Consider the following 72,089-nt stretch of genomic DNA (forward strand, 5'->3'; position numbering starts at 1 on the left):
TACCAAACCCCTGCCTGTCGATCAAACCAACTTTCCTGCTCATCATCATGTCTACATAGAGGCCGTTGAGAGAGCCCTAGCTGATTGGTTAGTGGCTTGGTTCCTTCATTTATCTTGGGAAAGTCTCAAGGAAGTTACGCTACCAGTCATAACTGATTATATAACAGTTTGGAAGGTGTAGCAACACATGGAACAATATGAGTCATTATGATCTGTTGGGAGGTAATGCATTCTTTTATTGTTGTTTGCTGCTATTGTTGCTTTTGCATCCTTGCACAACCACCCCCATAATTTGCCTTTTTTTTGTAGTGCCTAAAATAAATACCTAAAATCTGATTTCAGGACTTCCTACTGTTACAGCCTAGTATTGTTTGAGCCTATAATTACCACAACACTGAGTTTTGAAGAAGTTCTGGGAAAGTTGGCCTACCTCTCATTTCCTGATTTTGTTTTAACCAGTTTTGCTAATTCAAGACATCCTGATGTGACTAAGTAATTAAGTAATGGGCATGGTTCAGTAATGCTTTATCACACCTGTCTTCTAGCTTCCTCCATTCTGAGCATCAATGAACAGGGTTTATATTTGTTTGCTGGAACGGTAAGCAGCACATGGAAAAGGACTGATACTTTTAAGTAAGTAACAGCGTTCCATAAAGACTAACACACAAAGAAGCACAAAATGGTGTAAGAAGCATAAAACCTGGACCCCTGAACAGTGGAAAATGTATAATGGTCTGATGAGTCATCTTTCACCCTATTTCCGACATCCAGTAATGGTATGAGCAGTCATCTGTTTAACATGGTAGGGATCTGTAATGGTATGGGCAGTCATCTGTTTAACATGGTAGGGACCTGTAATGGTATGGGCAGTCATCTGTTTAACATGGTGGGGGATCTGTAATGGTATGGGCAGTCATCTGTTAAACATGGTGGGGGATCTGTAATGGTATGGGCAGTCATCTGTTAAACATGGTGGGGGATCTGTAATGGTATGGGCAGTCATCTTTTAAACATGGTGGGGGATCTGTAATGGTATGCGCAGTCATCTGTTAAACATGGTGGGGGATCTGTAATGGTATGGGCCGTCATCTGTTAAACATGGTGGGGGACCTGTAATGGTATGGGCAGTCATCTGTTTAACATGGTAGGTATCTGTAATGGTATGGGCCGTCACCTGTTAAACATGGTGGGGGATCTGTAATGGTATGCGCAGTCATCTGTTAAACATGGTGGGGGATCTGTAATGGTATGGGCCGTCATCTGTTTAACATGGTGGGGGATCTGTAATGGTATGGGCCGTCATCTGTTTAACATGGTGGGGGATCTGTAATGGTATGGGCAGTCATCTGTTAAACATGGTGGGGGACCGGTAATGGTATGCGCAGTCATCTGTTAAACATGGTGGGGGATCTGTAATGGTATGGGCCGTCATCTGTTAAACATGGTGGGGGACCTGTAATGGTATGGGCAGTCATCTGTTAAACATGGTGGGGGATCTGTAATGGTATGGGCCGTCATCTGTTAAACATGGTGGGGGACCTGTAATGGTATGGGCAGTCATCTGTTTAACATGGTGGGGGATCTGTAATGGTATGGGCCGTCATCTGTTTAACATGGTGGGGGATCTGTAATGGTATGGGCAGTCATCTGTTAAACATGGTGGATGGTCTGTAATGGTATGCGCAGTCATCTGCAGGCTATGACAAGAGAAGACAGTTTTTATTTTGAGTCCGAATATCCATCTGTAGATGTTCTAGAGATCGTAATGCTGTAAACAAACTTTCAACAAACTCTTTCTAAGGTTAGGATTGGGTTTAGAATAAGGTTTAGGGTTAGGGTAGTAGATAGTTAGGTAAAATGTTTCTGGTAGTAGATCATCTGTAGAGCTTTTGGGACTCCCAAAATAAAGTGTTACAAGAAGCCTTTTGTGCGCCGTCGGGATGCGCTGCTGCCATCAGTCTCCTGCCGGTGGTTAGTACACTGGCGCCGTGGAGCACCGGAGAGGGAGAGGGCTCGTTGTCCCACCTGGAGCAGATGTCACACCTTTGTTATCTGTTTTTTGTGTTTTTGTGCATGAATAGGTTGTTGTCAGTGTGGCCAAAGCAACTGTCTCTCAAAACTATTCACGCCTTACAACATGAGTTGTTGCCCCTGATCCACACAAAAAAGTGCATTAAATCAAAGTGAAAAGTGAAAATGACTTACAAAGATTAAACAGAAAGATTGGAACTGGAGTTTTCTAAGGGTTTCGGAAAGTTAACTGACCTCTTACCTCTTACCTCATTCCATCTCATTTCAACTCAGTGTGGGTGTAGAACGGGATGGAAGTCACGTAAGGCAACTGAGATTAAGAAGAACAAGATAAGAGGTTTAAGAAGCGCTTTGATGATTGTCTAAAAGAAACCAAGGCTTGTGTCATGTTGAAACTATTTAACCTATGTGTTCTGGGGGAAATAATGTCTCGCATTAAAAATCTATTTAATTTTCCTGTTTATAGTATAATATAAAGATTATGTTAATTTCCCTCATCATCAAATGTACCTCATATCCAATCTATCTCATATCAAATGTACTATCCAATGTACCTCATATCCAATATACCTCATGTCCAATGTACCTCATGTCAAATGTACCTCAAAACCAATGTACCTCATATCCAATGTACCTCATATCAAATGTGCCTCATATCCAAAGTACATCATATCTAATGTACCTCGTATCAAATGTACCTCATATCCAATGTACCTAAAATCCAATGTACCTCATATCCAATGTACCTCATGTCCAATGTACCTCATATCTAATGTACCTCATATCCAATGTACCTCATATCCAATGTACCTCATATCAAATGTACCTCAAATCCAATGTACCTCATATCCAATGTACCTCGTATCAAATGCACCTCATATACAATGTAACTCATATCAAATGTACCTCATATCCAATGTAACTCATATCAAATGTACCTATTATCAATGTTCCTCATATCCAATGTCAAATGCACCTCATATCCAATGTACCTCATCCAATGTACCTCATATCCAATGTACCTCATATCCAATGCAATTAATATCCAATGTACCTCATATCCATCATCAAATGCACCTCATATCCAATGTACCTCATATCAAATGTACCTCATATCCAATGTACCTCATATCCAATGCAATTAATATCCAATGTACCTCATATCCATTATCAAATGCACCTCATATCCAATGTACCTCATATCAAATGTACTTCATATCCAATGTACCTCATATCCAATGCAATTAATATCCAATGTACCTCATATCCATCATCAAATGCACCTCATATCCAATGTACCTCATATCAAATGTACCTCATATCCAATGTACCTCATATACAATGCACCTAATTTTAAATGTACCTCATCAAATGTAGAGTGGAGAGAACAAGTATTTGATAAACTGCCGATATTGCAGGTTTTCCCACTTACAAAGCATGTAGAAGTCTGACATTTTTATCATAGGTACTCTTTAACTGAGAGGGAAGGGGCCCTAAGTGATCACCTAGTACCGGCCCTGATTACAATGTATGTCTTTAGACAAGGAATGACAGCAAATCATTCCTTTTATCTTCTCATGGTACCAATCCATTCTTATTCCTTTTATCTTCTCAGGGAACCATTATCTTCTCAGGCAACCATTTTCTTTGTGATTACATTTTCTTAAGGTATTTAATGTGTGTTGTTAAGGTCAAAGATGGTGTAAATCTAGATTATTTGACCAAATATATTTTGCTCTTTTCATGTTTGATAATGATTTTGATAGTTTTTTTATTGAATGTCAGGAGATCCAGCTTCCCTCTCTAGGCCCAGTTTGCTTGTTACATTGATAACATTTGAAGTCATTTATGACCTTTGGTCCTTTGGGTTGTTCCTTGGGTCCCACTTTCTGGTAGCAGTGAGGAAATAGTTCATGTCTAGTTCATGAGGTTACGGAGCCGGTCTTCCTTACACAACCTCAATCTCATCTCACTCAATCTCAAAGAAACTTCCGGTTGTTCTCACCTTTATAGTTATCTATAACTAAACAAGCATACACTTCGACACACACACAGCAGTATGTCCCTAAAACCCACATACACACAATTGTTTTCTATGCTTGTGTGGACCAGAAGAAATATGGCCTATTTTCCCTATCCCCTAACACATAACCTGAAATGACCCTAACCTTATCCCCAATTACCCAACATTCATGCCTAAACTTAACATAACCCTAAACCCAACCTGTATTGCCTAAATCTAAAACAAACACCAGATCTAACACCAACCCCAGCTATATGTTTTACCCAAAACCTGAGCTGATGTCACACCTTTGTTATCTGTTTTTTGTGTTTTTGTGCATGAATAGGTTGTTGTCAGTGTGGCCAAAGCAACTGTCTCTCAAAACTATTCACGCCTTACAACATGAGTTGTTGCCCCTGATCCACACAAAAAAGTGCATTAAATCAAAGTGAAAAGTGAAAATGACTTACAAAGATTAAACAGAAAGATTGGAACTGGAGTTTTCTAAGGGTTTCGGAAAGTTAACTGACCTCTTACCTCTTACCTCATTCCATCTCATTTCAACTCAGTGTGGGTGTAGAACGGGATGGAAGTCACGTAAGGCAACTGAGATTAAGAAGAACAAGATAAGAGGTTTAAGAAGCGCTTTGATGATTGTCTAAAAGAAACCAAGGCTTGTGTCATGTTGAAACTATTTAACCTATGTGTTCTGGGGGAAATAATGTCTCGCATTAAAAATCTATTTAATTTTCCTGTTTATAGTATAATATAAAGATTATGTTAATTTCCCTCATCATCAAATGTACCTCATATCCAATCTATCTCATATCAAATGTACTATCCAATGTACCTCATATCCAATATACCTCATGTCCAATGTACCTCATGTCAAATGTACCTCAAAACCAATGTACCTCATATCCAATGTACCTCATATCAAATGTGCCTCATATCCAAAGTACATCATATCTAATGTACCTCGTATCAAATGTACCTCATATCCAATGTACCTAAAATCCAATGTACCTCATATCCAATGTACCTCATGTCCAATGTACCTCATATCTAATGTACCTCATATCCAATGTACCTCATATCCAATGTACCTCATATCAAATGTACCTCAAATCCAATGTACCTCATATCCAATGTACCTCGTATCAAATGCACCTCATATACAATGTAACTCATATCAAATGTACCTCATATCCAATGTAACTCATATCAAATGTACCTATTATCAATGTTCCTCATATCCAATGTCAAATGCACCTCATATCCAATGTACCTCATCCAATGTACCTCATATCCAATGTACCTCATATCCAATGCAATTAATATCCAATGTACCTCATATCCATCATCAAATGCACCTCATATCCAATGTACCTCATATCAAATGTACCTCATATCCAATGTACCTCATATCCAATGCAATTAATATCCAATGTACCTCATATCCATTATCAAATGCACCTCATATCCAATGTACCTCATATCAAATGTACCTCATATCCAATGTACCTCATATCCAATGCAATTAATATCCAATGTACCTCATATCCATCATCAAATGCACCTCATATCCAATGTACCTCATATCAAATGTACCTCATATCCAATGTACCTCATATACAATGCACCTAATTTTAAATGTACCTCATCAAATGTAGAGTGGAGAGAACAAGTATTTGATAAACTGCCGATATTGCAGGTTTTCCCACTTACAAAGCATGTAGAAGTCTGACATTTTTATCATAGGTACTCTTTAACTGAGAGGGAAGGGGCCCTAAGTGATCACCTAGTACCGGCCCTGATTACAATGTATGTCTTTAGACAAGGAATGACAGCAAATCATTCCTTTTATCTTCTCATGGTACCAATCCATTCTTATTCCTTTTATCTTCTCAGGGAACCATTATCTTCTCAGGCAACCATTTTCTTTGTGATTACATTTTCTTAAGGTATTTAATGTGTGTTGTTAAGGTCAAAGATGGTGTAAATCTAGATTATTTGACCAAATATATTTTGCTCTTTTCATGTTTGATAATGATTTTGATAGTTTTTTTATTGAATGTCAGGAGATCCAGCTTCCCTCTCTAGGCCCAGTTTGCTTGTTACATTGATAACATTTGAAGTCATTTATGACCTTTGGTCCTTTGGGTTGTTCCTTGGGTCCCACTTTCTGGTAGCAGTGAGGAAATAGTTCATGTCTAGTTCATGAGGTTACGGAGCCGGTCTTCCTTACACAACCTCAATCTCATCTCACTCAATCTCAAAGAAACTTCCGGTTGTTCTCACCTTTATAGTTATCTATAACTAAACAAGCATACACTTCGACACACACACAGCAGTATGTCCCTAAAACCCACATACACACAATTGTTTTCTATGCTTGTGTGGACCAGAAGAAATATGGCCTATTTTCCCTATCCCCTAACACATAACCTGAAATGACCCTAACCTTATCCCCAATTACCCAACATTCATGCCTAAACTTAACATAACCCTAAACCCAACCTGTATTGCCTAAATCTAAAACAAACACCAGATCTAACACCAACCCCAGCTATATGTTTTACCCAAAACCTGAGCTGATGTCACACCTTTGTTATCTGTTTTTTGTGTTTTTGTGCATGAATAGGTTGTTGTCAGTGTGGCCAAAGCAACTGTCTCTCAAAACTATTCACGCCTTACAACATGAGTTGTTGCCCCTGATCCACACAAAAAAGTGCATTAAATCAAAGTGAAAAGTGAAAATGACTTACAAAGATTAAACAGAAAGATTGGAACTGGAGTTTTCTAAGGGTTTCGGAAAGTTAACTGACCTCTTACCTCTTACCTCATTCCATCTCATTTCAACTCAGTGTGGGTGTAGAACGGGATGGAAGTCACGTAAGGCAACTGAGATTAAGAAGAACAAGATAAGAGGTTTAAGAAGCGCTTTGATGATTGTCTAAAAGAAACCAAGGCTTGTGTCATGTTGAAACTATTTAACCTATGTGTTCTGGGGGAAATAATGTCTCGCATTAAAAATCTATTTAATTTTCCTGTTTATAGTATAATATAAAGATTATGTTAATTTCCCTCATCATCAAATGTACCTCATATCCAATCTATCTCATATCAAATGTACTATCCAATGTACCTCATATCCAATATACCTCATGTCCAATGTACCTCATGTCAAATGTACCTCAAAACCAATGTACCTCATATCCAATGTACCTCATATCAAATGTGCCTCATATCCAAAGTACATCATATCTAATGTACCTCGTATCAAATGTACCTCATATCCAATGTACCTAAAATCCAATGTACCTCATATCCAATGTACCTCATGTCCAATGTACCTCATATCTAATGTACCTCATATCCAATGTACCTCATATCCAATGTACCTCATATCAAATGTACCTCAAATCCAATGTACCTCATATCCAATGTACCTCGTATCAAATGCACCTCATATACAATGTAACTCATATCAAATGTACCTCATATCCAATGTAACTCATATCAAATGTACCTATTATCAATGTTCCTCATATCCAATGTCAAATGCACCTCATATCCAATGTACCTCATCCAATGTACCTCATATCCAATGTACCTCATATCCAATGCAATTAATATCCAATGTACCTCATATCCATCATCAAATGCACCTCATATCCAATGTACCTCATATCAAATGTACCTCATATCCAATGTACCTCATATCCAATGCAATTAATATCCAATGTACCTCATATCCATTATCAAATGCACCTCATATCCAATGTACCTCATATCAAATGTACCTCATATCCAATGTACCTCATATCCAATGCAATTAATATCCAATGTACCTCATATCCATCATCAAATGCACCTCATATCCAATGTACCTCATATCAAATGTACCTCATATCCAATGTACCTCATATACAATGCACCTAATTTTAAATGTACCTCATCAAATGTAGAGTGGAGAGAACAAGTATTTGATAAACTGCCGATATTGCAGGTTTTCCCACTTACAAAGCATGTAGAAGTCTGACATTTTTATCATAGGTACTCTTTAACTGAGAGGGAAGGGGCCCTAAGTGATCACCTAGTACCGGCCCTGATTACAATGTATGTCTTTAGACAAGGAATGACAGCAAATCATTCCTTTTATCTTCTCATGGTACCAATCCATTCTTATTCCTTTTATCTTCTCAGGGAACCATTATCTTCTCAGGCAACCATTTTCTTTGTGATTACATTTTCTTAAGGTATTTAATGTGTGTTGTTAAGGTCAAAGATGGTGTAAATCTAGATTATTTGACCAAATATATTTTGCTCTTTTCATGTTTGATAATGATTTTGATAGTTTTTTTATTGAATGTCAGGAGATCCAGCTTCCCTCTCTAGGCCCAGTTTGCTTGTTACATTGATAACATTTGAAGTCATTTATGACCTTTGGTCCTTTGGGTTGTTCCTTGGGTCCCACTTTCTGGTAGCAGTGAGGAAATAGTTCATGTCTAGTTCATGAGGTTACGGAGCCGGTCTTCCTTACACAACCTCAATCTCATCTCACTCAATCTCAAAGAAACTTCCGGTTGTTCTCACCTTTATAGTTATCTATAACTAAACAAGCATACACTTCGACACACACACAGCAGTATGTCCCTAAAACCCACATACACACAATTGTTTTCTATGCTTGTGTGGACCAGAAGAAATATGGCCTATTTTCCCTATCCCCTAACACATAACCTGAAATGACCCTAACCTTATCCCCAATTACCCAACATTCATGCCTAAACTTAACATAACCCTAAACCCAACCTGTATTGCCTAAATCTAAAACAAACACCAGATCTAACACCAACCCCAGCTATATGTTTTACCCAAAACCTGAGCTGATGTCACACCTTTGTTATCTGTTTTTTGTGTTTTTGTGCATGAATAGGTTGTTGTCAGTGTGGCCAAAGCAACTGTCTCTCAAAACTATTCACGCCTTACAACATGAGTTGTTGCCCCTGATCCACACAAAAAAGTGCATTAAATCAAAGTGAAAAGTGAAAATGACTTACAAAGATTAAACAGAAAGATTGGAACTGGAGTTTTCTAAGGGTTTCGGAAAGTTAACTGACCTCTTACCTCTTACCTCATTCCATCTCATTTCAACTCAGTGTGGGTGTAGAACGGGATGGAAGTCACGTAAGGCAACTGAGATTAAGAAGAACAAGATAAGAGGTTTAAGAAGCGCTTTGATGATTGTCTAAAAGAAACCAAGGCTTGTGTCATGTTGAAACTATTTAACCTATGTGTTCTGGGGGAAATAATGTCTCGCATTAAAAATCTATTTAATTTTCCTGTTTATAGTATAATATAAAGATTATGTTAATTTCCCTCATCATCAAATGTACCTCATATCCAATCTATCTCATATCAAATGTACTATCCAATGTACCTCATATCCAATATACCTCATGTCCAATGTACCTCATGTCAAATGTACCTCAAAACCAATGTACCTCATATCCAATGTACCTCATATCAAATGTGCCTCATATCCAAAGTACATCATATCTAATGTACCTCGTATCAAATGTACCTCATATCCAATGTACCTAAAATCCAATGTACCTCATATCCAATGTACCTCATGTCCAATGTACCTCATATCTAATGTACCTCATATCCAATGTACCTCATATCCAATGTACCTCATATCAAATGTACCTCAAATCCAATGTACCTCATATCCAATGTACCTCGTATCAAATGCACCTCATATACAATGTAACTCATATCAAATGTACCTCATATCCAATGTAACTCATATCAAATGTACCTATTATCAATGTTCCTCATATCCAATGTCAAATGCACCTCATATCCAATGTACCTCATCCAATGTACCTCATATCCAATGTACCTCATATCCAATGCAATTAATATCCAATGTACCTCATATCCATCATCAAATGCACCTCATATCCAATGTACCTCATATCAAATGTACCTCATATCCAATGTACCTCATATCCAATGCAATTAATATCCAATGTACCTCATATCCATTATCAAATGCACCTCATATCCAATGTACCTCATATCAAATGTACCTCATATCCAATGTACCTCATATCCAATGCAATTAATATCCAATGTACCTCATATCCATCATCAAATGCACCTCATATCCAATGTACCTCATATCAAATGTACCTCATATCCAATGTACCTCATATACAATGCACCTAATTTTAAATGTACCTCATCAAATGTAGAGTGGAGAGAACAAGTATTTGATAAACTGCCGATATTGCAGGTTTTCCCACTTACAAAGCATGTAGAAGTCTGACATTTTTATCATAGGTACTCTTTAACTGAGAGGGAAGGGGCCCTAAGTGATCACCTAGTACCGGCCCTGATTACAATGTATGTCTTTAGACAAGGAATGACAGCAAATCATTCCTTTTATCTTCTCATGGTACCAATCCATTCTTATTCCTTTTATCTTCTCAGGGAACCATTATCTTCTCAGGCAACCATTTTCTTTGTGATTACATTTTCTTAAGGTATTTAATGTGTGTTGTTAAGGTCAAAGATGGTGTAAATCTAGATTATTTGACCAAATATATTTTGCTCTTTTCATGTTTGATAATGATTTTGATAGTTTTTTTATTGAATGTCAGGAGATCCAGCTTCCCTCTCTAGGCCCAGTTTGCTTGTTACATTGATAACATTTGAAGTCATTTATGACCTTTGGTCCTTTGGGTTGTTCCTTGGGTCCCACTTTCTGGTAGCAGTGAGGAAATAGTTCATGTCTAGTTCATGAGGTTACGGAGCCGGTCTTCCTTACACAACCTCAATCTCATCTCACTCAATCTCAAAGAAACTTCCGGTTGTTCTCACCTTTATAGTTATCTATAACTAAACAAGCATACACTTCGACACACACACAGCAGTATGTCCCTAAAACCCACATACACACAATTGTTTTCTATGCTTGTGTGGACCAGAAGAAATATGGCCTATTTTCCCTATCCCCTAACACATAACCTGAAATGACCCTAACCTTATCCCCAATTACCCAACATTCATGCCTAAACTTAACATAACCCTAAACCCAACCTGTATTGCCTAAATCTAAAACAAACACCAGATCTAACACCAACCCCAGCTATATGTTTTACCCAAAACCTGAGCTGATGTCACACCTTTGTTATCTGTTTTTTGTGTTTTTGTGCATGAATAGGTTGTTGTCAGTGTGGCCAAAGCAACTGTCTCTCAAAACTATTCACGCCTTACAACATGAGTTGTTGCCCCTGATCCACACAAAAAAGTGCATTAAATCAAAGTGAAAAGTGAAAATGACTTACAAAGATTAAACAGAAAGATTGGAACTGGAGTTTTCTAAGGGTTTCGGAAAGTTAACTGACCTCTTACCTCTTACCTCATTCCATCTCATTTCAACTCAGTGTGGGTGTAGAACGGGATGGAAGTCACGTAAGGCAACTGAGATTAAGAAGAACAAGATAAGAGGTTTAAGAAGCGCTTTGATGATTGTCTAAAAGAAACCAAGGCTTGTGTCATGTTGAAACTATTTAACCTATGTGTTCTGGGGGAAATAATGTCTCGCATTAAAAATCTATTTAATTTTCCTGTTTATAGTATAATATAAAGATTATGTTAATTTCCCTCATCATCAAATGTACCTCATATCCAATCTATCTCATATCAAATGTACTATCCAATGTACCTCATATCCAATATACCTCATGTCCAATGTACCTCATGTCAAATGTACCTCAAAACCAATGTACCTCATATCCAATGTACCTCATATCAAATGTGCCTCATATCCAAAGTACATCATATCTAATGTACCTCGTATCAAATGTACCTCATATCCAATGTACCTAAAATCCAATGTACCTCATATCCAATGTACCTCATGTCCAATGTACCTCATATCTAATGTACCTCATATCCAATGTACCTCATATCCAATGTACCTCATATCAAATGTACCTCAAATCCAATGTACCTCATATCCAATGTACCTCGTATCAAATGCACCTCATATACAATGTAACTCATATCAAATGTACCTCATATCCAATGTAACTCATATCAAATGTACCTATTATCAATGTTCCTCATATCCAATGTCAAATGCACCTCATATCCAATGTACCTCATCCAATGTACCTCATATCCAATGTACCTCATATCCAATGCAATTAATATCCAATGTACCTCATATCCATCATCAAATGCACCTCATATCCAATGTACCTCATATCAAATGTACCTCATATCCAATGTACCTCATATCCAATGCAATTAATATCCAATGTACCTCATATCCATTATCAAATGCACCTCATATCCAATGTACCTCATATCAAATGTACCTCATATCCAATGTACCTCATATCCAATGCAATTAATATCCAATGTACCTCATATCCATCATCAAATGCACCTCATATCCAATGTACCTCATATCAAATGTACCTCATATCCAATGTACCTCATATACAATGCACCTAATTTTAAATGTACCTCATCAAATGTAGAGTGGAGAGAACAAGTATTTGATAAACTGCCGATATTGCAGGTTTTCCCACTTACAAAGCATGTAGAAGTCTGACATTTTTATCATAGGTACTCTTTAACTGAGAGGGAAGGGGCCCTAAGTGATCACCTAGTACCGGCCCTGATTACAATGTATGTCTTTAGACAAGGAATGACAGCAAATCATTCCTTTTATCTTCTCATGGTACCAATCCATTCTTATTCCTTTTATCTTCTCAGGGAACCATTATCTTCTCAGGCAACCATTTTCTTTGTGATTACATTTTCTTAAGGTATTTAATGTGTGTTGTTAAGGTCAAAGATGGTGTAAATCTAGATTATTTGACCAAATATATTTTGCTCTTTTCATGTTTGATAATGATTTTGATAGTTTTTTTATTGAATGTCAGGAGATCCAGCTTCCCTCTCTAGGCCCAGTTTGCTTGTTACATTGATAACATTTGAAGTCATTTATGACCTTTGGTCCTTTGGGTTGTTCCTTGGGTCCCACTTTCTGGTAGCAGTGAGGAAATAGTTCATGTCTAGTTCATGAGGTTACGGAGCCGGTCTTCCTTACACAACCTCAATCTCATCTCACTCAATCTCAAAGAAACTTCCGGTTGTTCTCACCTTTATAGTTATCTATAACTAAACAAGCATACACTTCGACACACACACAGCAGTATGTCCCTAAAACCCACATACACACAATTGTTTTCTATGCTTGTGTGGACCAGAAGAAATATGGCCTATTTTCCCTATCCCCTAACACATAACCTGAAATGACCCTAACCTTATCCCCAATTACCCAACATTCATGCCTAAACTTAACATAACCCTAAACCCAACCTGTATTGCCTAAATCTAAAACAAACACCAGATCTAACACCAACCCCAGCTATATGTTTTACCCAAAACCTGAGCTGGAAACATCTTTTCTTGTCATGTGAGGCACATTTACAAAACCTTGTGAGGACCAAATGATGAGGTTTTACTATCTTTATGGGTACTATTGGTCCTCATGTACAATAAAATAAGAATGCATAAAAGTACTGGGACAGTAAAGTCAGAATTTTTATTTTTACTTTACACTGTACATACGATTGAGATGAAAATATGAAAGTACAGAATGTCACCTTTTATTTCCGACAGTTTCAACAACATTGGGTTTATTAAGTAAGATTAACAGCACTGTCAGTGTTAAAACCCACTGTTTTATGTTAAGTGGTGCTGAGATACAGTGAGGCAAAGTAGTGTTTTGATACAGTGAGGTTAACTAGTAATTTCAAACTTGAAGTAATATAGTGCTCAGATACAGTGAGATAAAGTAGTGCTTGGATACAATGAGGTAAAAAACTGCTCTGATGAGTTACATTTTTATTTAAATTTATTTTTAACCAGGTTAGCCACACTGAGATTAAAAGAGAGACCTGGTCAAAAAGTTACATTACAAAAATCACATGAAAGATTAAAGCACTGTCATAGTTAAAACATACTGTTTTATGTTAAGTGGTGCTCAGATACAGTGAGGCAAAGTAGTGTTTTGATACAGTGAGGTTAACTAGTAATTTCAAACTTGAAGTAATATAGTGCTCTGATAGAATGAGGTAAAGTAATGCTTTGACACAGTGAAGTAAAGTAGCACTCTGAATCAGTGAGGTAATGTAATGTTTTGATACAGTGAGGTAAGATAGTGCTCTGATACAGAGGGGTAAAGTAGTGCTTTGATAAATAGCGAGGTAAATAAAAAAAGTCAGATGGAGTGAATCATTTACCAAAGCTTTATTTTAATGCAAATGTATAATTAAATAATACATGTTTAATAAAGTACATTTTAAAGAAACATTCTCAAGTACGTGTAGTAAAGCATTATTTAAGTGTATACAGAAAAAGGTGGAGTACAGTTTGGATTATTTAATGTACGCATAAAGGTTATAAAGATTCATAATGATATTTCCCATCAGACTCATAGTCAAATTATATTCTTGATTAAAATCTGATTTAGTTTAAATTCATAAAACTATTCAAATGTGTCTTCTCTCACTTATATTAACTATTTTTATTTCATTTAGCTTTGATTCCTTAGATCAATACTTCATTCTGTTCGCAAAACCCCTTCTTATTACCATAGTAACTAGGTAAAATAGCTCTACATCCTGTCACCAGAAGACACAAGCAGTAGCAGAATGCCCAGGATTTGTTCGGACTCGAGATGTACAAAACAATAACAGCTGGTCAGAAAGTGTTTGTTTACTGCAATTGTGCCAGTAGAGAAGAGCAGTCTCCTAGTGTTTCCAGGCCATCCACGGCCTCAATCAGCCCCTCCACCTTCTCCCAGGGAAGGACCGCCCCCGCGTTACTACAGAACTTCTTCAGCAGACTCTCATTGGTCAGTGGATTTCTCCAATGTCCATAGAATGTATCACAGCGTCCCTTCAGTACGTCCCCGCCCACCAAGGTCACCTGCACCTCTCCATACATGCGGTCAAAGTTAGCAGGGTTGTCATTGGGATGCTCCACATGGACACGCCCGAGCAGGGTCAGCAGGTCGGGGTGCCGCATTGCCTCCTGGGAAAATGAGTCCACGGTGACCTCGCCGTGGAGCAGGGCAGAGCAGGCGTTGAACTGGAAGGAATGTCTGGCCTCATGCTCTGATTCTGGGAATGGACGGTTGATGTATTTGGAACGCGGAACCCTAAGCAAGATGTCCTGGACCTGCCCTACGACCCCTGACCCCTGACTCCCCACCCCTGGTTCCCCCAGCAGCAGCTTGTGTATGGCAGCAGCAGCGTCGGCCACCCAGTGCATCCCCAGATGGGCGGGGAACCTCTTGAACGCCATGTCCTGGTCCTCCAAAAGGAACCGCGACCCTTCCTCATCAGGGGAGGTCAAAGGTTGCACGGCATAGTCCTCGTAGAAGGCGCTGAAACCCGCCACACCAGTGGTGTCGTCCAGTATGGTGCGTGAGGCCTCCAACCCTTTGGAGGCCAGTAGAGCGGCCTCTAGTCCCAGCCGCGCTGCATTGCCAATATGGAGAGGTTTGGATTGAGTGGCGGCATTAGCCATGGGGGCTCCTGATAGGCTGGCTGCGATGGCCAGGGCGTGGCTACATTGAGCGTGATCCAAACAGAGGAGTCGAGCACAGGCTGCTGCACTTCCCAGAGTCCCCACTACAGAGGGGGGGTGGAACCTGGATGGGGGGGGAGTCAGATGTTTTGGAAACAAAAGTTAAGATTCAGCATCTGTGGTCAAACAGAAAACAGTTTTCTGGTTCCTAAATAGGGAAGAGAGACAGAGCGTCTACTTCAGCAGTCATAAGGGAAAGACTAACAGTTATTAGTCATTTCAGTACAGACAGAGCACAGGTCTGACTCACTCCACCTGTTAAACCAGTGAAAGAGCCCACTGAGCCTCCCAGAGCACAATTCATAAACAGCCCACTTAACATCTCTCTCCCCCGTCACCACACTAAATGTGACATTGGGTTCACCCCAGTTCAATCCCAGACATCCTGCCTGCATAAGGACTCTCCTAGTCTGCCTACCTACAGAATGTGCAAGCCATTCAGCCTTAATGATTACAGTAAAGATTAGGGTAGGGGTTAGAGTTCAAGGGTTTGGATCTCACCTCTTGGGGATGTTTTGAGCCTGATTGGAAAACCTCATAAGTCGTCCCTGAACCTCTATTCCCACGTTAAACGCCAGCAGGAAGTCCAGCCCACTCGGCTTGCTGGGCAACATATCACTAAGCGCCAGCAAGGCAGGAAGGACCGCCCCCGACGGGTGAGTAGCAGGGTGCCAGGTGTCATCGAAGTCCATGGAGTGGGTCTGAACAAAACAAGGAACAGGTGCAACAACCGGTAAAGACCAAATCAACCGTTATTTAAAGGCCTAGGGTTATTATTTCACTAAACTAAGGAAGAGAGTAAGTGTCCAGAGAGAGAGAGAGTGAGAGAGACAGAGGAAATCTCAAAGTATCCTACAAGACTGTCATAGAGTGAATATTGTGTTAACAACCAGGACATCCTTTGGTTTGTCTGGACCACAGGAAGGGGAGCTGAGCGTCCTGGCAATAGATCATGGAGATCCCCCCCCAAAAATCAAAATATATCCGTCAACTCCACCCTGCTGTCCTCTCCAGCTGGTTAATGTGTTTTGGAAATGTTGTGTGTTTGAGTTCTGACCTAATTCTTAGCCTGTCTGAGTTTTGTTTTAGGTCTGCCAAGGGTGGAGTGAAGTGATCTCAGTATGACTTGATGAAAATCTTCCCTTCATAACTAGAATTATAGTTGTATTACTGTTGTAATGTACTAGCCATGGTGGAAGTGCTGAGATAATGTACTGGCCATGGTGGAAGTGGTGTGATAATGTAATGGCCACGGTGGAAGTACTGTGATAATGTAATGGCCATGGTGGAAGTGGTGTGATAATGTAATGGCCATGGTGGAAGTGCTGTGATAATGTAATGGCCATGGTGGAAGTGGTGTGATAATGTACTAGCCATGGTGGAAGTGGTGTGATAATGTAATGGCCATGGTGGAAGTGCTGTGATAATGTAATGGTCATGGTGGAAGTGCTGTGATAATGTAATGGCCATGGTGGAAGTGGTGTGATAATGTACTAGCCATGGTGGAAGTGGTGTGATAATGTAATGGCCATGGTGGAAGTGCTGTGATAATGTAATGGCCATGGTGGAAGTGCTGTGATAATGTAATGGCCATGGTGGAAGTGCTGTGATAATGTAATGGCCATGGTGGAGAGGTTTGGATTGAGTGTAATGGCCATGGTGGAAGTGCTGTGATAATGTAATGGCCATGGTGGAAGTTTTGTGATAATGTAATGGCCATGGTGAAAGTGGTGTGATAATGTAATGGCCATGGTAGAAGTGCTGTGATAATGTACTAGCCATGGTGGAAGTGGTGTGATAATGTACTAGCCATGGTGGAACTGGTGTGATAATGTAATGACCATGGTGGAAGTAGTGCGATAATGTACTAGCCATGGTGGAAGTGCTGTGATAATGTAATGGCCATGGTGGAAGTGCTGTGATAATGTACAAACCATGGTGGAAGTGCTGTGATAATGTTATGGTCATAATTCTACTCACGGCAACTCCATTGACGAAGGCAGCCAGTGTTGGGGAGAGTTTGGTTCCTCTGCGTCCATACACACTGCTGATGTCAGCAGGAGCATACATGTGCTACAGGACATAGCAAAGAAAGTAGAGAAACAGAGAGTAGACAGACAGTAGGGAGACAGACAGTAGAGAGATAGACAGTAGAGAGACAGACAGCAGACAGACATTAGAGAGGCAGACACAGAATAACATACTGATTACAACTAACAGTCTTCATTTTGAAGGACATAGGTTATTCTGACATGTCAACTGTCTCAATCTCACTGGACAGTGCTGCCTGTCTTACCTGGCCATGCTGTTTCTCTGTCTGTCTTACCTGGCAGTGCTGTTTCTCTGTCTGTCTTACCTGGCAGTGCTGTTTCTCTGTCTCTCTGTCTGTCTTACCTGGCAGTGTTGTCTGTCTGTCTTACCTGGCAGTGTTATCTGTCTGTCTGTCTGTCTTACTTGGCAGTGTTGTCTGTCTGTCTGTCTTACCTGGCAGTGTTGTAGTACCAACTGGAAGACATGTGTGGTGCTGCCCAGCAGGCCCACCCCCAGGCTGTCCAGGACCATCCGTTTGGAGCGGTGGAGCAGAGTGGGAGTCAGGTGATGGGACTGGACACCCTGGATGAAACGGCCAAAACTGTCCGTCACATTATCCTCTGGCTCTGGACGCTCTACCACTACAGGAGAGGAGAGAGGAAAGGAGGCAGGAAGAGGGGAAGAGGAGGTGAAGGGAGACAGAACGAGAGTATGAGAAGGGAGGGAGGGAGAGGAGAGGAGAGGAGAGGAGAGGAGAGGAGAGGAGAGGAGAGGAGAGGAGAGGAGAGGAGAGGAGAGGAGAGGAGGGAGGGAAAAGAAGAGAAGGACGGAGGACATTTTTGACCAGTCAGCCAGGATGTTATAAACTGTTTACTCTGGTATGAATCAAGGAACAAAACCAACACAGACTGTCCACTTATGCAGCCTACTTCTATGTACAGTACAGACCAATATTTACTACTACCATTGTGTCTATAATTAGAGACAGGGACCGACAGGGAGAGAAATGGAGAAATGGAGAGAGGGAGAGACAGCTGTTACCTTTCCGAGCAGCCTGGTGAAGTCCTCTCAGTGTAATGGACACAGGCCTGAAGGACTTCTGAGAAACACAGACACACAGTCATACAGACAGACAGACATGTCACTAATACTGTTGTAAAGGACAGAGAAAATAAGAATGAAAGTAAAAAAAGGTAACTTTTCTATCATATGACATTAAGACACTATGCTGTACTGTAAAGGAAAAGGCTCTTATGACAAATATAGCCAGACGGTTAGTTTATAATGAATCTGACTACCTGCTCATCAGTTTGTATTGAATCTGACAAATCTAAGGCTTTACAGTGTTGAGTTTAACAGCTGAAGTGTTTTTCCAGACCTGTTGCTCTGCTAATCTTTCAAAGATTTACTACCTGATATCTGCCTCCTGTACAGGTGGCAATGTGTTTTTGATTTGAATATTTAATTTCTCTTTTATTCAAGTGTCTGAAAAACATTTTTACAAATAACACAATACTGTTTGCTATATTTACACAGTGGTGTGAGGTACTTACCTGTGCTTTGGAGAGCATGTCTGTCGGATCAGTCAGTTAGTCTGTGGTTGAACTACTCCTCTGTTGTTTCACTCTTTGTCCTGTTTTTCTTTGTAATGATGTCTTCCTTGTCTGTCCTTCTACCTTGGATTGATGGGGAGACTGCAGGTTGACGCTCAGGTGAGTTCAGGCTCTTATATACAGCACAGACCGGGGGAGGGAGTGGAGCAGGCAGAACATTATCTTCATCATCATTATCTTCCTCACCAGCATCATCAACAGGAAGTGACAGCGTGACAAGGGTGAGGCCATGGAATTTTTAGCTCAAACTCCTCCCACCCCTAAGATGGGATATTTATGATGATAAACGTCAAACACACCTGCAGACCTTCAGGCTAGAGCAGCATCTCTCTCTCAGCATCATCCTCGTTTCCATTGCCAGGTAAGTCCACTTTATACTTGCCCTGGGTGGCTTGTTTCCATGACAGAAAATTGTGTGGTTGGCATGGATATGGACAAGACAAGTCTATTGAGACCTGGTCTGTAAAGTTAGCAGTGAAGTGATGGATGCTTGGGTGGAAAGCAGACTGAGAAAGAGGGAGAGAGAGGGAGGGAGCGTTATGTACATTAGATTGTTCTTCCTTCGGCAGGAAACCCTGTCCTGGTCAACAACCTGACAACAGGTCAGGTATCACAGATCAACCTGTTTGATGATCACCTGGCTGATAGTATGAATGCTCCTACCTTCCAGTCCCTGATCCCTGTAGGCTGGGTTCTGTTGTCCTGGACCCTGTGGTTCCTGTCTCAGCCAGTCACCCCTCTCTGTCTCCTGTCCCTGTCACTAGCAGCAGGGAAAGCCTCAGTGTTTGGCCGGCTATTATCAAACAGAAAGCTACTCTTTTTCTCTGCACTAACACAGACAACTGCCCTCTGCAGTCTGGTGCCTGTAAATGTGAGAGACTGAAAACAGTAAGACCGATGGGGGCGTGTGGTTCTGTGAATAGGAGCAGATCAAGTACTTCCCTCTATCTTTCCCTCCCAGATCACCTTCCCTCCAGTCACACCTACAAATCAGTGGACAAATTACTGGGTTTCAAATTGCTGAATGTGGGAGGGACAGCATAAATCAAAGCACACTGTAAAGGTCCTTTTAAACATTCAAACACAAAACCTAATTTCTTTGACTCTGTATGCTCCAAAACTACCTGTGTTTTTTTGCAGTCTATCCTAAAAATATGTGTCTGTCTTTGTGGGTATGTGTCTTGGTTTTACCAGTCTTGTAAAGATCCGACATTCCCACAAGGATAGTAAAACAAGGAGAATCAACCCAGAAGGGAAGAGGTTCCGGTCATAATTCACGTTTGGGATTGGTCTCCGGTTAGGGGTTAAGTTTAGGGGCTGTGTGTCTGTATGTATGTGCAATGTGTGAACAGGTTTTACTACAGTATATCAATCGAGGAAATAATGTGGTCAAAGAATGTCATTCAACTGTGTTAAAACAATGTCTTGAAACTTTGCTTAAACCAGGAAACTGCAGTTACTATGGATATGAATGGGCAGTTTTGTTGTATTAAGTATTTAAAGAAAATATTATGGTTGGGTTTAGGGGTAGAGATAAGGTAAGGCATTAGACGGTTTCTGGTTTGGCATTAATGTTTTTGGGTCATCAACATATTTCTCTTCCATGGCTGTGCTGGTGACATCATCAGCTTTGCAAATATTATTTAAAGGTTTAAGGCCAAAACACACTAAAAACACACATCCTCTGTTTCTGTTCCTCGGGATAAAGAATCAGCCAACACAGGAAAAGAAGGAGCCAATGTTAGATTTTAACTCTGAGTCTTAGGGTTGCAGGAGACCGATGTCTAAGTTTTAGCTCTGGGTCTGAAGAGACAAAACACCAAACCATACTAGACTAGAGCTACAAAATATCCCAAAAAGCACCCTATTAATATTTTCCATCCTCATGTTGTTTTTCTTTTCGCTGTCGTCTCTCTGTCAGTCTTCCTCCACATTGTTAAGCAGCTAAACTACAGACGCCATGATCACCTCAGATGGTTTTCCTGCCAGTTTCTATAGCGAGCCAGGAGTTTTGGGGATGCTAGCCAATGGGATCAGCGCGTTTCTGGTTCTACTGCAGAACTTCAACAGCGCTCGAACTGGAGTTCCTGCCAAGGGCGTGGAGAACATCCTGGCGGGTACGATGATCTGTTGATCCATCCACCCCGATCCTGGTCTGGACCAGTACCATGATGACTGACTCTCTCTGTTCCTGTTTTCAGGTGTTCATCTGATCCTCGTAGGTGGAGTGTGTCAGCTGGTTGCAGGACTCCTGTCGTTCCGTAAATACGACCACTTGAGCGGCACAGCCTTCATCGGCTATGCAGCACTCTGGGGGAGCTACGGCGCCACGCGCATCTTCCTCGGTTCCTCGCAACCAATCACAACCCTGTCTGGTGACCTCCTGGGCAACATGACCAACCTTTCTCTGTCAGCGGAACTCTTGACCAGCCCCATCCCCCAGTCTGCCATTGCAGGATTGGTCCCCTACATCCTCCTCTCGTTCCTATTGGCCTTCTGCTCAGCCACAGTCAACATAATCATGCCCTTCGTGTTTGGCGCCATCACACTGACCCTGGTGTTTGAGGCTGTTGCCGTGGGCGTGTCCTCGTCCTGGCCGCTGGTGGTCTCTGGGGTTCTAGAACTTCTCATCCTTCTCTTTGCCATGTATGGCAGTGCGGCTCTGCTGGTGAAAGGCCTTTCACAGCGATACATTCTCAAGGGGTTTGGCACGCCCCTGTTTAACGTGCTGCTCCTCGGGGCCAGTCAAAGCCCTGGGGCCAAAGGTCAGAGCCTTGGCCAGGAGAAGAAGAAGAACACCAAATATGCTGAACCCCAGGCGCTCTGCTTCTTCTGCGACACGGTGTCTCCCTTCCTCCTGCTGTTCTACAGCTTTGGCTATGTCACCTCCTTCTCCCTGGGAGCAGTGTGGGTCTCCATCATCTCTGCTGCTCAGCTCTTGTCAGGCTACTATGCACACCTGCGCCAAGATGGCTACCTGGCCACCAAGTCTGCGCTGCACGCCGCCTACTGGCTGACCAAGGCATGGGAGGAGTTTGTGTTGTCCGTTGTCATAGTGCCGAAGTTGGCGGGAGAAGTGTCAGCTGGGAGGCAGGCGATGGTTGGGGATTGGTTCTTTGTGGCGGCGGCGCTGCTTCTCCTAGTGGTCAGTGTGAGCAGTGACACCTTGGAGGTTACCCAGAATGCACTGTTCCTGGTTCTCACCATCTCCACGGTGCCCCAGATCCCCCTCCAGGGGTACTACATGTTCTTCGGGGTGTCCTGCTCTCTGTTCGCCGCCGCCTCACTCTATGGAACGTTCTGCCGCCTCATCAACACCATCGCTGAGAAGATCCTGATTCCCGTAGGTCCTCAACCAGTCTCCACAGACCGCCTCCGCTCCGTCCTGTCCTTCTGCCGCACACCGAAGACACTTCAGGAGGTGCCACAACAATCAGCACACGCCAGTCAGATTCCAGATACCCTGTTCTACTTGACCAATGGGGTGGCTGCGCTATCGGCGCTCCACACATCCTCTTCCAGTCAGAGTTCAGCGTTCCTGCAGCTTAGCGTTCCATGGGTCCTCGTGTCCGGAGCGCTGGTTCAGGGATTTGTCAGCAGACTGCAGGTCCGAAGAGGACATAGGTTTGGTTCTGTCATCCCGTCGTTCTACGTGGTTGTCTGGGCCACCTGGACATGGTACCGCTTTGCAGGTATGTTGTTGACTTCTGCCAACCCCAATAAATGCTAACTGGAGGTGTCTTTAAGGTGCTAAATTGGCCACATGGGTTATGAGGAAGGTCCATTTAATTAAGTATGGTCGACAGAGAATAATGTGAAGAGGTCTGCTGGACAGTGTTTGTGTCTGTGGTTGTCTGTGCTGCTCTGCGACCTCATTAACAGTGACCTCTGTGTTCCTCGGCCAGGGCCTCTGCTCCAGATCTCTTCAGTAGGGTCTTATGGGTTCACTGCTGGAGCCATCGCTTTCCTGGTCATCAACTGTTTCCTGGTTCTCATCGGTGAGTCTCTAAATTTTAGAAGGTAATGGAGAATGGGAACATTTGGAACGCATGAAATATATTAACGCTGTAGTGCTCACTTTGTCCACGTCTTCTTACCACCACCTCTCCATCTCTCCACCCCTCCATCATTCTACCTCTCCATCATTCCATCTCTCCATCATTCCATCTCTCCACCCCTCCATCATTCCATCTCTCCACCCCTCCATCATTCCATCTCTCCACCCCTCCATCATTCCATCTCTCCACCCCTCCATCATTCCATCTCTCCACCCCGCCATCATTCCATCTCTCCACCCCTCCATCATTCCATCTCTCCACCCCTCCATCATTCCATCTCTCCACCCCTCCATCATTCCATCTCTCCACCCCTCCATCATTCTATCTCTCCACCCCGCCATCATTCCATCTCTCCACCCCTCCATCAATCCATATCTCCACCCCGCCATCATTCTATCTCTCCACCCCGCCATCATTCCATCTCTCCACCCCTCCATCATTCCATCTCTCCACCCCTCCATCATTCTATCTCTCTACCCCTCCATCATTCTATCTCTCCACCCCTCCATCATTCTATCTCTCCACCCCTCCATCATTCTATCTCTCCACCCCTCCATCATTCTATCTCTCTACCCCTCCATCATTCTATCTCTCCACCCCTCCATCTCTCCATCTCTCCACCCCTCCATCATTCTATCTCTCCACCCCTCCATCATTCCATCTCTCCACCCCTCCATCATTCCATCTCTCCACCCCTCCATCATTCCATCTCTCCACCCCTCCATCATTCCATCTCTCCACCCCTCCATCATTCCATCTCTCCACCCCTCCATCATTCCATCTCTCCACCCCTCCATCATTCCATCTCCCCACCCCTCCATCATTCCATCTCTCCATCTCTCTACTCCTCCATCCTTCTACCTCTCCATCTCCATCTGTCAATCTCTCTCCTTCAGCGGCGTATGGTGACCTGGTGCTGTTGGGTCTGACCATGGTCATGGAGGTGGTTCTGGTGTGTTTCCTCCTCTCCACGCTTCATCAGCTCCCCTACCAGCTGGAGAGTAAGAATCCTGCTTCACTTCTCTGACCGGACCTGGTTCTTAAGCCCTGTTCTATCACATCACTACTCTGACAGGACCTGGTTCTTAAGCCCTGTTCTATCACATCACTACTCTGACAGGACCTGGTTCTTAAGCCCTGTTCTATCACATCACTACTCTGACAGGACCTGGTTCTTAAGCCCTGTTCTATCACATCACTACTCTGACTGGACCTGGTTCTTAAGCCCTGTTCTATCACATCACTACTCTGACAGGGCATGGTTCTAAAGCCCTGTTCTATCACATCACTACTCTGACAGGACCTGGTTCTTAAGCCCTGTTCTATCCCATCAGTACTCTGACCGGGCCTGGTTTTAAGGTTATTTTCTACCCCTTAATACTCAAACAAGACCTGTTTTCTCCAATCAGTACTCTGACTAGACTTGGTTCTGAAGCTCTGTTCTTTAGATAAGTCAATCCATGAACGAAAGTAAAAAAATAATAATAAAGAATTCCATTTGAAGTAAAATTTCCTCTATTCTGGCCCTTAGGGGTTTCTCTACCTTCTAACCAACTTCTTTCTGTAGAGAGGCGTGGCTAGTGTTGGCTGCCCAGACAAATATTGTGTAATATGTCCATTGTTTTGTTATCTAAAGTTCAGTTTGTATAAGGTGTCAATTGTTTTGATATCTTGAAATAAGTCGGTGTAATGTGTCCATTGTTTTGTTATGTACATTTCAGTTTGAATAATGTGTCCATTGTTTTGATATGTTTAATACTATTGTTTTGTGTAATTGTACATTGCTCTGTTGTCACTCTGCAGTTGCCATGCTATCTGTGTTCTCCATCATCTGCCTCTATGGGGCCCTGGCTTCCCTGGTCAACTGTACCTTCTCTGGGAGACTGCTGCCTCTGGGGCCTCCTCTGATCAAGGTAAGAACAAGATAATTCCTTACAGTCTATTTTATTCCATTACATTCTAAACATATAAGAAGGTTAGGAGGTCAGCAGTGAACCAACAGTTGGTGGAATATTTGTATGGATGTCAACATGAACCCCAATACACATTGAACTGAATTACAGCTAAAAACTATTCAATTTCTAAATGTTATCCAGAGAAATTCTTTATATCCAGAATGGATTTGAGTAACAACATAGTGGGTCTGTTACAGTACATACATCCTCACTCCCTCTTGACCGTTCCTCACTCCCTCCTCACTCCCTCTTCACCCCTCATCATTCCTCTTGACCCCTCCTCACTCCCTCCCGTCTCTGTACTATCCACCAGGATGTGAAGAAGCAGAAAAGGTCCTCAGCCTCACCATGTCCCCTAACAGACTCCAGATTGACCAGCGGTCTTCTGGAAATTGCCAGACTGTTGGATGAGGGCGGGGTCTGTGGCATCCCCACTGACACTGTGTATGCCCTCGCTGCTTCCTGCAAGAAGCCGGAGGCCATCGAGAACATCTATAATATCAAGGTAGACCTCATTTACCCCTCCAGCCATAGTGAACATCTACAATATCATGGTAGACCTCATATACCCCTCTGGCCATAGTGAACATCTACAATATCATGGTAGACCTCATTTACCCCTCCAGCCATAGTGAACATCTACAATATCAAGGTAAACCTCATATACCCCTCTGGCCATAGTGAACATCTACAATATCATGTAGACCTCATATACCCCTCCAGCCATAGTGAACATCTACAATATCGAGGTAGACCTCATATACACCTCCGGCCATAGTGAACATCTACAATATCAAGGTAGACCTCATATACCCCTCCAGCCATAGTGAACATCTACAATATCGAGGTAGACCTCATATACCCCTGCAGCCATAGTGAACATCTACAATATTAAGGCAGACCTCATTTAGACCATTCCCTTATCTGATAGTGTGTTTTGAATCACATGTTACTTTGTGAATTATAATGTTGTTTTGAATGATTTTTGGATGAAAATGAATGATCTTCACCATTTGGTGCCATCTCCTTAAATCCTGCCCTTTGACCTCTTCTGCCCTCCATCAGGACCGCCCAGCAGAGAAGCCAATCTGTATCTGCATCTCCAGCGTGGATCAGCTGGTGGCGGCCAAGCCCCCGTTCAGTCCTCTACTCTGGGAGTTCATGAGGAACGTCTACCCTGGAGGAATCAGCTGCATCGTCAGCAAGGGGGACTGGCTACTGAGACTGGGTAAGGAGGGGGGAGGAGGGGGGAGGAGGGGAGGGCAGCAGAGGGTCTTGGACAGGCTCTGATTTGGTGAGATAAATTGGTGTTGTTGGATTTTAACATTATCTTCATCTACATATAATGTGGTTTGGTGGATTATTACATTATCTTCATCTAAGATAAGAATGATCATCTAAGATTAAGAATGTTCATTCCTTCCATACACGATCTGCACTGAGTTACTCAGAAAATGGTTTGGATCAGATGCAGATTTCTTAGATGTTTTAATGTTTGTATCCATGGTTGTCAGGTGTGGGCCCGGCTTACGAGCGCGTGGGGACCATGGACAGCATCATGATCAGAGTCCCTGACCACACCGTTACTGGACACCTGTGTGACATCACTGGACCACTTGCCATCACCTCAGCCAATCCTAGCGGAGAACCTGACAGTACACATCATGACATGATCATCAGGTAACAGTCTGCCATGACACACCAGTACTTTAACACACTCCAGAACATTCACCAGTACTCACCCACACTCACCTGTAATTTGCCGTTATCACATTTAATCACCTGTAATTACCTTTACACACCTGTAATTATCTACAATCACCCACAATCATGTTTACTCACCTGTAATCCCCCTCACTCACTCACTTGTCATCCCTAACCCTACCCCCTCGTTGACACTATCTGTTGTTTGTTTGGTTCCAGCCGGCTGGGCCATAAGATCCAGGGTGTTCTCTGTGACGGGGAGTCCAATGAACTTGTAGGGTCTACGGTGGTCAACTGCCTCAAGATAGATGAAGGTAAGACAGAACAAACCACACTACAGCCACTCATAACTGACCTCCTGGGCTCTGTATTGTCACACATGGTTGCAGCATTCCACTAAATCTGCCCAAATTCCTGATATTCCAGAAATCCTGGTTTGTATACTCCTGTATTTGACATAGTTTATGCTGGAGTTCCAGAAGCCTCTATCCAGGACTTTCTAATGTCACTGGGACTTTGCAACAATGCCACCAAGGGTCCTTTGTATCAATGTCTGTTCAATCACCATTATGTTCTTCCTCCCCAGGGACAATTGGCATCGTCAGGGAAGGCTGCGTCCCGGCGCTGAAGGTTCAACAGATATTTGAGAGGGTGAAGAGCAATATGCTTTGAGGAGCACCAATTCCTCCATCCTCCCTATTTTTTCTTCTCCATCAGTCCTTTTTCTTTCTTTTTCCACTCACTTTTCCTGCCCTTCCTCATCCCCTATTTTCTACTGACCAATGAGGACACTCAGATCAACTACTGGCCACCATCCAATGAACAGACTTATAGACACTGTAACCACCCACCTCAGGCTCACATCGAATGAACAATGTTTACTTGAAGATAACGTGGAAAGTGCTTAAAATGACCTGTATTACTGTTGTAACGTTTGAATGACTGCCTGACAGATATAGTCATGTGAAGAAAGCAATGAAAGACAAATACAATGTTTCCTTGTCATTCAAACCTGGAAAAGGAATGTTATGTATTTATTTATTTTGTATATTCACTGTAGTTCATATAGGTTTGATACATATTTTATTTTTTAAATCGATTCTGGCAAGTAACTAATAATTCTGTTAAATCTAAAACCAGATCAGTTTATGAAGGATAATAATGAAGGATTATTTATTAGTGGTGATTATGGAGTTAATGTAAGTTGTATACATTTACCTGGGAAGTACTGTACGGATTTATATGGTAGCTATTTATATTATTGCATTAAATCTAAGTTCAGATGAGTTTATGAAGGATGAAAATGAAGGATTATTTATTAGTGGTGGTTGTGGAGTAATTCAATTTTCATACATTTACCTGGGAAGTACTGTAAAGATTTGTGTGGTAACTATATATAAATATATATAAAACAGAATTCCTGCTTGTTTGTGTGATTTCTTTTGAAACCTCTTTGTGACATACACATATTATTGACATTATTATTCTAAATTTGTGTGACTCAAGTCTGATTGACAAAGTGTTCTGAATGTGACATGGACCATGGTTACAGCATGATTGTCAAATAGTGTTCTGAATGTGGCGTGGTTACAGCATGATTGTCAAATAGTGTTCTGAATGTGGCGTGGTTACAGCATGATTGTCAAATAGTGTTCTGAATGAGGCTTGGTTACGACATGATTGACAAATACTTTTCTGAATTTGTGTGACAAATGTGATTGACAACTAGTGTTCTAAATATGTGTAACTCAAATGTGATTGGCAAAAGATTTTCTGAATGTTTCGTAACTCCAGCATTTCTGTTTCTACAAAGAATGAAACATAAGGAGAACACTGTGGAAGATGTAAAAGTGTCCACAATTTATCAAGCAAAACTCTTTAGTCGTATGTATAGGAGCTGATTACTTTAGGCCTTTAATCATATATAGACAGGAACAAGTAGAAAACCAAATGCAGATTAAGTAATCTCACAAAGTAAAAAAACTAAGTAATGTCATGACAGTTGTTCTGAAGTCACATTATTGCTTTTACCTTTTCTTACCCCTCCTTGTCAGTTCCCAAAATATTTTGTCTTATGCTCAAGATACATACAAAGAAAATAGTCATCGCACAAATACAAAATGAACAGGTTATGACAAGAGGAGCATTTATCTTTTTTGGCTTTAGTTATGTAAATGCTTTGTAGGCATGTATGTTACCAATGATATCAATGATATCTCGCACCAAAGAATTTGTTCAAGAAATGACTGTTGGAGGGGCTTATTAAGACCAACCTTTAGTTCATGTTAATTCATAGTATAGGGATGAAATCCTTCAAGATGCAGGACAATTTACCACAGGATTACTTTTAAACAATCGCTCAAAATTCTATCAAAGGTTGCCCTAGCTGATTGGTTAGTGGCTTTGTTCATTCATTTATCTTGGGAAAGTCACAAGGAAGTTCCCCTGCCTGTCATAACTGATTATATAACAGTAAGGAAGCTGTACCAACAAAATAAGAGTCATCATCTTGTTGTTGTGAGGTAATGCATTATTTTTATTTTATCAGGGGAGATCATGCTGAGACCAAAGTCTCTTTTGCAAATGAGCCGTGCACCAACACAATTATTGAACAATGGCAAGCATACCCTGAAGTAAATAAAAAAATAAAACATGAACTCTCAGTTCATTAGACCCAAACAAATTCTTCATGCAAATATTCTTCTATCATCCTTTTTTATTACCTAGAGGCACCAATCCATTTAGTTCAAAATGATCTTGGAATATATTCCAAATGTGAGGTGCTGAAGATCTAAAAGCTATCTAACTCTGTGAAGATTTAAGGGATCTCTATATTTAACCATCCCTGGGATTGCGGAGATTGAAGGGATCTCTAGATTTAACCATCCCTGGGATCGTGGAGATTGAAGGGATCTCTAGATTTAACCATCCCTGAGACCATGGAGATTGAAGGGATCTCTAGATTTAACCATCCCTGAGACCATGGAGATTGAAGGGATCTCTAGATTTAACCATCCCTGGGATTGTGTTTGATAGTTTGTGCTTCTGTATGTCAGCAGAGTAGCAATGTACAGTGGTAATTCATGCCAACCTACTTTCTGACATAAACAGTCAATCTACATGTTTTTTTAAATGAAAGATTTTCATCTATCCATATGCCCAGGAATGTTTATGCAGGAAAAAATGTAATACTTTTGATAGATCAATACAAAGTGCCACACAGTGTTGGCTGTTATCTCTAGTCTATATATCACATGACCAAGGTAGCAGCAGAGATCATGCCATCGGTCTGAACACTGACTGATATTTGAAAAAAGGTTGTTCCAAAAAAGTTTGAGCTGCTTATTTACCACAGACTCTAACATTTTAGCTAGGCAAGAGAGTTCAGAAATACGCCAATAATTATTTAGGGCGGGTCTTCACCTATCTGAAGAAGTACATAGAGATAATTATCATGTAAAAAACATGTATCAGGGATTCTGCAATAAAGGGGCAGTAAAGCAGGAGAAAGAATGGGTCAAGAGAATCTTCTCTGGTGGACTTCCTAATATCAATCCCAGTTAGGGCATCCAACAACACAATCTTCAGAAAGTGTTTGAAGTGAAAATAAGGATTCGGAGGTTGCTGACGGAGAGTTCGCTATTTGTGCAATCTCACACTCTGTGATGTTTAAAAGGACATGTCTATCGACCAAAGGGATAAAAATGGATGAGAAATAGTCCAGAGCCAGGTGTGTGAGTGCTAGGGCAAAAACATGCACCCCTGGGGGTTAGGGTTAAAACCCCTTGGGGTCCCAGGGTCCAGGACTAAGAAACCCCAGACAGGGCTAAATGGGCAGGAAGTCACTCCTCCCACTTTGTCAAGCATCACCCACAGGGACACCAACAAACCGCAACCACCCAAAGAGGGCCGAATATCACCCACAGAGTTCACTCCCATTATACATGGACAACAAAGGAGAACAACGGTAAGCCAGTGACTCTGTCTCCCAGTGGAGATGAGAGACCATCTGGCAAGACAGCAACGGTGGATTGTATCCAAGCCTATTAATTTACCTTCACACCCATGGGCCAGACAACACTTAATCATAGACCTCGCTGAAAAGATGAGTCTTTAGTAGGCACTGATTATGCGTGTCTAACCTTAATTGGCAGATTATTCCACAGTAGCGGAGCTCTATTGGAGAAAGCCCTGCCTCCGGCTGTTTGTTTAGAAATTCTTGGTTCCATTAGAAGGCCTGCATCTTTTGATCTTAGGTTACATGTAGGTATGTATGGCTGGACCAATTAAGCAAGGTAAGTAGGAGAAAGTCCATGTATTGCTTTATTCGTTTAGGATAAAACCTTAAAATCAGCCCTAGCTTTAAAAGGCAGCCAGTGTAGAGAAGCTAATACTAGAATAATGCATCAAATTATTTTCATTATAGATTCTTGCAGCTGTGTTCAGCACTAATTTAAGTTATTTATTGTTTTATCAGGGTAACTGGAGAGAAGATCATTGAAGTAACCTAACCTTGAAGATTCAAAAGCATGGATTAGTTTTTCTGCATAATGTTTTGATAAAAAGTTTCAGATTTTTGCAATGTTCCGAACATGGAAAAAAGACTAATCCATGCTTTTGCCCCCATTTTTGCCCCTCTTAATGTTATTTTGCCCATCATAATCTTTTCTTTTAATGGACCAGACTGAGATATGGCTTTTTCTTAGCAAATCTGCTAAAAGGCCAGCATCCCACCTTTTCAGTGTTGATGTTAAAACTGGTGTTTTTGCATGTACTATTTAATGGAGCTGCCAGTTGAAGACCTGTAAGACAGAAATACAGTTGAATGTATTTGTCATCTTGCTCAGTTGTGCACTGGGGACTCCCACTCCTCTTTCTATTCTGCTTAGAGAGTTTCCGCTGTTCTGTGTAGGGAGTAGCACACAGCGTTTGTACAATTTTTCGCATTGGAATAGCCTTCATTTCTCAGAACATGAATACACTGACAAGTGTCAAAAGAAAGTTATTTGTTTCATTGTAATCAATACCACAATTGCTGATGCTCCAGATACTCAACTAATTAAAAGAAGGCTAGTTTTAATGATTCTTTAATCAACACAACAATTGCAAAAGAGTTTTCTAATGATCAATTACCCTTTTATAATGATAAACATGGATTAACAAACACAATGGCCCTCATTTATCAAAATCCACGTCAGAGAAGTTTCTCTTTTTTGCCGTCTTCCGTGTGTCCATGGCGTAAAATGAGGGCATGGGGGAATATATAGGGGCGTGTTATTCTAATGACGATCGTTTTCTGCCGCGGCATTTATCAAGGGCAGGTATTGCGTACACCTGGATTTTAAAGGTACGCACAGCTTCATAAATCAGGCGGTGAGAGGAGTGTAAGCAAAATCTTACGCCAACATATATGCCCGTTTCTACACAAGAATGATAAATGAGGGCCAATGTGCCTTTAGAAAACAGCACTGATGGATGCTGATAAATGGGCCTCTGTACACCTATTTAAATATTCCATTAAAAATCTGCCGTTTCCAACTGCAGTAGTCATTCACAACATTAACAATGTATTTAACAATGCATTTAACAATGCATTAACACTGTATATCTAATGAATATTATCTTTTTTTAATGGACTCGATAAATGCTTTTCTTTTGAAACAAGGACATTTCTAAGTGACCCCAAACCTTTGAATGGTAGTGTACTTTTGATTTGTCACAGGACATGCCATCCACACATGAACTTAAAGCTCTGAAAAAAATTAAGAGACAACTGCACCTTTTTCTTTCCTTTCCAAAAAAGTTGAAAAGGAAAGGTATGAGTGAGGAACATTCAATTTGCAGTGCAGCCCAATATTTTAAGTTTATAAGGTAAACAATTAAAGCCCTAACCCTAACAGGCAGCCAGTGCAAAGAGGCTAGTACTGGAGTAATGTGTTAAAAAAAAAAAAAATTATTCTAGCAGGCGTGTGCAGGAGTAATTTAAGTTTATTTATTGATTTGTCAGGGTAACTGGAAAGAAGAGCATTGTAGTAATCTAATCTAAAAATAACAAAAGCATGGATTAGTTTTTCTGCATCAGTTTTTGAAAGAAAGTTTTAGATTTTTGCCATGTTTCAAAGATAAAAAATAAGCACCTCTTGAGACATGTTTTATATGTTCATCAAAAGAGAGGTCAGGGTCAAGGGTAACGCTGAAGTTTCTTAGTTTTTTGAGATACGACCATGCAGCTTTCCAGGTTCACAGTGAGATCTGCTAACAACGCTCTTTGTTTCTTGGGTCCTAAAACGTGCATTTCTGTTTAAAAGCAAGAAGTTCTCTGTCATCCACTTCCTAATATCAGAAACGCATGTTTCCAAAGTAGCTAATTTTGGGGCTTCCCAGGCTTCATTGAAATATATAACTGTGTGTCATCAGCATAACAGTTTACATTGACATTGTGATTCCGGATTACATCACCCAGAGGCAGCATATATAGTGAGAACAATAATGGGCCCAGAACCGAGCCTTGAGGAACACCAAAACATACCTTTGATTTGTCAGAGGATATGCCATCCATACATACGAACTGATATCTTTCAGATAAATAAGATTTAAACCAGGCTAGAACATGTCCACGTAGCCCAATATGGGTTTCCAGTCTCTAAGAGAAGGGAGTGATCAGTAGTGTCAAAAGCAGCACTAAGATCAAGAAGCAACAGGACGGATGCGGAACCTTTGTCTGAGGCCATTAGAAGGTCATTTGTTACCTTCACGAGTGCAGTCACAGTACTATGATGGGGTCTGAAACCAGACTGGAGCATTTCATAACTGTTATATGTCTTTAGGAAAGCATTCAGTTGTTGGGAAACACATTTTTAGAAGATTTTTGAGAAGAGCAGGAGGTTCGATGTGTTGAGCGATACAGGATCAAAAAATGTAAGTGTCCCTATTGACACCTGTTCAGGGAGGTTCAGGACATTCTCAGGAAAACTGAGATTTGGGGGACTATAACTATTTAAGGAGGATTCAGTTATTTGTTTTCTAATGGTGATGATCTTTTCATCAAAGTAGTTCAAGTATTCATTACAGCTAAAGTGAAGACCCACTTCACTTGTTGAGTGTTGCTTTTTTGTTAACTTTGCAACTGTATCGAAGAGAAATTTTCCAACCTGGTTCACCCTTAATCAGGTTGGCGAAATAAGCTGATCGAGCAGACGTGAGTGATTTTTGATATTGTAGTGTACTGTCTATCCAGGCTAGTCTGAATATTTCCAACTTGGTGGAGTGCCACTTTCGCTCCATTTTTCTGGAGGCTTAATTGAGTGCTCTCGTATTGTCTGTGTACCAGGGAGAAAGTTTCTTGTTGCGTATTTCTTTTGTTTTTAGTATATACTAAATACTTGTACATTTTCTGCCCTCCTCTATTTGCCTTAATTGCACATTTACTATGGAATTTTATACTGCCTTTGCCTTCATTGCACATCTATATATTCCACTTGTAACATACACTCACCTAAAGGATTATTAGGAACACCATACTAATACTGTGTTTGACCCCCTTTCATGTTCAGAACTGCCTTAATTCTACGTGGCATTTATTCAACAAGGTGCTGAAAGCATTCTTTAGAAATGTTGGCCCATATTGATAGGATAGCATCTTGCAGTTGATGGAGATTTGTGGGATGCACATCCAGGGCACGAAGCTCCCGTTCCACCACATCCCAAAGATGCTCTATTGGGTTGAGATCTGGTGACTGTGGGGGCCATCAGAGGATGGGTACATGGTGGTCATAAAGGGATGGACATGGTCAGAAACAATGCTCAGGTAGGCCGTGGCATTTAAACAATGCCCAATTGGCACTAAGGGGCCTAAAAAATCCCCCACACCATTACACCACCACCTCCAGCCTGCACAGTGGTAACAAGGCATGATGGATACATGTTTTCGTTCAGTTTACGCCAAATTCTGACTCTACCATCTGAATGTCTCAACAGAAATCGAGACTCATCAGACCAGGCAACATTCTTCCAGTCTTCAACTGTCCAATTTTGGCGAGCTCGTTCAAATTGTAGGCTCTTTTTCCTATTTGTAGTGGAGATAAGTGGTACCCGGTGGGATCTTCTGCTGTTGTAGCCCATCTGCCTCAGGGTTGTGCGTGTTGTGGCTTCACAAATGCTTTGCTGCATACCTCGGTTGTAACAAGTTGTTATTTCAGTCAAAGTTGCTCTTCTATCAGCTTGAATCAGTCGGCCCGTTTTCCTCTGACCTCAAAACCTTCAGGCGTCCGTTAGACAGCTGAAGATGAAGAGGAAGTTCAACTTTCAGCACGACAACTACCCAACGCACACAACCAAATCCACAAAAAAGCATGGCTTCATCCGAAGAAGATTAAAGTTTTGGAATGGCCCAGCAAGAACCCAGACCTGAATCCAATTGAACATCTGTGGGTTGATCTGAAGAGGGCTTGTGCACAGGAGATGTCTTCGCAATCTGACAGATCTGGAGCGCTTTTGTAAAGAATAGTGGGCAAATATTGCCACATCAAGATTTGCCATGCTAATAGACTCCTACTCAAAAAGACTGAGTGCTGTAATAAAATCAAAAGGTGCTTCAACAAAGCATTAGTTTAAGGGTGTGCACACTTATGCAACCAAGTTATTGTGAGTTGTTTGTTTTTTATTTTTCCCCCTCAAAGATTTCAGTTTGTTTTTCAATTGAATTGTTCAAGTTACTGGTCACATTAAAGATGGAAAAAGTTCTGACATGATTTATCTTTGTCTCATTCTTTTACATCACTAGAACCTGGCATTTTAACAGGGTTGTGTAGACTTTTTATATCCATGGTATATGCATGTTATACATTTTCTTCCCTCTTCAGTTTGCACTTCTGGTTAGACGCTAACTGCATTTCATTCCTTGTACTGTTCAATGACAATAAAGTTGAATGTAATCTAATTGCATCTAATCTAATCTAGTTCATTAGTTTACCTTGGAAACGTCTCAAGGAATTTAGCCTGCTGGTCTTAACTCATTATGAAACAGCATAGGGTAATAGTGACACATATTGAACAATAGTTACACAGTGAACAATAGTATTTATTGTCAGCATGTCAATATTGTGAAGCAATGACTTCTGAGTTGATTGTGCTGAGGGTTCTGTGAATTTAGCTTACCTACTTCCTCATTCCATCTAATTTCAACTGTTGCTAATAATATACACTTGTAGGAAGATTAATTAGGAAATGGTAAAAGTCACATCAGGCAAATCCTGGTTAGATGTAAAGTTCAAAATAAACAAAGGCTATTTGTTTCATGTTAGATTAAATCGTCAGGCTGTGGTATATTCAGTAGCTCAGGTTTATCAATCAATAATAACTTTTACATTAGTTGTTACAAAGTGTTTATATAGATACCCAGCCCTAAACCCCAGAGAACAAGCAACAAACACAAATTGATGTACAATGGCTCAGAAACACTCTAGTAGGGTGTTAACCTAAAAAGAAACCTAGATATGAACCTGACTCTGAGGGGGGACAGACCTCTTCTCAATGTGCTGGGCGAAGATAATAATCGTTACGTTTTAGGGCACATCATTAATTTGGTATGTCCAGCTGAACAGCGGGTCTGTAATTACAGTTGGGCTGTGTTCCGAGTATAAGGCCAGGGACAACCAGGTGGGCTGTGTTCAGAGTATAAGGCCATGAACAACCATGTGGGCTGTGTCCAGAGCTTTGTTGGGAGTAACGCCTTACAGTAGTCAGACTACGTTTTAACCATAGACTGTAAAAAAAATGGACGACGCCCTTTCGCGTAGCGAGCAGGAAGTAAAGCCGTAAAGCCACGAAATCAACGGCCCCACCCCTGTGCCCCGCCCTCACTCTCCCTCGCAGAATGCGCATACCGTAATCAATTGCAAGTCCAAGTACAGTACAACCTTTGCTTGTTAAACCTAGACGATATGTTATAGCCTAACTTACATCATGTTTAACCTTAATTTAGAATAGGCCTAATACAAAAATAATTGGTAACTTCTAGCTAACGATCACCTGCTAGCTATTAACATGGCTATTAACGAGGCTTGTTGTCTTTTAGCTAACGTTAGCTAGCCCATTACATTTATTTACTAATTAAATAGCTTATAAATGTAACTTACCGAAAAATATTCAAAGATTGATTGGAAATGCCAGATCGGTTAACACAATGTACTGCAGAACAACCCATTATGTCCGTGTGAAATTATATCAATTATAGAAATTTAGAGATTAAATGTAAAGCTCCAATCTCCTCAGTCCTGATGGCGCTTCAGTGGCTCCTCGGCTCAGATAGCTGTCAATCACAGCTGTGAATCACGACGTCACACCACCGTTTTTAGAGCATTAAATAACTAACTAAAAACAAACTTATTTTAAAAACAAACTCTTGAATTTACATTAGCGTGATACAAACTACAGTAAATGACAGAAACCAGCTTCGGAAAAAATATATTTGAAGGGTAATTTAATTGTTTAGTTGGTCTCGCGTCCCATTGAATAACATGGGGAGGGCGGGGTTTATGACCTATACTGGGACCACTCACCAGGGGGCGATTGAGACGTTTTGGCTTCACTTTTCAGGGCTTGTGCGGCACGCTTGGTTTTAACGGTAACGAGTAACATAGTCCGTTAGTTATTTAAGTAATCCCTTATTAGTTTCCCTCAGTGTATGTCTTTATTACCCTCGCATATAACCAATCACGGGGTTTCTGTTATGTTTTTCTGGAATCTCTTGCCTGTTGGACAACCAAAGTTTAATCCCAAATCATCCTCTGATGGACAACCAAAGTTGATTGCAAATGAACGTCTAAATACATGTTCTGTTTCTAAACGCGATTATTCTGAATGATTTCAAAGCAGAGTTTGTAATTATTCACCTCTGAATAATGTCATGAAACATGATTGGATTATGCAAATTATTGCAAAGAGATTGCAATTGCAATGAGCCTAACATTTTTCTTTTTTGAGAAGGTATGTTTACCAGTGTACTAGGATACAGCTGTTCTTTTGTTCTTCAGTGTTCACTGCAATGGATCTATCTAGGATTGAAGTCTTTACTCATAATAATAATAATAATAATAAGCCTGGCCTGAAAATGTGGAGGCACTTGCAGCACAAAATAAGTTACTTTAGGGGAATTGTAACTACTAACTTTCCCCAGTACTGTTGATGACCTACTGTCTTAACTAATTAACTAATTGAGTGAGCGCAGGAACCCCAGTCTTTCAGCCTTCTCTCTCGTCCAGAATTGATTAGATGACCTACGTTCCTGTGTGTCTAAGAGCTGTGAGGAAATAGAGAACAGCGTGATTCACTTCAGGTTAATGTAGAAATAAAGGCCCATTGCCAACAATTATGGGACCCGTCTTTACAGAGGAAGTTGAACTTCCTTATTGATGTCTCTTCTCCAGCACTGGCAGTTAGTTCTTCCACCCATGAAGCCAATCTGACCCTGTCTACATGCCACAATATTAACTTATTTATAGTGCAAGGCAGCCTTTTCTTTTCCAGTGTTTCTTAATCCTGGTCTTGGGTACCCAAAGGGGTGCATGTTTTTGTTTTTGCCCTCGCACTCACACACTTGATTAGTAGTAGAAGAGTCAATAGTCCAGTCTGTAAGAGTGGCAAGGAATTCCTGATGAAAACTGCTTAATCAGATTAATGAACAATTGCATGTCAGGACCAGTTTTGTAAATGATTTGAAAGGAAGCGGTATTTACAAGTAAAATGTTAGTTCGTTACTGATAACAATCTTCATTGGTGCAGACCATTTTCTCACCCAGATCAGCCTTCTTGTCGTCATAGTTCAGGTATGAGGGAAGTAGTGAGAAACCTGTTTTGGGTTGGAACTAGAAGACTTGGAAGGCTGGAATTTTCTATATAATTGGACAAAGGACTCCTTGTGTGCTTGTCATGAAGGATGTAATTCCAGAGTTAAATGACCCTTCATTTCTCCACCCTGAGCTTGCAACCTGTTCTCAGGAACCTACGTAGACTATTTTACAAAAATCGATGGCACTCGATTTCGTATGAAATGTGACGTTATGTTAGGTTACATTACAAAGCACCACCAAAACGTATGATACATGACAAAATTATTAAAAAGTAACACACCTTACGAACGCTATTACAACGTATCAAATTTTACGAGCGCTATTAAAACGTAAATAACATTCACCTTACCCACTGCCCCACATTACACATACTACACATTTAGAGTAACTGCAATTGCAAGGTCGCTAGAAAATGTATAAAAGCATTTTATCATTAACGTTATGTTAATGTAACGAATCACAGGACTGGGGTTAGGGTTAAGGTTAGATCTCACAGCTCTGGGGTTCAGGTTAGGGTTTGGGTTAAGGTTAGGTATTACAGCACTGACAACACCACCCGCCAAGACAAGTTGCCGGTTTCTCACTGTAGCAGTGGGTAGCACGCCTGTCTAGAATGTAGAAGGTCTCTGGTATGAACCATGGTTGCTGCTTTTATTTTCTCTGTTCCGACTCTAACGTTATTTTACTGCACGTAATATATCTTACGAAATCCTCTGCATAAAATGTACGTAAAATAGTCTACGTCATCCTTCTGAGACCTGGTTGGAGCATCAAGAATGTTCCTGACCGTGTTCAATGTAAAGTGTTACATTTACAACAAAACTCAGAAAATCTAAGTAAATATTACACCCAAGTTTCAAAAGGATATCATTTCAAATGTAGTAGTGGCATATCCTACAAATGCTTGGGAAAATGTACCACAGGACTATTAGAAAAATAAATCGATATCACAACAATCACAACAATCAAATCCAATTTTGACTTGTGAATAAATGGCAAATAAATGTTCTAAGTCATTTGCAAAGTGCTATATCAACCAGAATTTGAAAAAATACAACCCTGTTTCCAAAAATGTTGGGATGCTGCGGGTATTCGATTGCTGTCTTGCCAGGTGGGCTCTCGTTGCCACTGGGATGCCCTCCCTCCAATGCCTTTCGGGGGAAGAGTCACTGGCTTGTTGTTGACTCTGTTGCGCACTTGTGCAATTGGGCTGTACGCTGCTAGCAATACTTGGCCCTCATTCAGGGGGGTTTCGGTTGGTGGATGTCCCTTTGGTTGATGCCTGGCAATGTGGTTGGATTGATTTCCTGCCTGTTGGGCCCTGTCCGGGGCCTCCCCCGGGTAGGGCCACAGTGTCACCGGACCCCCCGTCTCAGTTCCAAGGTGTTACGCTGCTATATTATTGTGCTGGGGGATATGAGGAATGCACTTCTAACTTTTCTCAGTCTCCTCCAGTTTTACATTTTAGGAGGAGATGAGGTCCTGGTCCACACCCGCGGAGTACCTGGTTTAATTAAGAAATGTTATTGTTTTTGGAAAAATATATGCCCATTTTGAATTTGATGCCAGCAACACATTTCAAAAAGAGTTGGGACAGGGTCATGTTTACCATTGTGTTGCATCACCTCTTCTTTTAACAAACATTTGGGAACTGAGGCCAATGGCTGGAGTTTTGAAAGTGAAATGTTCTCCCATTATTGCTTGATATAAGAGTTCAGCTGCTCAACAGTTCAGGGTCTCCATTGTGGAATTTTTCATTTCATAATGTGCCAATTGTTTTCAGTAGGGGACAGGTTTAGGCTGCAGGAAGGCCAGTTTAGCACCCAACCACTACAGAGCCACTTACTACGGAGCCATTCTCTTGTGATGTGTGCCGAATGTGGATTGCCGTTGTCTTGCTGTAATAAGCAAGGTCTTCCCTGAAAGATACATTGTCTGGATGGCAGCATATGTTGCTACAAAACCTGAGACCATGCAGTGATTTCCATTACTGAGTTGTATGTGTTTTAAACGCATGGCCGTGTGAGGGCCCGAAGATCAAGGCCATCCAATATAGGTTTTCGGTCTTGTCCCTTGCGTACAGAGATTTCTCAGGAATCTTTTAATGATATTATGTACTGTAGATGATGAGATCCCCAAACTTATTAACTGATGATACAGCAATATGGGTGAGTGACTCATGGAGCAATATGACTTATATCATAACATTCTTGTGAGGTTCATCTTGAACAGGCTCCGGGAAGTTGGCCTGCCTCTTATTTCCTCATTTCATACTTTTATCAGTGTTGCTAATTTAGGGCATCCTGGTGTAAAGATTAAGTAATGGGCAGGGTTCTGTCACGCTTTATCACCCCTGTCTTCTAGCTTCCTCCATTCTGAGCATCAAGGAAAAGTCTTCTCATTTCATCATCCTGTTTCATCATCCTGCTTAAACTCACTGTTTCATAACCCTGTTTCATCGTCCTGTTTCATCTCACTGTTTCATTGCCCTGTTTCATCTCATTGTTTCATTGCCCTTTTTAATCATCCTGTTTAATCTTCCATTTTCATCATCTTGTTTCTTAGCCCTGTTTCATCTCATTGTTTCATTGTCCTGTTTCATCTCACTGTTTAATTGATCTGTTTCCTCATGCTGATTCATCTTAACTGTCTCCCTGAACAACATTGCCATCAATCACCCTACTTTGAAATTAGATGTTGTGTCTTATGTTAGGAACAAACATAAGACACAACACAATAAACAACATCAACAGACAAATGTACTACAGAGCGACATACATACATTAAAACCACAGATGTTTTATCAGAGTAGCTGAACTCTTGATCTCAAAACACTGTTCCATACGCATCACATTGTTTATCCCTGACACTTCTGTGTTAATCATCACAGCTATGAATATTCAGGTTATACCAAGAGTTTCAACTAGATTAGAGCTCTCGTTGATTAAATTGGATTTGAATGTAATTTGGATGACCCAAAAAAAATGTTAACTCACTGTTCTAATTTCTGTGTTGACAATTAAATAACTTACAGCATTAAAGAGATAATATATACTATGTCTTCCCTGTCATTGTTAAGCCTTTAATGCCTTTAATATAAAAATAATTGTACTGTTTATTTAAAAGTTTTGATTGTTTAAATTGTACTCTGTAAACAATGTTCACAGATGTTTCCCATGCCATTAAATCCCTATGAATTAAAATTGAAGTGAGAGAAAGAAAGATATGGTTGGTATATTATTTCCATCAGCCAGTGGGTAGGATGACACTGAGTGTTCTGAATGTGGCGTGGTTACAGCATGATTGACAAGTAATGTTCTGAATTTGTGTGACTCAAGTCTGGTTGACAAAGTGTTCTGAATGTGGTGTAACTCCAGAGTAACTGTTTCTACAAAGAATGAAACATCAGGAAAACACTGGAAGATGTAAAGCATTTGCGATTTATCAAGTAAAACTCTTCAGTCATTTATATAGCAATTGATAACTTCAGGTCTTTAATTAAATATTCAGGAATGTGACAAATACAGAGTAAAAGTACTGAGACTAACACAAAGTAATGCATTTGATGCCACTCCTTCCCAAAATATTTTTTCTTGTGCTCAAGATACATAAAAGGAAAGAAATACGAAATGAACAGGTTATGACAAGAGGAGCATTTATCTTTTTTGGCTTCAGTAATGTAAATGCTTTGTAGGCATGAATGTTACCAATGTTGCCAAAGCACCAAAGTCCATGACATCAATGATGTCTCACACCAAAATACATTATATCAGTGATGTCTCGCACCAAAATACATTATATCAGTGATGTCTCGCACCAAAGCAGATGACATCAATGATGTCTCACACCAAAATACATGACATTAATGATGTCTCGCACCAAAGTACATGACATTAATGTCTCACACCAAAGTACATGACATTAATGTCTCGCACCAATGTACATGGCATCAGTGATGTCTTCTCTGTTTGTTCCAATTGCCAGTTCATCTTGTGTGTTTCCCAAGTCATCCGCTTATTTGGTTTCCGGTGCCCGTTTCCAGTATTCCTGTGTACCAAACCCCTGCCTGTCGATCAAACCAACTTTCCTGCTCATCATCATGTCTGCATAGAGGCCGCTGAGAGAGCCCTAGCTGATTGGTTAGTGGCTTGGTTCCTTCATTTATCTTGGGAAAGTCTCAAGGAAGTTACGCTACCAGTCATAACTGATTATATAACAGTTTGGAAGGTGTAGCAACACATGGAACAATATGAGTCATTATGATCTGTTGGGAGGTAATGCATTCTTTTATTGTTGTTTGCTGCTATTGTTGCTTTTGCATCCTTGCACAACCACCCCCATAATTTGCCTTTTTTTTGTAGTGCCTAAAATAAATACCTAAAATCTGATTTCAGGACTTCCTACTGTTACAGCCTAGTATTGTTTGAGCCTATAATTACCACAACACTGAGTTTTGAAGAAGTTCTGGGAAAGTTGGCCTACCTCTCATTTCCTGATTTTGTTTTAACCAGTTTTGCTAATTCAAGACATCCTGATGTGACTAAGTAATTAAGTAATTGGCATGGTTCAGTAATGCTTTATCACACCTGTCTTCTAGCTTCCTCCATTCTGAGCATCAATGAACAGGGTTTATATTTGTTTGCTGGAACGGTAAGCAGCACATGGAAAAGGACTGATACTTTTAAGTAAGTAACAGCGTTCCATAAAGACTAACACACAAAGACGCACAACATGGTGTAAGAAGCATAAAACTTGGACCCCTGAACAGTGGAAAATGTAATATGGTCTGATGAGTCATCTTTCACCCTATTTCCGACATCCAGTAATGGTATGAGCAGTCATCTGTTTAACATGGTAGGGATCTGTAATGGTATGGGCAGTCATCTGTTTAACATGGTGGAGGACCTGTAATGGTATTGGCAGTCATCTGTTAAACATGGTGGGGGATCTGTAATGTTATGGGCAGTCATCTGTTTAACATGGTAGGGATCTGTAATGGTATGGGCAGTCATCTGTTAAACATGGTGGAGGACCTGTAATGGTATGGGCAGTCATCTGTTAAACATGGTGGGGGATCTGTAATGGTATGGGCAGTCATCTGTTAAACATGATGGAGGATCTGTAATGGTATGGGCAGTCATCTGTTAAACGTGGTGGATGGTCTGTAATGGTATGCGCAGTCATCTGCAGGCTATGACAAGAGAAGAGAAGAGTTTTTATTTTGAGTCCCAATATCCATCTGTAGATGTTCTAGAGATCGTAATGCTGTAAACAAACTTTCAACAAACTCTTTCTAAGGTTAGGATTGGGTTTAGAATAAGGTTTAGGGTTAGGGTAGTAGATAGTTAGGTAAAATGTTACTGGTAGTAGATCATCTGTAGAGCTTTTGGGACTCCCAAAATAAAGCGTTACAAGAAGCCTTTTGTGCGCCGTCGGGATGCGCTGCTGCCATCAGTCTCCTGCCGGTGGTTAGTACACTGGCGCCGTGGAGCACCGGAGAGGGAGAGGGCTCGTTGTGCCACCTGGAGCAGATGTCACACCTTTGTTATCTGTTTTTTGTGTTTTTGTGCATGAATAGGTTGTTGTCAGTGTGGCCAAAGCAACTGTCTCTCAAAACTATTCACGCCTTACAACATGAGTTGTTGCCCCTGATCCACACAAAAAAGTGCATTAAATCAAAGTGAAAAGTGAAAATGACTTACAAAGATTAAACAGAAAGATTGGAACTGGAGTTTTCTAAGGGTTTCGGAAAGTTAACTGACCTCTTACCTCGTTCCATCTCATTTCAACTCAGTGTGGGTGTAGAACGGGATGGAAGTCACGTAAGGCAACTGAGATTAAGAAGAACAAGATAAGAGGTTTAAGAAGCGCTTTGATGATTGTCTAAAAGAAACCAAGGCTTGTGTCATGTTGAAACTAATTAAGCTATGTTTTCTCCCATATGGAAAATAAATATATTTTTTCAATGCAAAATGTATGTAGAATGTATGATGAATATATGTCGAATACATTTAAGTTTCAGGTATCAAAAAGTATTTCACCTTTTATTCTGAAATGTATTTAAAAATGTATAAATACATTTAACTTTATTCAAAAAACATTTCAGCTTTTATTATGAAATGTATTTGAAAATGTATAAATACATTTCAGTTTTGTCCAAATATATTTCACTGTCAACAATGCTCTCATTACAATTGTAATGTATTATAAAAAATACATTACAAAATGTATTTTGAAGCCCATATTAAAAGATGAAATGTATTTACAGACATATTGATTATATCACATTTAGGTGTTGAAACGCATTTTATAATTGTGTACATTACCAAAATACATTTAATCTTTGTCACAAATATAGTCTAATGTACTAAGGTAAACATGGTAATACCACTACTTGCCTCTGCCCTTGACTGAATCCGGTTTGGAGTAGTGGTTAGCGTCCCTGACTGCAGACCATACGGTCGTAAGTTTGAAACACACCATCTACCTCACGTCAAATGTACTTTATGTTCAATGTACCTCATATCAAATATACCTTTTATCAAATGTACTTCATATTCAATTAATTTTGGTGCCCCCCTCCCCTAGCAGTCTCGGGCTCCCTAGCAGTCAGGGACCTTCTAGCGGTCGGGGACCTTCTAGCTTTTGGGGTACTTCATATCCAATTCATCTCATATCAAATGTACTATCCAATGTACCTCATATCAAATGTACCTCATATCCAATGGTCATCATATCCAATGTACCTCATATCGAAAGTACCTCATATCCAATGTACCTCATCAAAAGTACTATCCAATGTACCTCACATCAAATGTACCTCATATCCAATGTACCTCATATCAAATGTACCTCATATCCAATGTACCTCATATCCAATGCACCTCAAATCCAATTTACCTCATATCAAATGTACCTCATATCAAATGTACCTCATACCCAATGATCATCATATCCAATGTACCTCATATCGAATGTACCACATATCCAATGCACCACATATCCAATGTACCTCATATCCAACATCAAATGCACTTCATATCCAATGTACCTCATATCCAATGTACCTCATATCCAATGTACCACATATCCAATGTACCTCATATCCAATGTACCACATATCCAATGTACCTCATATCCAATGTACCTCATATCCAACATCAAATGCACCTCATATCCAATGTACCTCATATCCAATGCACCTCATTTCAAATGTACCTCATATCAAATGTACCTTATGTTCAATATACCTCATATCAAATATACCTCTTATAAAATGTACTTCATATTCAATTCATTTTGGTGCCCCCCTCCCCTAGCGGTCTGGGGCTCCCTAGCAGTCAAGGACCTTCTAGCGGTTGGGGACCTTCTAGTGATCACCTAGAACCGGCCCTGATTACAATGTATGTCATTAGACAAGGCATGACAGCAAATCAATGCTTTGGTTTTCCTTTTATATTCTCATGGTACCAATCCATTATTTTTCCTTCTATCTTCTCAGGGAACCAATCCCTTTTTATTTCTTTTAAGTCATAGTACCATTTTCTTTGTGATTACATTTTCTTTAGGTATTTAATGTGTGTTGTTAAACTCAACGAAGGTATAAATCTAGATTATTTGACCAAATATGTTTTGCTCTTTACATGTTTGATAATGATTTTGATTGTTTTTTTATTGAATGTCAGGAGATCCAACTTCCCTCTCTAGGCCCAGTTTGCTTGTTACATTGATAACATTTGAAGTCATTTATGAACTTTGGTCCTTTGGGTTTTTCTTTGGGTCCCACTTTCTGGTAGCAGTGAGGAAATAGTTCATGTTGGTATTAACAATTAACTCTCCTCCAGAACTGTCAGTTCTCCCCCAAGATGAACCTTGTTGTCTACATTTTTCCTGGTGTGATTAAAGGGGCATGAAGCCAATCTGACCCTGTCTACATGCCACAATATTAACTTATTTTCCCATTATAAAGTGCCAGGCATTCTTTCTGTATCATTAAACACGTTGGACTACGTCACAATATATTCCCCTGCTGCCAGATATCCTTCTCCACAGTACGCTCTTAGTTGGAGAAGACCACTGATGTGGGTAGGAAACAGCAGTCAGGAAATCCCCATGAAGGCCTTTGATCAGGTTAATGGACAACTACACAGTCATGGTAAACTTCACAAATGATTTGAAAGGGAACAGCATTTACCGGTAAAGTGTTAGTTCCTTATTGATAACAATCTTGCCAGGTGCAGGCCATTCTCCCGCCCAGATCAGCCTTCCTGTCGTCACTGTTCAGGTATGAGGGAAATAGTGAGAAACCTGTTTTGGGGTGGAAAATGGAAATTATTTGAAGGCGTTGAAATAAGACAATGGATTCCTTTGTGAGGGCTTGTCATGATGGCTGTCATTCCAGTTGAGAAATAAATTACTCTTATTTTTCCAACCTGCATTAAAATTAAAATTACAAAATAATACAGTATCAAAAGGATATCATTTTCAATTGTTGTTTTCAGGTCCTGGCTATACCCCTAGCTGTCTCTGCACTGGGCTGGGGGCCATAGTCAGGACCTGGCACAGTTGTTTTTTGTTCTCCCCAATTGGAGGCAGCTATAAATCATTGCCTCCAATTGGGGATCCTATTTAGTTCAGCCTTTTGCCACACTCTGTGTGGATTTTTGTTTGTGTTTTGCCAAGTGCATGTTATCACTGTTGTTGGTTTGTTTTTTGTTTCTTTTGAGCTGTATTAGAAGTATGGATATCAACCACCACTCTGTACCTGTGTCCTGCCTCTCAAACCTTGCTAGTTGTATTATTACATTTGTACAGTTTTTTTAAATGAGCAAAAACTTATGAGTATACAGTAGGTGAGAACGGGGTGATTTGAGCTTGTGTGGAAGTTGAGCCACCCCTTGTTTCTAGGCCAGCATAGACAAAATTGGTCATGTGACCAATGACCAAGAGTCAAGATGTGTCTGAAAAAAATTGAAAAAATCTGTGTTAGTGCTTTAGGAAATGACATAATGCTATACTGTTAGCATGACTTTAGCTCTAAACGTCTGGATGATACAAGTTTGTTAAAATAGTAGGGATGGGGTAATTTGAGCTAAAGGGTTTGAGTAAGTTGAGCCAGGGACCTCCCTGTACCATCAAACCCTGCCATGAGTCCTGGTTGCTCATCAGCAGTTCCAGACCCAGAGGAGCCACCTGCTACTCTGCCTGAACCATTAAACAGAATCATGAATCCTGAAAACTCGTCCATAAGTGATGCTACTGGTTCTCCTGCCCATTTGGGGGGTGTCCCCAGGAGACATACGTCCCTCCCCTAAACCACAGCAACTAAACATAGACTGAAAAGGAAGAAAGTAAAAACTCAAATCTTGACCAACACACCAGAAAAGCTGGAGCTGGAAAGGCACACAACGACAGAGAAAAGAAAAGGGAGCAGGAAAAGGCCCTGAAAGCTGTTTATTTTAGATCTAAAGTGATTATTCCCAGGGATGCACCACATCATGAAATATATGTACATATTTTAGTTGGAGACATTACTGTCATGCCTTCACTTTTCTATTCCACCCACTTTTCCTTTTGTTGCCCCTGTTCCAACTTTTTTCAAATGTGTCGCTGGCATCACATTCAAAGTGGCCATATATATTTCAGTTTCAACATTTGGTATGTTGTCTTTGTACTATTTCCTACTGAATATGGGATTTAAATGATTTGCACATCATTGCATTTTGTTTTTATTTCCATTTTAAATAGCTATTTTGGAAATGATGGTGTAGAATGAATGGCTTTAGGTCAGTGTTTCCCAATCCTGGTCCTCGGGACCCAAAGGGGTGCATGTTTTGGTTTTTGCCCAAGCACTCACACACCTGATTGAAATTAAAGACGTGATGATAGTTTGATTACATCAATCAAATGTGGTAGGGCAACATTTGAATCAGGTGGGGGAGTGCTAAGGCAAAAACAAAAACGGGCACCCCCCTTTGGGTCCCCAGGACCAGGATTGGGAAACAGTGCTTTATGTAGATCCATAGAGATGATTATGGGATCTTTATGTAAGCTAATGTATTTATGTAGACACGTAGAGATTAATATGGGATCTTTATGTAGGCTAATGTATTTATGTAGACCCGTAGAGATGAATATGGGATCTTTATGTAGGCTAATGTCTTTATGTAGATCCATAGAGATGAATATGGGATCTTTATGTAGGCTAATGATTTATGTAGATCCATAGAGATGAATATGGGATCTTTATATAGGTTAATGTCTTTATGTAGAGCCATAGAGATGAATATTGGACATATATGTTGATGCATGGATACATGGTTTGTTTATTAACAATAATCATAGCTAATTAATACTAAAACAATAATAAAATAATTACTCTTTCATGCTGAAGTCCCATATGAACTACAAAGCACAACTCTATAACATGTCACCAGTGATGGCAGATGGAGTATCACATTAAGTTATGTATATTATTACTATTATTAAAAACAATTGAGAAAGTTTTTTTGCCTAATAAACATTTAACTGCATGTAAATACACTTTTAATATATACACTCTTGACATGTTGTGCTTATTCAGGACACAACGTAAATTTTTTCACCCAGAAAATATGAATCTTAAACTAATAGCTTCATTATACCAAACAAATTTTGTAGTATTTACATAATAGTAATACATAGTATTTACAAAGTAATAGTACAGTGTATTTATGAAGCAATAGTAGTATAGTGTATTTATGAAGGAATAGTAGTATAGTATATTTATGAAGGACATTGAGGCTTCTGTTCTGAGGATGCAGCTAAAGACTGTAACTAGGGGAGACAGGATGGAGACGGTGTGTTCAGGAGTCTGTGTGTTCAGGAGTCTGTGGATGGTGTGTTCAGGAATCTGTGGGGTGTTTAGGAGTCTGTGGTGTGTTCAGGAATCTGTGGACGGTGTGTTCTCATCTTCTTGTGCTGTGATTGTCTGGTTCTCTGTGATGTTGGAGTCAAAGTTAAGATGAAGATCAGACTCTGTCTGGTCTGCTTCAAACCCTGGGTTCATTTGGCCATGAAAATGCCTCTTCTGGACTTCTGTGAAAATCTGTAGAACCTGGGAGAGACACACATTCCACATTACCAGACATTCAACAGATTAACACTCAGACAACAGTGACATTAACATCAACCCCCTAACCTTACTCTTACCATGACCTCATCATTGACCCCTAACCTTGACCCCCTAACCTTACCCCTACCCTGACCTCAACCTTGACCCATTACCCTGACTCCCAAAACTTACCATGACCTCAACCTTGACCCCAACCCTGACCCCTAACCTCATCCTTACCCTGACCTCAACCTTGACCCCCTAACCTTACCCTTAGCTTGACATTAACCTTGGCCCCCACACTGACTGACTTACCCATTATCCTAACCCTTCAACCTGAGCTTAACAAGTAAGCATGAGCTCAACAGTGATCTCTGTCACGATAACCTGCCCCGAACACTGATCCCCAACCAACCCCTTAACCTTAACCCCGTCCTCAACCTTGACCCTTACCCTCAACCCCCTTACTGTGATCTCAACTTTGACGTTGACCCCTTAACCCTAAACATGACCTCAACCCTGACCCCTACCAGTGAACCCTAACATTGGTTACCTGAGACTTGGGGATAACGCCCACTCTGAAGAATCCAATATGGCCGCTGTCTATTTTGGTGCAATCCACCACGGTGGAGGCGATGTTCTCAGGGGACGGCCCGTCACACAGCACACCATCCACCTAGAAGGTAGAATGAGGATTGGTAGGATTCTTTCATAATAGTTGTAATTTTAACCAATTTCAGTTTTGCCTGAACTGAACATTAATGTGTGTCTGCCTCTACTGTCTCCTCACCTGTATCTATCTCACCTTGTCTCCTCACCTGTATCTACCTCACCTGTATCTACCTCACCTTGTTTCCTCACCTGTATCTAACTCACCTTGTCTCCTAACCTGTATCTACTTCACCTTGTCTCCTAGCCTGTCTTCCTCACATTGTCTCCTAGCCTGTCTACTTCACCTTGTCTCCTAGCCTGTCTTCCTCACATTGTCTCCTAGCCTGTCTACTTCATCTTGTCTCCTAATCTGTCTACCTCACCTTGCCTCCTTGCATTGTCTACCTCACCGTGCCTTGTAGTGAGCCTAACTCACCTTGTCTCCTAGCCTGTCTCCCTTACCTTGTCTCCTAGCTTAGCATACACCTGGTTGTGGTGTGTTGTATCTGCTTCTCCTGTGGGATTGGCTGACGTCACAGCAATGGGACCCACCTACAGGACAGACATAACAAAAAATACAAAAAAGTGCCAAATATATCATGTATATATAATGTATTTATTTTAGACAACTGGCCCAATACCATTTAGATATATCTACTGTAGACAACAGGCCCAGTACCATTTAGATATATCTACTGTATACAACAGGCCCAATACCATTTAGATATATCTACTGTATTCAACAGGCCCAATACCATTTAAATATATCTACTGTAGACAACAGGCCCAATACCATTTAAATATATCTACTGTAGACAACAGGCCCAATACCATTTAAATATATCTACTGTACACAACAGGTCCAATACCCAGTGCCGGCTCTAGCCATTTGGGGGCCCTAAGCAACATTTTATTTGGGGCCCCCTCTCTTCTATTGGTAGGGGGCTCCCTAGCAGTCTGAGGCGCCCTAGTGGTCGGGGGCCCTAAGCGACTGCTTATGTTGATTATGCCTAGAGCCGTCCCTGCCAATACCATTTAAATATATCTACTGTAGACAACAGGCCCAGTACAATTTAGATACTGTATGTCTACTGGGGTCAGGGGTCAGCGTTCATACCATGTTCATGAGGTGTGTGGCGACAGCACAGTCAGGGTTCCTGATGGCGATGCTTTGAGTGGTTCCTATGTGTTTAGATGATTCCCCCAAACCAAACATCTCCATCCATGGCCCTGATGGAGTGACACAGGAGATATTCAGCACATATACAACACACCACACACATGCATTACCAACATACACCCCCACTAAAACATGCTGTACACACACATGCATTACAAACATACACCCCCACTAAAACATGCTGTACACACACATGCATTACAAACATACACCCCCACTAAAACATGCTGTACACACACATGCATTACAAACATACACCCCCACTAAAACATGCTGTACACACACATGCATTACAAACATACACCCCCACTAAAACATGCTGTACACACACACGTGCTAGAATGGGACACACACCCCGGGCGATGACCATGCTGATGGAGGACGGCCAGGCAGCGCTCATGAAGTCCCAGAGCAGCGGAGACAGCAGGGATCTGACCGGTTCCAACTGGTTTATACTGGACACCCACAGAGACATTGGCCTGTCCTGGGCCTGCTGCTTACACCTGCAGAAGACACACAGGGGGTTAGACAGGCAGACAAGTACACACATAGACAGGTTCACACAGACAGACAGGTATGTAAGTACACAGGCAGACAGGTAGATATGTACACATGAAGTCAGACAGACAGACGGACAGAAAGACAGGCAGGGATTTTTACAGGTAGATAGACATGAGCACAGACAGACTGGTACATATGTACACATAAAGGCAGACAGACAGACAGACAGGTATTCTGACAGGTAAATTAGTAGTAGCACAGGGGTTAGACAGGTTGACAGACTGGTAGATATGTACACATAAAGGCAGACAGACAGACAGACAGGTATTCTGACAGGTACATTGGTAGTCACACAGGGGATTAGACAGATTTGAAGTTTGAAGACTGGTAGGTAGAAAGGTGGTTAGACAGGCAGACAGGTAGATATGTATATATAACGGCAGGCAGACAGGTATTCTTACAGGTAGATAAACATCTATGCAGACAAGTAAGACAGGTACATTGATAGTCATACAGGGGGTGAGACTGTGTGATACAGGGGGTGAGACTGGGTGATACAGGGGGTGAGACTGGTTGATACAGGGGGTGAGACTGGTTGATACATGGGGTGAGACTGGGTGATACAGGGGGTGAGACTGGGTGATACAGGGGGTGAGACTGGGTGATACAGGGGGTGAGACTGGTTGATACAGGGGGTGAGACTGGTTGATACAGGGGGTGAGACTGGGTGATACAGGGGGTGAGACTGGGTGATACAGGGGGTGAGACTGGGTGATACAGGGGGTGAGACTGGGTAGACTGGTATGTAGAACGGCGGTGAGACAGGCAGTTAGAGGTTAGTGGGGACAGGGAAGATCAGGCTGGATCTTGTTTGCATAACGATGAGCCTCCTTTAAGGACTCAGAGTTATGGACAGGCTGTGCGTGGCTTAACCAGCCCTACAATACCATCTTTCCTTGGTAATAAAAATGCAGACATTGGTCAACAACTCAAACAATGACAGCATTATGCACCAGGGAGCTGTTTCTCGGGTAGAACAGTTCAGCCACTACAGATTGAAGGAAAATTGGCTGTAGCACAGAGAACATTTTGAGTGCTGTAATTTTGCATAAATATGGAAGGGTAACACATTTATAAATGTATTAAAGAATTAATGTTATTTTTTGTAACTTTAACTTCAACCTTTATCTAACCAGGTAAGAGACAAAGTTTTCAACGGTTGGCAGACAGGTAGTTTGGTGACAGCTCACCTGTAGGCCTTTTCCACAGCCTCTGGTCTGTTACAAGCTGCTACTAACACATATACAGTGTCTGTGGGAATCCCACAGATCCCTCCGCTCTTCATGATCTCTGGAGACAAAACGTTAGAGTTACGGTTGGGGTTATATACCTAGGGTTATGGAAAAACACTTAGGGATGTGGTTGGGGTTAGGGTTATGGAAAAACACTTAGGGATGTGGTTGGGGTTGGGGTTATGGAAAAACACTTAGGGATGTGGTTGGGGTTGGGGTTATGGAAAAACACTTAGGGATGGGGTTGGGGTTATGGAAAAACACTTAGGGATGTGGTTGGGGTTATGGAAAAACACTTAGGGATGGGGTTGGGGTTATGGAAAAACACTTAGGGATGTGGTTGGGGTTGGGGTTATGGAAAAACACTTAGGGATGGGGTTAGGGTTATGGAAAAACACTTAGGGATGGGGTTGGGGTTAGGGTTATGGAAAAACACTTAGGGATGGGGTTGGGGTTAGGGTTATGGAAAAACACTTAGGGATGGGGTTGGGGTTATGGAAAAACACTTAGGGATGGGGTTGGGTTTAGGGATATATACATAGGGTTGGGATAAACACTTTGGGTTGGGTTAAACACTTAGGACTTGGTTAAACACATGAAGTATAACCCAAAATTGTCAGTTTGCATTGCATCTCCTACCTTCAATAGAGAACTGGCTGTAAACACTAGTGTACTATAGTGAATAGGGTCCTAGGTCATGTGAACACTAGTGTACTATAGTGAATAGGGTCCTAGGTCATGTGAACACTAGTGTACTATAGTGAATAGGGTCCTAGGTCATGTTAACACTAGTGTACTATAGTGAATAGGGTGCTAGGTCATGTTAACACTAGTGTACTATAGAGAATAGGGTGCTAGGTCATGTGAACACTAGTGTACTATAGAGAATAGGGTGCTAGGTCATGTTAACACTAGTGTACTATAGTGAATAGGGTGCTAGGTCATGTTAATACTAGTGTACTATAGAGAATAGGGTGCTAGGTCATGTTAACACTAGTGTACTATAGTGAATAGGGTCCTAGGTCATGTGAACACTAGTGTACTATTGTGAATAGGGTGCTAGGTCATGTTAACACTAGTAAACTATAGAGAATACAGTGATTGTTGTCTCACCTGCTATCTGGTGAACAGCAGTTGCCTTGCGTGCTGGGACGTGTGGACAAATGCTTTTCCCTCCTCCCGTCCCACTCAACCTAACTAACGGCTGACCCTGGGGCAGACAGGGGGTCAGGAAGGTCATGTTAAACAGTCCAGACAGGAAGCAGTAGAACGACACCAAGCCAAACACGATGGACACGCCTATGTCATACCTGTAGGATAATATGTGGTCAGGAAACAATCGACACACCAACTTCATAACCGTATCATAGTATCAGGTAAAAGTTGAGATCTGGAGATCCAACTGGGCAGTTAATTAATCCAGATCAGATGGTAAATAATCCCTTTTACCCATAAGGCAGAGCTCCTACGGCATCCAGCAGGAAGGAAATGATGATGAGTTGAAACGTTGCGGCGTAGACCAGCCAGGTTACATTCAGGAGCAGCGCTCCAAACGTCACCAGAGTGTTGAACAACAGGAAGCTGATGATCCCAACGGCCAGGTTGAAGCTACGGACATCTCCATAGAGTCCTCCATAGCGGGTCAGTCCCCACACAGACCACAAGACACCATACAGGAGAAATGCTGTGCTCTCCAGGGTTTTACCTATAGCACCACATATGCACCCATACAAAACTGAGTTTAATATACACAATAAATACACAATATTTTACTGTACAACCCCGTTTCCAAAAATGTTTGGGACGCTGCGTAAAATGCAAATAAAAACAGAATGCAATGATGTGCAAATCATTTAAACTCTATATTCAATAGAAAATAGTACAAAGACAACATCAAATGTTGGAAATGGGGATGTAATACATTGCATTGAAATCTTTGCCTTCAAATTGGATTTCAAGAATTGGAGATAAAAGTGAAGGAATTGAAAAATTTTGATTCTCTGTCTATTTACTATGTTTATTTACTGTTTATTTATGTGCCTATGTATTTAATATAATTTGAATATTGTCTCTGTTTAAGTGTGTTAGAGAAATGTTATGCATCAGTTGTTTAAACAGACACTGCCAGGTGGCACCAAGGAAGGCATGGATTGGAATGGGTCAGGGGTCGGGGGTCGTTAGAGTCCCCATTCATCCTAAAACATCCCCCATGTCCTCATTTTGGTTATAACACAGAGTTTGTCTAAGAATGTCACTTCTTGATTTATCCTATTCTTCTCTGCATGCCTCCTCATTTGGCAACATCAAATCTCCAGAATACTGGTATCTTTCATACATGTTATACAATTGTATGCTCCCTTATTAAAATGAAATGTTACTCTAATTCATTAACTAATTGGAATAATCCTGAAACCTGGTCAGAATCCAGTTCCAGCTAAAGTGAACATAATAATAACATCCATGCTGTAACAGGTATTGAGATGTAACACGGTCTCTGAGTCTCACCACGGGAGAAGGCCACGGAGCCGACCAGGAGTTGCAGGACACCACCCGCCACCACCGCCCACGGCAACACCATCATGCCCAGTGGGGCACGGCTCCCCCCGGACACTGTGATGGAGAAGGCTGCGAGGACGGAGCAGGCGTGGCCCAACACCTCCGCGTCCGCGTATCTGGAGTAACCTAGGTACGGCGTGTGGCTGGTTTGGCTGTGGGGGCGAAGCGACAGGCTGCTGATATGCCCCACCAGGGCTTTGAACACGCCCTCCCCGGTAGGGATCCTATTGGCTGAGACATTGTTGTAGGACGTGACCAGTAGCATGACAGCTGAAAGAACGTAAAGGGCCCCCTGGACGCCCTGTGCTCCTGCCTGGAAGGAGAGGGAGGGTTGGGCTGCCAGGGCGATGGTGTACGCTACATAGAACAGCTGGTAAAGACCCTCTGACAGACCCTTCTGACAGCTGAACAGGGCCAGGATGAAGAACAGAACTGAGAAGACTACAGGGAAGGGGACCGGGGATGAGGGGAATATGGAGAAGGCCACCAGGAGGGCCGTGTAGCCCTCTGCAAAGCGCAGGATGGAGGTTAAGCCGTAGAAGGTGGCGGCCAGGGGGTCCATGTATCTGAAGGACAGGATACACACCCCGACCTGGAAGACACCTGCCGTCCACAGCCAGGGGACATGACCCACTGAGAGCTGAGGGACCACCCCCAGCAGGGGGCAGGCTAACACACTCGCGGACAGGAGGTTCATCACCAGACCAACAGGCACCACGTCGTTACGCTCCTCTTGACCTCTGAGCCCTAACCCTTGACCCAATGCCCTCTTCCTTAGCTCTGTCCCAGGCGCCTCCACCCTGCCCTGGGTGATGTATGAGAGCAGACGCCCGCAGCCAAAGTACACCCCCACCAAGGTGACCAGCAGATAGCACGCGGCCGTGCCTGACTGGCCAAACCCCGCGGAGCTAAGGCCGGCAATCTGGTGCCCACAGGCCAGACTGATGGAGAGGCAGATGATGAAGAGGACCACCTAGAACATAGCAACACAATACATCACAATAATACAGTAATACTATAACACAATACATCACAATAATATAACAATACTATAACACAATACATCACAATAATGAAACAATACTATAACACAATACATCACAATAATGTAACAATACTATAACACAATACAGCACAACAATATAACAATACTATAATTCAACAGTACTATAATACAAAAATATTATAATGTAGTTGTAGCAGGAATTACTTGAAGACTAGGATTTGACAATCTGCTCACAATTCAGATAGATGGATTAATATATATACAGATAGGTAGAACCACCTCTCTCTGGAGAATGGACACTGTAGCGAGGATGAGGAGGGCCAGGGCGAAGGCTGCCAGGCCAGGCACCAGGGAAGACTTCAGCTCTGAGGCCCCCACCACCCCCTCCCCAATCAACAAGTGGACCAGGCCAGAGCCACACCACAGCGCCGACACGCTCAGACACACACTGGAGAACAACGAGGACTGGGCCAGGCTGCGACGCACTCCTTCATGGAGGGAGGGAGAGTATTAAACACACGGATTCATGCCATGGTGGATGTTTTAGTAGTTACATACTAGGCTATCACTGACAAATCTTTGTGGAAAATGAAAGGCTACCAGAGTAGGCCAAGAGAGCAGCGATGATGAGCAGCAGAACTCCCAGAGCAGTATGGGGGATGAAGTATTTGTCAGGGGAGCTGCCATAGTTATTAACCAGCAACAAAAGAGAACCTGCAACAGATCAATGGATCAGAACACAGTAGGCTTCAGAACTGACTAAAGTTTGCCATGAACATATAAACACCCACTTTTGGCAGAGTGTCTGTACTGAATCTTTACTGAAACACCTGTCCACTCAAATTTCTCACATGAAACCTATTCGGAAATAACCTCAAGCAATCAATTGATAGCCTAAATGAATGTATATTATCAACCTTCAAACACATTTGTTTGTGAACACAATAATTTCTAAACAATCCAAGTAAAAAGGAAGAGAAAATAAATCAAACGCCCCAATTCTTTCTGTATCGCATGCGTTTTATTGACTATCATCAAATTGTCCGCAACAGCAAACGACCATATGATAAACTTCCAATAGTGAAATAAACTCAAGAATATTGTACATTTAGCTTACAATGTAGTACAATCGCAATACTGTTCTTTAATTGCCAGACGGGTTTAATTAATTAAAATACATTATATGATCAGAAGTAATCTCGACATACCCCCGGAGATCCCGAGGATGCCTACGGAGAAATGCAGCGACTCTGTCTCGAGCTCAGCCATCGTCAGATAAACTGATGTTCGCGTGGTGGAGAGAGCGTTTATAGACGATCCGATGTCTGACGTCATTTTCTATTAGTGGTAGGACGGCGGAGGAGAGCAGCGAAGTTACAAAATCAGAAACAACCGGACAAGTCATTCAGTAAAATAAGCCGGATGTGTTTTTCTCTTAACTATTTACTCTAGACAACTAATATACAAATTCAAAATGTTATAGTTTAGGCTTGGTTTGAATACATGCATACTATGTCTCATCAGAAAATGTGTTATGTTGATTTTTCACAATATTTTCACCAAACACTGTTAAGTTTATAAACTGCAATAAAAAGTCGAGAATCCCCTTGAAGTGTTTTCAGCTTAGTAAGTGCCTCAGTCTCAGACTCTCATGAATATAAAATAGGATTGTTTTTGCCACTTAATAAATATATTTCAGAGGGAACGTGCAGAAACTGCTGATTATTTCCTAATCAGTATCAGTAGATGATCAGGTGTGAATCAGGGGGATCAGTATATGGTTGGATGTAACTCAATGGGATCAGTAGATGATTACGTGTAAATCAGAGGGATCAGTACATGATTAGGTGTAGATCAGGGGGATCAGTACATTATTAGGTGTAGATCAGGCAGTTGGCTGCAGTTCTTTTAATTATTTTGAATACAGACAATGACACCATACACCCCTCCAGTCTGAGAGATTCAACTGTGACTAGGCAGTTTCCTCAAAGTAAACCGAGTAACAGGAAGGCAGCTATTTGCATGAGCCCATTTTCCATTGTCGAGCCAGGCCACGCCTACACAGGAGAGGCTGGACAGCCTGTGGGAGGGGCCTGGACAGAAGAGTATAAAGAAAGCATGTAGGTTTTACTACTTCAGCAGTCAGAGACTACCTTACCAGCAGACTACAAAGCATCTACTAACAGGCTACTACTGTACTAGTACATATCTACTACAACTCTATTATTTATAAGGTGAGAATATTACTTGATTTTTAACTATGTACATTAACATGGTGAGAATATTACTTGATTTATAACTATGTACATTAACAAGGTGAGAATATTACTTGATTTATGTTAACAAGGTGAGCTACTGTACCACTATTCTGCCTCCATGTAACTAAACAGTCTAGGTTCATGTTGTTTAGACAGTTGGTGACGTCAGGTGAATGTTGTGGTTTTAGATGCGAAATTGAGGAAAGTGATTAGTTGGGTGGTTAGTTAGGTGGTTGGTTAAGTAGGTAGTTAGGCGATTAGTTACATGGTTAGTTAAGTAGGTTGTTAGGTGGTTAGTTAAAAGCATCTAGTTAGGTGGGTAGTTTGGTCATAGACTACAACCGTCTCCAGCTACCTGTCTGTCTCCAGCTACCTGTCTGTCTCCAGCTACCTGTCTGTCTCTAGCTACCGGCGCAGGTGTTGTTGACTAAAGACAAAGGGATTGAGGGGATGTGTTATCTGTGCTGTAACCTAGATACAGTCCCCAGACATTATTTCACCAGTCATTTAAATGTTTAAAAGCTGGAGGTGTTATTTTCACCACACCTGTCTCAACCTCACCCCACCAAACCTGTCCCAAATGTCAACCTACTGTATTCCCTCCATAGTGTTCTACTTCTGGCAAGACCTCTATGGAGAGGGTAACGCATTTCATATGTACAAACAGGTCTATCTACAGTATCTGTCTGTGAATCTACCTGTCTGCTGCATCTAACCAGACACAGTACTCTGAGGGATATTGTTTAGAAGATGAGTTGGCTTGTGAAGCACTTTGGTCAGAAACAACAGGCGCTCTGTTCTGGAACCACTTTGTGGTTTAGGGTGTGTTGGTGTTTCATTATTAACTCCAGAATGTGTTTCAGGAGCCATCATGAAACGTGTAGCTGTAGTTCTGTCAGGGTGTGGGGTCTAGGATGTGGTGTATAATGTGTTGGTGTTTCATTATTAACTCCAGAATCAGGGGGATCAGTCCATGATTAGGTGTAGATCAGGGGATTTAGTACATGATTAGGTGTAGATCAGGGGGATCAGTACATTATTAGGTGTAGATCAGGGGGATCAGTACATTATTAGCTGTAGATCAGGGGGATCAGTACATTATTAGGTGTAGATCAGGGGGATCAGTACATTATTAGCTGTAGATCAGGGGGATCAGTACATTATTAGCTGTAGATCAGGGGGATCAGTACATTATTAGGTGTGAATCAGGGGGATCAGTACATTATTAGGTGTAGATAAGGGGGATCAGTACATTATTAGGTGTAGATCAGGGGGATCAGTACATTATTAGGTGTAGATCAGGGGGATCAGTACATTATTAGGTGTAGATCAGGCAGTTGGCTGCAGTTCTTTTAATTATTTTGAATACAGACAATGACACCATACACCCCTCCAGTCTGAGAGATTCAACTGTGACTAGGCAGTTTCCTCAAAGCAAACCGAGTAACAGGAAGGCAGCTATTTGCATGAGCTCATTTTCCATTGTCGAGCCAGGCCACGCCTACACAGGAGAGGCTGGACAGCCTGTGGGAGGGGCCTGGACAGAAGAGTATAAAGAAAGCATGTAGGTTTTACTACTTCAGCAGTCAGAGACTACCTTACCAGCAGACTACAAAGCATCTACTAACAGGCTACTACTGTACTAGTACATATCTACTACAACTCTATTATTTATAAGGTGAGAATATTACTTGATTTATAACTATGTACATTAACAAGGTGAGAATATTACTTGATTTATAACTATGTACATTAACAAGGTGAGAATATTACTTGATTTATGTTAACAAGGTGAGCTACTGTACCACTATTCTGCCTCCATGTAACTAAACAGTCTAGGTTCATGTTGTTTAGAGAGTTGGTGACGTCAGGTGAATGTTGTGGTTTTAGAAATTGAGGAAAGTGAAGTTATTTAGGTGATTATTTAGGTGGTCAGGTAGGTAGGTAGTTAGATGGTTTGTTACATAGTTAGTTTATTAAGTAGGTAGTTAGGTGGTTAGTTAGGTGGTCAGTCAAGTAGGTAGTTGGATGGTTAGTTACATGGTTAGTTAAGTAGGTCGTTAGGTGGTTAGTTAAAAGCATGTAGTTAGGTGGGTAGTTTGGTCATAGACTACAACCGTCTTCAGCTTCGTTTCTGTTTCCAGCTACCTGTCTGTCTCCAGCTATCTGTCTGTCTCCAGCTACCTGTCTGTCTCTAGCTACCTGTCTGTCTCCAGCTACCTGTCTGTCTCTAGCTACCTGTCTGTCTCCAGCTACCTGTCTGTCTCCAGCTACCTGTCTGTCTCTAGCTACCTGTCTGTCTCCAGCGTTGTGTTTCATTATTAACTCCAGAATGTGTTTTAGGAGCCATGGTGAAACGTGTAGCTGTAGTTCTGTCAGGGTGTGGGTCTACGATATGGTTTATAGTGTGTTGGTGTTTCATTATTAACTCCAGAATGTGTTTCAGGAGCCATGGTGAAACGTGTAGCTGTAGTTCTGTCAGGGTGTGGGTCTACGATATGGTTTATAGTGTGTTGGTGTTTCATTATTAACTCCAGAATGTGTTTCAGGAGCCATGGTGAAACGTGTAGCTGTAGTTCTGTCAGGGTGTGGGTCTACGATATGGTTTATAGTGTGTTGGTGTTTCATTATTAACTCCAGAATGTGTTTCAGGAGCCATGGTGAAACGTGTAGCTGTAGTTCTGTCAGGGTGTGGGTCTACGATATGGTTTATAGTGTGTTGGTGTTTCATTATTAACTCCAGAATGTGTTTCAGGAGCCATGGTGAAACGTGTAGCTGTAATTCTGTCAGGGTGTGGGTCTACGATATGGTTTATAGTGTGTTGGTGTTTCATTATTAACTCCAGAATGTGTTTCAGGAGCCATGGTGAAACGTGTAGCTGTAGTTCTGTCAGGGTGTGGGTCTACGATATGGTTTATAGTGTGTTGGTGTTTCATTATTAACTCCAGAATGTGTTTCAGGAGCCATGGTGAAACGTGTAGCTGTAGTTCTGTCAGGGTGTGGGTCTACGATATGGTTTATAGTGTGTTGGTGTTTCATTATTAACTCCAGAATGTGTTTCAGGAGCCATGGTGAAACGTGTAGCTGTAGTTCTGTCAGGGTGTGGGGTCTACGACGGGACTGAGGTCCACGAGGCATCAGCTGTGCTGGTCCACCTCAGCAGGGCTGGAGCTGAGGTAAGAACCATTGAAATGCAGGTGTTTCATACCAACCTTCTGACTGCCCCCACCCCCCAGGCCCAGATTCAATCTAATACATTAATGGAACCCCCCCCCAGGCCCAGATTCAATCTAATACATTAATGGAACCCCCCCCCAGGCCCAGATTTAATCTAATACATTAATGACTGCCCCCCATCTCCAGATATAATCTAATACATTAATGACTGCCCCCCCAGGCCTAGATGTAATCTAGTACAGTATTGACTGCCCCCCCAGTTCCAGATATAATCTAGTACAGTATTGACTGCCCCCCCAGGCCTAGATGTAATCTAGTACAGTATTGACTGCCCCCCCAGTTCCAGATATAATCTAGTACAGTATTGACTGCCCCCCCATCTCCAGATGTAATCTAGTACAGTATTGACTGCCCCCCATCTCCAGATGTAATCTAGTACAGTAATGACTGCCCCCCCAGTTCCTGATATAATCTAGTACAGTATTGACTGCCCCCCATCTCCAGATGTAATCTAGTACAGTATTGACTGCCCCCCCATCTCCAGATGTAATCTAGTACAGTATTGACTGCCCCCCATCTCCAGATGTAATCTAGTACAGTATTGACTGCCCCCCCAGTTCCTGATATAATCTAGTACAGTATTGACTGCCCCCCCATCTCCAGATGTAATCTAGTACAGTATTGACTGCCCCCCATCTCCAGATGTAATCTAGTACAGTAATGACTGCCCCCCATCTCCAGATGTAATCTAGTACAGTAATGACTGCCCCCCCAGTTCCTGATATAATCTAGTACAGTATTGACTGCCCCCCATCTCCAGATGTAATCTAGTACAGTATTGACTGCCCCCCCATCTCCAGATGTAATCTAGTACAGTATTGACTGCCCCCCATCTCCAGATGTAATCTAGTACAGTATTGACTGCCCCCCATCTCCAGATGTAATCTAGTACAGTATTGACTGCCCCCCCATCTCCAGATGTAATCTAGTACAGTATTGACTGCCCCCCCATCTCCAGATGTAATCTAGTACAGTATTGACTGCCCCCCATCTCCAGATGTAATCTAGTACAGTATTGACTGCCCCCCCATCTCCAGATGTAATCTAGTACAGTATTGACTGCCCCCCCATCTCCAGATGTAATCTAGTACAGTATTGACTGCCCCCCCATCTCCAGATGTAATCTAGTACAGTATTGACTGCCCCCCCATCTCCAGATGTAATCTAGTACAGTAATGACTGCCCCCCCAGTTCCTGATGTAATCTAGTACAGTATTGACTGCCCCCCATCTCCAGATGTAATCTAGTACAGTATTGACTGCCCCACCCAGTTCCAGATATAATCTAGTGCATTAATGACTGCCCCCCAGGTCTAGATGCAATCTAGTATAGTGATGACGCCCCCCCCCCCAGGCCCAGATATAATCAAGTACAGTAATGATGACCTTCCATCCTCCCCCAGGTCAAGATGTTTGCCCCTAACGTGGACCAGATGCATGTAGTGAACCACTGTGAAGGGAAACCCACAGCAGAGAAACGCAACGTGCTACAGGAGAGTGCTCGTATCGCCCGTGGAGACGTGTCTGACCTCATCAAGCTGGACGTCACTGCCTTCAACGCTCTGGTCATCCCAGGTGAGAATTAAGAGAGCACTGCAGCCTTTTCTTTCCTTTCCAAAAAAGTTTATTAGGAAGGTTATGAGTGAGGAACAGAAGGGTTAAAAATTAAGAGACCACTGAAAATTGAACGCTTCCGTTCCTCACTCAAAACTTTTTTGGAATGGAAAGAAAAAAGTGCAGTGGACTCCATCATAATATCACTCCACTATCACTCCATCGTAATATACCTCTCACTATCACTCCATCATTATCTACCTTCATGGTCATATATGTATTTCCTCCTCCAGGTGGTTTTGGTGTGGCTAAGAACCTGTCTGACTGGGCAGTGAAGGGGAAGGACTTCCAGGTGATGCCACAGGTGGAGAAGGTTATTAAGGGGTTCCATGCAGCAGGTAAACCCCTGGCCTTGTGCTGTATCTCCCCAGTACTGGCGGCCAGAGCTCTGCCGGGTTGTGAGATCACCGTCGGACACGACGTAGAGTGTAAAAGGTGGGTTTCTGTGCTGGACTCCTACCCTAAAATGTTTAAATACATCTGAAATATATTTTAAAAAATCTAAATTACATAATGTTTTTGCACATATTTATAATTTATTTCAAATACATTCACACATGTATGTCACAGATTAAAATCTCAGTATGCAAATCACTTTTTTTCTTTCACATGTTTAATAAGAGACATGATTTTAAAGTATGCGTTTTCTGTTTGGGTTAAGTTAGGTATTGGTCAGTAGGAAGCGAGTGCTTGATAACAAAGCCATATTCCTGACACTGCAATTCCCCCTCCCACCACTAGTTGGCCACATGCCCAGACTGCCACCGCCTTGAAGGAGCTGGGCTGTAAACATGTGAACAAGGGTGTAGGGGAGGTCCACATCGATGTGAAGAACAAGCTGGTCACCACCTCCGCCTTCATGTGCAATGCTTCGGTGCACGAGGTGTTTGATGGGTTGGGTGTCATGGTTACAGAGCTTCTCAAAATGGCCTAGGACACATCTGGGAATGGGTTAGTGTGTTGGTTCCCAGGCGGCCCCCTATTCTCTGGAGGGGTTCTGGCTCCTGGTCAAAAGGAGGGCACTACCAAGGGAATTGGGTGCTATTTGGACAACATATTGTAATCTTGTTTGTTGTTGTTAATATTTGTTGTTAACCTCATGACGATTGTGATTTGATTTTGTTTTATTACATGTTATGTGCTTTGTGATTGCTGTTGATCTTAAACAAATAAAGACTAAATAATACATTTATGGAATTAATTACAAATCATTGTATTTATTTTTCAGCCGACCACCTAGTTTTATGTTAATGTATGCATATAAGCACTTTCTTTCACCATGAATTTGTTTAGTATACATAATTTCATTAAACATACTGTACTTCACCACATACTATATTTAACAATATATTCATATAACATTCATATATATATATATATATATATATATTTCACTATTCATATATTGATCTATAAGTAATTATTCTTATCCTCTGGAACTAATGGGTGAACCAAAATCATCTGGCACTCCTAATCAGAACTTGAGGTAGCTGTATTATACAATGATTTCCATCTGACTTTTAGCACTGGATGCTAAGCAAACTTAATTCCTGCAAGGGAACATTTTGAATGCCCACCAGTTAGCATTGGGAGGAAATTATTTGGGGTTTAAGCTTATTCCTTCAAATTCTATACATTTTGTCACAGGGTAGATGTAGCAGATGTGAAATGGCTTGAGAATTTGGCATTCTTGGCATTTCAACTGGTTATGATACTCTGAGGCCTTGTGGAGATGATGGCTGTTATCATTATGGAACTCTGAGGCCTTGTGGAGATGATGGCTGTTATCATTATGGAACTCTGAGGCCTTGTGGAGATGATGGCTGTTGTCATTATGGAACTCTGAGGCCTTGTGGAGATGGTGACCATTGTCATTATGGAACTCTGAGGCCTTGTGGAGATGATGGCTGTTGTCATTATGGAACTCTGAGGCCTTGTGGAGATGGTGACCATTGTCATTATGGAACTCTGAGGCCTTGTGGAGATGATGGCTGTTGTCATTATGGAACTCGGAGGCCTTGTGGAGATGATGCCCGCATCATTATCAATCTTAAAATGTTGGATCACATTGATCATAAGTCCAACGGAAGTAATGTTTGAAAACCTTTAATGAGCTGCTAACTCTTACATTTGGTTTAAATACTTAAAGTCCAGACTTTTTAGTGAAAATGCTAAAGATTTTGCCACTGCTGCCAGTCAGGACTTGTGTTGTGAAAACTGATGAGAGCCAACTGGCTGGCGGGGCTACAAAATGAGTGACAAAATAAAACTTTTGTAAAACATGGTGAGATGATTAAATGTCTCAAGTTAGAATTGAGTCCTGAGTCTTGAAACACCAATTCATTATTTTTGCCGGACCGGGTATGCGGAGCCGGCCTAGAAGAGCGAATGTCTCTTACTGACTGACTGACTGACAGACTACCCCTTATTAAATAGCGTAGTGGTTAAAGACGCGGTCTACAGAAGAGGTCCTGGGATCACCTCCTATCACATGTCAAAAGGTCTTATCCTTCAGGATTTGTTCAGGACAGATAAAAGCTTCACTAGCTATAACCATCAGTAGCTAGGTAATAGTAGGAAGCCCAAAATAAAACGGCCCTGGTGGATATTAGGATTTGTTCATGATAGACAAGTACTTCACTGGCTTCACTATTCTCTCATCTTTTCACTTGACCGTTGATCGTCACAAATATATCGTCAATACAGTAGTTATTGTATCAATGTCCTTCACGAATGGCTAATAAGCTGTTAAAACGGCCAGTGGCAAAAGCCATACAGTTCATAGATGCTATTTGTGGTGGAGGAAAACATAATAAGAAATGTTATTACGTTTAACACAATGGTTAATGGTGTCTAACGAAATATAAAAACTTGGCGTGATGTTAATGCGTGACAAAATTATATAATGTCAAGAGGCAATACCGACACACAGCAAATGTACAGCTCGGTGGCGTAGTGGTTAAAGACTTTTCATGTGGGCGACCTGGGAGGGCAACAGTGAATCTCAGGAGGGCAACAGCAAATCTCAGGAGGGCAACAGTGAATCTCAGGAGGGCAACAGTGAATCTCAGGAGGGCAACAGTGAATCTCAGGAGGGCAACAGTGAATCTCAGGAGGGCAACAGTGAATCTCAGGAGGGCAACAGTGAATCTCAGGAGGGCAACAGTGAATCTCAGGAGGGCAACAGTGAATCTCAGGAGGGCAACAGCGAATCTCAGGAGGGCAACAGCGAATCTCAGGAGGGCAACAGCGAATCACATTTTTTTATTGCAGGCCGGCTGAACTAGGCTTGCCTGGTTTATTTTTTCTATTAGGTTGAAAGTGAAGTACTCAAATTTGCGACTCAACCTGACTAATAATTGTTTGATTGGTTATCATTTTGATTGGCCAAAACTTAGATTGCTAACACTTCAATTGGCTAACTATTTGATTGGCTAGCAGGTTGATTGGCAAACATTTCAATTAGTGAACTATTCTATTGGCTAACTGTTTGGCTGGCTCACTATTTGATTGGATAACTATTAGATTGACAAATGGTTTGATTGGCTAACCCTTCAATCGCCAATCGCTTTGGTTGCCACATTTTTTTTAAATAGGTCACACCCCTACTTACAAAATAAGGGTTTACTGTATATTATTTGCTGAGTGTAGACCTATAATCTATTGATTGAAGTTTTAGCCAAATCCAAATTGCTGAAGAGAATAAAGGAATACAGATCAAATTCCAAACATATTCTGACTTGAAGAAGTAAGACAAGCATTTTTCACAGAATGCCGTTTATTCAACATGAGAATCACAATAAGACACATTTTGGGACACACGTTTTAATTCTGTTGCCCACTTAAATGCAAAATGATAAACTAATATTTTTTGTATATTATTAAGAATATGGTATAATATATTTCCTGGCTTGCCATTGTGTTCATGCTACAGATATAGGAGACATAGGAGATTCAGGCTCTTGTCTGCTTTATATTTAGCTGTAAAACCCTGGCACATATATCAATCTCCAAACAGGAACAAGAGAAAAACGGTATATTAATATACATAAGTCATATTGAGCCCAATAAACTTTTAAAAAGCAGAGAATTGCACTGATACAGTAATGTCATCACTGTGGATATCGTCAACACCTGTGACGATCTTCTTAGCTAAGAGCTGCTGGAGAAATGTCCGAACTTGTCTGTTCCACTGGCCATCACTGTAGCATGGAAACGTCTGGGACGGTCTGGATCCTGTGAGAGAGAGACGAAGTCAGGTCCGGTAGTAAATATTACAGCTGGCCAGTTCTCCAAAGTGGTTTCATGTCTGACTACTTATATTTCTCACCTGTATTGGATAAGCACAGGTAGGGATGTATCGGACAACAAAGCCACAACGTCTTCTACTTGATGTGTTGGGGTCACTGCCATGAACCAGAAGTCCATCATGGATCTGACGGAGTTAGGATAAATGGTTATACGTGCTTCTGAAGGCAAAACAAGAACCAAAGTATGGTTGGTAGCAGCACAAACAGAAGACGAATGAGGAGCAGGGTTACTGTCGGATGTAAACTGTCGGCTGAAGACTGTAGGATTTAAACTGTAGGATGCAGACTGTAGGATGAACAGTAGAATGTAAACTGTAGGATAAACAGAAGAATGTAGAATGCAGGAAGTACAGTAGGATGTAGCTTTTAGGATGAACAGTAGCTTGTAGACTGTGGGATGTACAGTAGAATGTAGCCTGTAAGATAAACAGTAGAATGTAGACTGTAGGAAGTACTGTAAGAGGTAGACTGTGGGTTGTACATAAGGATGTAGACTGTAGAATTTAGACTGTAGGATGTAGACTGTAGGATGTAGACTGTGAAATACTCTGCACTCTGACGTTCTGGATAACAGCAGATGCCAAACAACTTAAATGTATGCATGACTTACAGACATCTGCCCAGCCAGCAGGGGGCAGAGTAGAGCTTGTTCAGTCTGAACCAGCTCCCCAGGGATCTCCTGGTTGACTGTCAGCATGTTGCCAAGACGGGATGCAGGGCGGTGAGGCAGCATGCCAGAGCAGTGACTCCCTTTTGGGGAGGATACAACTCTACTGTTAGTCTAGCTAGTGCCTAATTACCACAGGCAAGTCAGCATGAATAAAAAACCTTTTTAGAAAAATAAATGCACCACAACTAAATGCTGAGAAATATTTTTAAGAATACATTCAAGTATTTATTTACTCAGCAGGGGCACCAATTATGATCCTTACATAGAAACCCAAACTGGCTGTTTTTGGAAAAATAATTGTTTGTATTAGATGTTCTGCAGTACCTGGGATGACCTGCAGGGCGCCGTTGTCAGCCACTGAGTCGTCCAGTGCCAGCCAGACTGACAGGACTGGACCTCCAGCTATGCCCCAGTATCTGGAGGGAGCACACAGTTGGCTTGTATGAGACAGAGACAGAGATGGCTTGTTTGTCAATGCTTAAATTAGCTCAGAGTAGTTTAGTGAATCAGTACTTACAACCTCAATATGTCACCTAGAGAGTCAACACATGTGTTACCTCAACATGTCAGCTGGAGAGTCAATACAAGTGTTACCTCAACATGTCAGCTGGAGAGTCAATACATGTGTTAATTCAACATGTCAGCTGGAGAGTCAATACATGTGTTACCTCAACATGTCAGCTGGAGAGTCAATACATGTGTTACCTCAACATGTCAGCTGGAGAGTGAATACATATATACAACCTCAACATGTCAGTAATATCAGCGTACTCACCTCATATCCTGGTGCCAGGCCACAAAGGGCAGTACAGTGTCATTGCATTGATCCTTCTCTGATGACCTCACATCCTCCTTGCTAGTCGGAGAGATCACATTGTTTCCTGATGGGGTTGTTGGGTACTTGCAGATGAAGCGTGAGTCGAGCAGGATGACATCAGACCCCAGGATGGCCTGTACCACCTGCAAGACACGGGGGTGTTTGGCCAGGGCCATCACCCAGGGGTACTGCAGGTGAACGTTGTGGAGGCTGTACTGGGTGTAGTCCTCCCCTGAGAGCAGACAGAACCAGGATATTAGTATGGTGACTTATTGACCACCAACCTCTCTTTCCAACTGCTCCCCCTCTCACCACTGCACTCACCAAACTCTCTCTCCAGGTGGCTGAAGGCTTGTCTGGCCTCCCTGACCTCTGTCTCGTCCAAGACTGGTAAGGCAGAGAGGAAGCCCTCCTGGTTGTACTTCTGCCGCAGTTCAGATGTAGAGTCACTCATCTCTGGACCGGCTGTGCTGTTGTTCCTCTGTCTGCTAATAAGGAGGTGGGGTCAGAGGGAGGGGGGATAGAGAGACAAGGAGAGGGAGGTAGAGAGAGACAGAGAGAGGGGGTGAGGGAGGGATAGAGAAACAGAGAGAATGAGGGAGGGAGGGATAGAAAGATAGAGAGAGAGAGGGAGGGATTGAGAGATAGAAAGAGGGAAGGAGGGATAGAGAGACAGAGACAGAGAGGGAGGTGAGGTACAGAGGGACAGAGACAGAAAGAGGGAGGGATAGAGAGAGAGAGAGAGAGAGGGAGGAAGGGAGGGGGAGAGACAGAGGAGCAGATATCAGCAGAGCTAAATGTATCCAAAGTGAATAAATCAATCAATCAATCAAATGTATTTATAAAGCCCTTTTTACAACTGTGTGTTTTTTTCCAATTCTTATTAGATTATTTTATGTATCTGCATCATGTAGCAAAAACACAGTAAACAATTCAGTAAAACGCCATATTTGTTTCCACCTTGAACGTTAAATCTCCATATTCTTTGTATTTTATTTTTCTCTCTTTCTTTCTTCCTCTCTCTCTTCAATAGGTTCTTTATTGGCATGAATAGATGGTTGCCACTATGGTCAAAGCAAACATAATTAGACAACAATTATAATATTTTCTCTCTATTTGTTCCTCTCTCAATTCTGTTCTGTGTCTGTCTTCTACCAGTCTCTCGCTATCTTTAACCCTCTCTCTCTCTCTAATAATCCTTCCTTTCATTGTTTTCATGTATTTCTCCCTATCTCTCTCTACAGTATTTTTCTGGAAATCCAGTCAGATTTGTTCTGGGTTGTTTTTGGAGGGACAGGGTCTGTGGTGACCAGTAGGAGTGGTGATAAATGGTAAAACCATGTTTTAGTGGCTAGTCATTGCCACGTTCTGGCACGGCAGCCCGCCTTATGGAACGTTGATCCATCTTGTCTAGCCTTTTGTTGTGTTCCTGTTTGTTCTTTTCTTAAATGTTCTCCGTTCTCCCAGGAAATGTGTCCTGCCTTGATTCCAGTGTTACAGTTGCAGTGTGAGGCCAAGACTGCATCCCAGTAGAATCCTACATTATGTGATATAATTCACAGAGCATTAAGTTGATGTGCCATGTGATTTGCTTTGCTGAAAAGCTTTATGTTTCTTATGTATTGACTGAGAGTTTGTTGGGGATTTACATTATAGGGATATTGAGACATCCTGTTGGCTGGCAGATCAAAGACGAAGTGAGACGCTGGTGTTTCCGTAACTTAGATTAAAGATGCTTATCACTATTGCTTTTATTCGATTGGCCAAGTTTTTAAAATTACAACTGTGGGATTTGGAGGTCATCTGCAACTGTATTTCTCATTCTTGTTTCTTTGAACTGTTCTTCATTATACACACAAAAAATGTGCTTTGAATCAAACTGTAAACTGTAGATCCACAATACTAGTTGAGCTCATGTTTTAATCATCTTATTCATTATTCTCTACAGTGCCCTTGGCCCATTTATTTAAA

General features: G+C 41.6%; 4 protein-coding genes and 1 long non-coding RNA gene across 7 annotated transcripts in view; 2 read left to right on the forward strand and 3 right to left on the reverse strand.

The window, feature by feature from the left end:
* Nucleotides 1-14,698: 14,698 nt before the first annotated feature.
* Nucleotides 14,699-19,326, reverse strand: LOC105009961 (cis-aconitate decarboxylase-like). Its single transcript, XM_034291898.1, has 6 exons — nucleotides 19,309-19,326; nucleotides 18,797-18,854; nucleotides 18,209-18,396; nucleotides 17,705-17,797; nucleotides 16,226-16,425; nucleotides 14,699-15,788 (listed from the first exon to the last, which is right to left on the reverse strand). Exons 1-6 carry the CDS (start codon nucleotides 19,324-19,326, stop codon nucleotides 14,849-14,851), a joined length of 1,497 nt encoding a protein of 498 aa, XP_034147789.1. The 3' UTR covers nucleotides 14,699-14,848.
* Nucleotides 19,327-26,941: 7,615 nt separating this feature from the next.
* On the forward strand, nucleotides 26,942-27,917 carry si:ch211-153b23.3. The gene is made up of 3 exons (XR_004575649.1): nucleotides 26,942-27,061; nucleotides 27,305-27,399; nucleotides 27,672-27,917. It is a non-coding gene; the product is annotated as an uncharacterized si:ch211-153b23.3 (long non-coding RNA).
* Nucleotides 27,918-49,259: 21,342 nt separating this feature from the next.
* Nucleotides 49,260-58,481, reverse strand: si:ch211-153b23.4 (Grp1_Fun34_YaaH and SUA5 domain-containing protein). The gene is made up of 12 exons (XM_010868643.4): nucleotides 58,421-58,481; nucleotides 57,813-57,926; nucleotides 57,492-57,700; nucleotides 56,156-57,179; nucleotides 55,100-55,355; nucleotides 54,764-54,960; nucleotides 53,609-53,708; nucleotides 52,212-52,360; nucleotides 51,795-51,907; nucleotides 51,140-51,229; nucleotides 50,580-50,702; nucleotides 49,260-50,029 (listed from the first exon to the last, which is right to left on the reverse strand). Exons 1-12 carry the CDS (start codon nucleotides 58,479-58,481, stop codon nucleotides 49,856-49,858), a joined length of 2,610 nt encoding a protein of 869 aa, XP_010866945.1. The 3' UTR covers nucleotides 49,260-49,855.
* An 857-nt stretch (nucleotides 58,482-59,338) lies between these two features.
* On the forward strand, nucleotides 59,339-65,509 carry si:ch211-153b23.5 (glutamine amidotransferase-like class 1 domain-containing protein 3A, mitochondrial). 2 transcript variants are annotated; one of them, XM_034291666.1, is made up of 5 exons: nucleotides 59,339-59,446; nucleotides 62,535-62,647; nucleotides 64,111-64,282; nucleotides 64,555-64,756; nucleotides 65,063-65,509. In XM_034291666.1, exons 2-5 carry the CDS (start codon nucleotides 62,540-62,542, stop codon nucleotides 65,253-65,255), a joined length of 675 nt encoding a protein of 224 aa, XP_034147557.1. In that variant the 5' UTR covers nucleotides 59,339-59,446; nucleotides 62,535-62,539; the 3' UTR covers nucleotides 65,256-65,509. The 2 variants fall into 2 exon arrangements, with proteins under 2 accessions (XP_034147557.1, XP_034147556.1); XM_034291665.1 differs by lacking the exon at nucleotides 59,339-59,446 and adding an exon at nucleotides 61,039-61,148.
* Nucleotides 65,510-68,100: 2,591 nt separating this feature from the next.
* Nucleotides 68,101-72,089, reverse strand: part of zgc:174917 (uncharacterized protein LOC565650 homolog) — a 4,699-nt gene continuing 710 nt past the window's right edge. Inside the window, exons 2-7 of one of the 2 annotated variants that reach the window (XM_010868640.4) lie at nucleotides 70,443-70,603; nucleotides 70,077-70,350; nucleotides 69,626-69,717; nucleotides 69,242-69,381; nucleotides 68,652-68,756; nucleotides 68,101-68,557 (exon numbers count right to left, since the gene is read on the reverse strand). In XM_010868640.4, the coding sequence (XP_010866942.2) occupies nucleotides 68,474-68,557; nucleotides 68,652-68,756; nucleotides 69,242-69,381; nucleotides 69,626-69,717; nucleotides 70,077-70,350; nucleotides 70,443-70,572 (825 nt within the window). In that variant the 5' untranslated portion in view covers nucleotides 70,573-70,603 and the 3' untranslated portion in view covers nucleotides 68,101-68,473. Of the gene's footprint in view, nucleotides 68,558-68,651; nucleotides 68,757-69,241; nucleotides 69,382-69,625; nucleotides 69,718-70,076; nucleotides 70,351-70,442; nucleotides 70,607-72,089 lie in introns of both variants that reach the window. The other variant, XM_010868641.4, reaches the window with a different exon arrangement.

This window comes from Esox lucius, chromosome 4 (assembly GCF_011004845.1).
Source record: "Esox lucius isolate fEsoLuc1 chromosome 4, fEsoLuc1.pri, whole genome shotgun sequence".
Taxonomy (NCBI): domain Eukaryota; kingdom Metazoa; phylum Chordata; class Actinopteri; order Esociformes; family Esocidae; genus Esox; species Esox lucius.

Bases quoted from the DNA above. Each gene is read 5' to 3' on its own strand.
- LOC105009961 (XM_034291898.1), bottom strand. The intron at 16,426-17,704 runs GTGAGTAGAATT...TGTTTTGTTCAG, and splicing joins CCTTCGTCAATGGAGTTGCC to ACCCACTCCATGGACTTCGA. The intron at 15,789-16,225 runs GTGAGATCCAAA...CCCCCCATCCAG, and splicing joins GCTCAAAACATCCCCAAGAG to GTTCCACCCCCCCTCTGTAG.
- si:ch211-153b23.5 (XM_034291666.1), top strand. From the start codon at position 62,540: ATGGTGAAACGTGTAGCTGTAGTTCTGTCAGGGTGTGGGGTCTACGAC. The intron at 62,648-64,110 runs GTAAGAACCATT...ATCCTCCCCCAG, and splicing joins TCAGCAGGGCTGGAGCTGAG to GTCAAGATGTTTGCCCCTAA. The intron at 64,757-65,062 runs GTGGGTTTCTGT...TCCCACCACTAG, and splicing joins CACGACGTAGAGTGTAAAAG to TTGGCCACATGCCCAGACTG.
- si:ch211-153b23.4 (XM_010868643.4), bottom strand. From the start codon at position 58,481: ATGGCTGAGCTCGAGACAGAGTCGCTGCATTTCTCCGTAGGCATCCTC. The intron at 53,709-54,763 runs GTGAGACAACAA...TTTTGTCTCCAG, and splicing joins TGCTGTTCACCAGATAGCAG to AGATCATGAAGAGCGGAGGG. The intron at 52,361-53,608 runs GTGAGCTGTCAC...TGTCTTCTGCAG, and splicing joins GCTGTGGAAAAGGCCTACAG to GTGTAAGCAGCAGGCCCAGG.